Source organism: Vigna unguiculata, chromosome 9, assembly GCF_037176805.1.
Source record: "Vigna unguiculata cultivar grain cowpea cultivar isolate G323 ecotype 2 chromosome 9, ASM3717680v1, whole genome shotgun sequence".
Taxonomy (NCBI): Eukaryota; Viridiplantae; Streptophyta; class Magnoliopsida; order Fabales; family Fabaceae; genus Vigna; species Vigna unguiculata.
Genome location: NC_140800.1, coordinates 19,530,351 through 19,602,439, shown reverse-complemented (window position 1 = coordinate 19,602,439; position 72,089 = coordinate 19,530,351). Strand labels below are relative to the sequence as shown.

General features: G+C 34.8%; 3 protein-coding genes, 1 long non-coding RNA gene, 1 other non-coding gene and 1 pseudogene across 6 annotated transcripts; 4 read left to right on the top strand and 2 right to left on the bottom strand.

The window, feature by feature from the left end:
- The first annotated feature begins 24,147 nt into the window (after nt 1-24,147).
- Nucleotides 24,148-24,229, top strand: TRNAS-UGA (transfer RNA serine (anticodon UGA)). The gene has a single exon. It is a non-coding gene; the product is annotated as a tRNA-Ser (tRNA).
- Nucleotides 24,230-24,299: 70 nt separating this feature from the next.
- Nucleotides 24,300-28,031, top strand: LOC114162450 (mediator of RNA polymerase II transcription subunit). Of its 2 annotated transcripts, XM_028046351.2 has the most exons (4): nt 24,300-24,717; nt 27,020-27,109; nt 27,215-27,262; nt 27,654-28,031. In XM_028046351.2, exons 1-3 carry the CDS (start codon nt 24,361-24,363, stop codon nt 27,224-27,226), a joined length of 459 nt encoding a protein of 152 aa, XP_027902152.1. In that variant the 5' UTR covers nt 24,300-24,360; the 3' UTR covers nt 27,227-27,262; nt 27,654-28,031. The 2 variants fall into 2 exon arrangements, with proteins under 2 accessions (XP_027902152.1, XP_027902151.1); XM_028046350.1 differs by lacking the exon at nt 27,215-27,262 and having other exon boundaries at nt 24,303-24,717.
- An 823-nt stretch (nt 28,032-28,854) lies between these two features.
- On the bottom strand, nt 28,855-31,869 carry NPC6 (non-specific phospholipase C6). The gene is made up of 3 exons (XM_028047642.2): nt 30,523-31,869; nt 29,870-30,046; nt 28,855-29,513 (listed from the first exon to the last, which is right to left on the bottom strand). The coding sequence occupies exons 1-3, from the start codon at nt 31,589-31,591 to the stop codon at nt 29,215-29,217; spliced, it is 1,545 nt and encodes a 514-aa protein (XP_027903443.1). The 5' UTR covers nt 31,592-31,869; the 3' UTR covers nt 28,855-29,214.
- Nucleotides 31,870-37,123: 5,254 nt separating this feature from the next.
- On the top strand, nt 37,124-38,575 carry LOC146883669 (uncharacterized). The gene is made up of 3 exons (XR_014984484.1): nt 37,124-37,661; nt 37,913-38,015; nt 38,472-38,575. It is a non-coding gene; the product is annotated as an uncharacterized LOC146883669 (long non-coding RNA).
- Nucleotides 38,576-52,289: 13,714 nt separating this feature from the next.
- Nucleotides 52,290-55,968, top strand: LOC146883668 (uncharacterized; annotated as a pseudogene).
- Nucleotides 55,969-64,089: 8,121 nt separating this feature from the next.
- Nucleotides 64,090-69,575, bottom strand: LOC114164081 (CBS / octicosapeptide/Phox/Bemp1 (PB1) domains-containing protein). The gene is made up of 15 exons (XM_028048587.2): nt 69,327-69,575; nt 69,115-69,248; nt 68,064-68,232; nt 67,813-67,945; nt 67,555-67,719; nt 67,343-67,424; nt 67,122-67,235; nt 66,933-66,999; nt 66,643-66,748; nt 66,482-66,549; nt 65,879-65,973; nt 65,670-65,803; nt 65,110-65,195; nt 64,934-65,023; nt 64,090-64,525 (listed from the first exon to the last, which is right to left on the bottom strand). Exons 2-15 carry the CDS (start codon nt 69,225-69,227, stop codon nt 64,358-64,360), a joined length of 1,590 nt encoding a protein of 529 aa, XP_027904388.2. The 5' UTR covers nt 69,228-69,248; nt 69,327-69,575; the 3' UTR covers nt 64,090-64,357.
- Between the last annotated feature and the right edge of the window lie 2,514 nt (nt 69,576-72,089).

The window sequence follows — 72,089 nt, the reverse complement described above, 5'->3', positions numbered from 1 at the left end:
TCCCAATACTAAACTTCTACCAAATTAGGGGGAGCCTATATCTGATCCTGAGCAGTATAGAAGATTGGTTAGGAAATTGAATTATCTTACCTTTACTCGTCCTGACATTTCCTTTGCAGTTAGTGTGGTAAACCAATTTCTTAATTACCCATGTGAAGATCATTGGAATGTAGTCATTTGTATCTTGAAGTATATTAAAAGATCCCCTGGAAAAGGATTGTTATATGGTTCTAATAACCATACAAGAGTTGTTTGCTATTCAGATGCTAATTGGGCAGAATCTCCTTTTGATAGAAGATCTACATCTGGGTATTGTATCTCCATTGGTGGTAACTTGATCTCATGGAAAATTAAGAAACAAAGTGTTTTAGCAAGATCCAGTGCAAAAGCAGAATATAAAGCTATGGCCTCAACTTCCTATGAACTTGTTTGGCTCAAACAATTCCTTAGAGAGTTACAATTTGGAGATGTTACTCAAATGACACTTATGTGTGACAATTAGACTACTCTTCATATTAGCTCTAATCTTGTCTTTCATGAAAGGACCAAACACATTGAGATTGATTGTCATTTCATTCGGGAAAATATCATGTTTGGAGACATCAAGACTGAGTTTGTTAACTCAAGTAATTAGTTAACAGATATTTTTACTAAGTCTTTACGGGGGCCTAGAATTGATTATATTTGTAACATGCTTGGCACATAAGATTTGTATGCTCCAGCTTGAGGGGGAGTGTTAGATATTGTTTAGATATTGTTTGATATTTATTAAGATATTGTTAGATATTGTTAATCACAATATCAAACAATATCTTCTATTTACTTTATTTATTTTCAGTTACTCTTTTTAATTGTACCTCTCTCTATTATAAATAGATTACCCTATGTGTGGTTTATACATAAGGGAGATTAATCTCAAACCCTATTTTCTTTCTTCTCATTAGAGATGAAAGGGGGAGCCAATTGTTTTTTGGTATTGGCCCAAATTGAGAAAAAGAGTACAGAGGAGTAGATTGGAAGAGTACCAATGGTGGAAGAGTATGTCGACATGTTTTTAGATTAAGTTCCTCGACTACCACCAAGTAGGGATATAGATTTTTTCTATTGATCTAGTCCCTACAGCTTGTCTAGTGTCTGCGACTCCTTACAGAATGGCATTGACTGAATTGGCAGAGCTCAAGAAACAGATTGAAGAGCTCCTAAAGAAGAAGTTTATTAAACCTAGTGTGTCACCCTGGGGAGCTTTTATGCTATGGGTGAAGAAGAAGAATTGAAGCTCAAGGCTTTGTGTAGACTACCCCTAATTGAACAAACTCACGATCAAGAACTACTATCCACTACCAAGGATAAATGATTTGTTACACCAGTTGAGAAGGGCAGGTGCATTCTCTAAAATTGATTTAAAGTTTGGATATCATCATATCTTAGTCAGACTAGAGGACGTCCAGAAGACATCGTTCAGATCGAGATATGGACATTACGAGTATGTGGTAATGACATTTAGGGTGACTAATGCTCCAATGGTCTAAATGGATTACAGGAACAAGATCTTCTGACCCTACTTGGACAAGTTATCTAGATGTAAAGGTTCCTTTCGCAAGACTCTAGAGAAGAGAAGAATGGATTGATTCAAAATGGAAGCAAAATGAAATGCATGTGAAAGGATAAAAGTCGAACCAACATAAGTGAAAGAAACATAAAAATGGCAAGTAAAGGAATGTAAAAGATGGAGAGGAGCACGTCACTTTAGAGGAGAGGCAAAGCCATTGAATCCTTTAAAGATGAGTAGTGTGTGCCGCCACTTGAAACACAAGGTGTAAAAATTCTCCAAAATGATCAACCCCTTATAAGAGTTAAGGTCCCCTTAAATAAAATAGTCTAGGGTTCCTTTAGCAAAACAACAAAGTTTAAGGAAACATAATAAACCTAACATTCTAAAAAGTAGGTCAACATAGGAACACATGGGAAGCTTCTAGAATGCTTCTCAACCATTGTCCTAGGTGGCAAACTTCATGGCCAAGGCTCCCAAAGATGCCATTCTAGATGCTTCTAGAAGTCTTGGTAGTCAAGGCATGTGAGCCGCTCCTTTTCTAGATGTTTCTAGAAAGTTTTCCTCTTTCTCTTTCCTCCACATGTGTTATATAAGCTCTCCTAGTTGCGTCATCACCTTGTGCGTCCCACCTTTTAATGATCCTACAAAAGTAATTAAATGACATTATCATGTTGGTTAAGGTTAAGCTAATCTTGGGTCAATAAGTCAACCCAAAGTTAAGGTCAACAAGTTAACTTAAAATAGTCAACCAACACCAACTTCACAGAATCTAAACTAGAGTGATGCAAAATAAAGATAAAGAGGACAATGCCTTCCCTTTTGATATGCTTCTAGTGATCCTCCTAGGATTGGCCTCCATGGAACTTTACGAAGCGGTCACATCTTTATCAGAAATAGAGCGGGTATTGCTTCTTGCCCTCCTCCATAACAAGTATCGAGTTGATTGCTGAGCTTGCGGCAAATAAATACAAAGCTAGGTGTTAGGTTGGTTGAGGGTTGGTAAGTATAAGCAATGTTGCCACCTCTTATTTGAGGCATTGGAAAGCCTTCTCATATTCTTTTGTCCATGTGTAATCTTTTGTACCCTTCAAAAGCTTGTAGAGTGGTCTAGATTTCTATGCTAGGCAAGACACAAAGCGAGACAGTGCTACCACTCAACCATGGAAGCATTGGACCTCCTTGATGCTCGTTAGGCTTCTCATGTTAATTATAGCTTCACACTTGTCAAGATTGACTTCTCTGCCCTTCCAAGTTATCATAAAGCCTAAAAATTTGCCCCATTTTACACAAAAAAGAATTTATCTAGATTTAACCTCATATTATGAAGGCGTACCTTATAAAAAACGGTAGTGCTCAAGGTGACTAGTTATTATGACACACTTGACCACCATGTCATCCTCACAGACTTCCATAATATTATTGATGCGGCCAATGAAGACCTTGTCCATTAGACGCTGGTAGGTTGCCCCTGCGTTATTTAGGCTAAAAGGCATGATCGTATAGTAGTAGTTGGCACCCTCTATCATGAAAGTCATCTTCTCCTCATCGTGCAGGTACATTGTAATTTGATTGTACCCACTTGGGTGACCTGGGAGGGCTCTAGACCAAGAGGAAAATTCTACATTGATTCGTCGAAGAAAGGTCAGCCTTCTTCCTATAGATCGACATTGGGGTCGAGCTCTATATAGTGTGGTTTTGTCCCCTTTTGGTAGTCTCCACTTGGTTGATGTAGTCTCTTCTTGGGCTGCCAAGCAGGGATTGATTGAGCCTGTGGGGAGCACGTATAGGATAACCTTCAAGCTTGAAAGGTAGCATATTTGGGCCTCGTCCACATCTGCCTTGATAGTTATGGGAACTTCATCGCCATATGCAGAGTAAACACCACATCGCCTAGTTGGTTGATGATTTTTCTTTCGATTAGGATATTGTAGGAAGTATTTGCCTTAACGAGGAGATATATGTCTGTCATCGTGCGGTGTGCCTCTATGTTGTCAAATGTTGTTGAGAGGTCAATATAGCCTCTAGTGTGAACTATTTCCCAATGAATTCGGGGAGGGGCTCCAAATGAGGTCGAACAAGCTTGGTATCGACTTAGAACTTCTGAAAGGCGTGGTAGAAAAAATGTCAGCGAAAATTCCTTGGTCTATGAGGATTTTATAAACTCGCTAGTTGGCAATTATTGCGGTGACGATGATAGGGTCGTCCTGGTTTGGGTCGCTGGGTTTGAAGTCATCGTTAGAAAACATGATATGTGGCAAGGTTCAAGGATGAAATTGGTTAAACGAGTTGATTCTCCACTGATATCTCTTTTGAGCAGCTCGAGAGCTCCCCCTCCAACGTTGTGTGCCTTTAATATGAATCACAATTATGTGAACTCTATTTGCACAACGATTGACTTAGGATCTTTAAGGTTAGAACCTATAGAAAACTTGGAAACTTAGTGAAAAGGTGGATTAGAAAGAGATGTAAGTTCCAATTGGCCAGTATCGTAAAAACATCAATATCTTGGGTTGTAGAACTCCAACTGGCGTGATTCGAAAATGGGGTGAAATTTCACTTTTTGAAATACAATTTTGGCTAAAGAAAAACTAATTTTAGACGAGTGGAATGAGAGTTATGATTATAAGATAAATCTGGACATAAGTGAGTTTTTGATTTTGAGTGAAACAAGAAGATGCAAATATGAAAAGTGGAAGGAAAGAATCACTATTTCCCATGGAGGCAACACACAAAGTAGGGGAAAATCCTTTGATACAGCCAAAGGTTCTTGAATCACTCAAGAATTTAGGAGAATCACTCTTATTAGAATAAAAGAGATAAACTCTAATTTTCTGAATCAAACTCAACTTCTTTTCATTGATAAAATGGTTCAGGTTATATAGAAGCTTTAACCACTAGACTTACAAAAGACCCATAAATTACAATTATATCCCACTTAAGTTATTAATGATCACACTACTTAATAGCTTATCATAACTAAAATTGTGGCAACTCAAAAGTCACCCAAAAGCATTCAGCTATGCATCCTCTTGGTCTCCCAAAGGCTGATGACTAAGTTGCAATTGGGCCATTATTACAACTTGAAATAAAACTAAACTAGAGTCCATTAATTGATTAAACCAAAACATAATTTGGTCAGTAATGAGTTCAAATTTTTGCCCTCATTTAATATTTAAATTTGGGGATTTAATTGAATTTTCTGTGCTTAAAGATTGATTTAATTAGGATTTGTGATTATTGGATTTATTGAGTAAGTTTGGTAATAATGGCGTAAAAATTGATTTTAGTTGCATAAAATATTAGTGGATATTCTAACGTTTGTTTATGCAGCTGGAATTTATTTTTGATCATTAATAGTGTGGATTTGAAATATTCAAAGTTACAAAATGAGTCCAAAATTAGGAAATTCTGGAAAAGAATAAATCAAGAGCTAAATGCACCCCCAGATTTTATTTGCACACTCCTCCTACAAGTGGACCACAAAAACCTGTTCTGCACCCCCAATCTTTACTAAGTTGCACCCCTCCTACCACTTAAACTCCACTTAACCAGATTATGCCATGTGGCAATCCCCACTTTTCATATCAGACCAACCATATGCTGACATGTGTCATTATCCTTGCAAACACATATGCACCAATTAGGGTGTGCCACATCATCATCTTCCTCCATCTCACACATGAAACCCTAACCTTAATTTTCCTCCTCTCCTACAATCACCATGGCAGCCGCCGGTCACTATTCACGGACCTCGCCATCAGCCGCGCCACCACCACAGATCTGCATCTAAATCATCTCGTCAACCTTCAGCATCCGAAAATGCGAGTTCCTCCGACCACCACACTTCACGCGCAACACCTCCATTTTCTCGCCGGCCACCATCTCTGCAGCAGACCACGAGTTCTTCTTCCTCACGCCCCAGCCATGGCAGCCCCATCCAACCGTCAATTGCAACAACACCGTTCGCCACTCTCACTGGCACCGCAACTCCACCATCTTCAACCTTCTGCACAATCATGCGAGCACACTACGAGCCTGAAACCAACCAGATCTGCACCGTCACCGTCTGCACCTTCAATTCTGGCCACATAACCAGAACCTCGTGCCACGGCGTCACTGTGAATGAACGCACCTACAGCAGCAACAGATCCACCATTTCTTCATCTCTGCCAGCAAAACACTTCCAGACCAACAACAACCACCTTCGAAGATCTCGCAGCAGCACCACTTCCTCGCAAACACCATCTCCATAGCAGTAGCGGAAGAGCCACCACAACGCACCACCGTGGACGAGCCAGCGCCGGCAGTAGAGGAGCAACCGTCATTGCCATCTCTATCTCCATTGCATCTGTAGAAACCCTAATTCTGGAGAGAGAAAATGCACTCCACGTGTCAGGCTGCTATTGGACAGTCAAATTGGTCAACTGGTCAACTGGTCAAAGTCAATAGTCAACTCTGGTCAAAACTGCAAAAATGGTTAAATAAGAGGGGCAGAATTGGAAATTAGACAGAAATTAAGTTGCTAATTAATTAAATAAAAATAAAAGATTTTAGTAACCGACAGATAAAGCCTAAAGTCTAGTTCAAGCCTATATAAAGACACTTAAGGGAGCAGAAATGAGACAACTGACAACTTACAACTTAGACACTTAGAACTCTATGGTTTTGGCAGACACTGTCATCCATCACATCTCTCATTCTCTCTTTTCTTTTATTTTCTTTCCTTCATCATATATTATCATGTATTCCATCAAAGCCATGGAGGGCTAAGCTTTAAGGGTTGATTCCACTATAATTTCTTAACTGGATTCTGAGGTTAGATGAATTTATGTGTTTGTTATTTTGATTATTGTTGTGGTTTTTGTTTATCTATGTCCTTTGCTTCTTAATCGAATAGAAAATAATGATTTTAAATCTACATGCATGCTAATCATATGAGTTAAAAGGTTTTTAAATTAAATTGAGACTTTACTTTGATTTTATTTAGAAACTTTCATTTGATTAAATAAGTTTTTTCCAATAATTGAGACTTTACTTTGATTAGAGGTAATTACTTTAACTAAAATTAGTCAAGACTTTACTTTGATTAATTAAGTTTTCTATTTGGTGAAGAAACAAAGGAATAAACATGATTAGGCATAGTAAAATTAATTGAGACTGTACTTTGATTGAATTTACTATGGACAATCTAACAATTCTCACTTTTAATTGAGACTGTACTTTGATTAAAAGTGAGAATGCCAACAAATGAATTGAGTTTTTACATTGATTGATTTGTAAATCAACAACAATAATTAATTTAACAATAATCTCTAGATAACCAATGAAGAATCTTATTTAGAAAAAGCAGTGGAATTGACCTATTTACTATTATTGTGTTTACAATCTTTCGTGTCATTTTCTTTGCATATCAAAACCCCCTATTTTTATAGTTGCTAGTTTTAATTGCATTTTTAAGAATCAAATATTTGAGATCAATTCCGTATTCGTTGTGAGACGACTCAGGGTTATCTTAACCCTAACTATTTTGTTCACTACTAACTTGGCAATACTGAAGTTGCTAAAGTTAAGTAGTGGTAATTTGATCGCCTAACAACAGCGATATCAATCAGCCAATTTTACAAAGAATTGAGCCATTATTTAAACAAACTAATAACTTCAAAAAAAAAACTGCACCAAAGTGGTGTATTAGACCTTCTCTATTTGGGCCATGATGCTATTCATATCAGCCTTGTTGCGGGTGAGGCTCTTTTCACTCAGTCTTTGGTATCTGAATGACTGTGTTGGGTTGCTCTATCTGATCTCGACCTCTTCCTGCGTAGCTTCCCTTAAGTACATGCACTCGTCAATGGTATGTCCTATAGTTTGGTGATAAGCATAAACCGTCGGGGTTGGCGTGAGGAGGGGAAGGTCGAGGTTTGAGAAGCTAGATGAGTTCAAGGTTATAGGCTTCTTTAAGGATGGCACCCTTGTGTGGTTCTGTCCGCTAAGTGACCATTCCTATCCTTGGTGTTTGCGGCCACGCTAGCGGTTTTCCGGACTCGCTTGTGTCAATTGTCTTCAATGGCCATCTACCGAGGTGCACACTCCCTGTACCCGGACTTTAGAGATAGGCGTCCTGGCAGGTGGAGGGTCCTGAATGCAACAGGTAATCTTCGTTGTCGTTCCAAATGAGGGATCCACTTGTAGAAAACACTCTCACGCTCAAGTCTGTAAGAGTTGGGGATTCAATGGGTTACATTAGCAAGTAGTGTTATGTGTTGGATTTGATTTAGTGTCTTTATCATAGAATAATGTTAACATAAATAGGATTACATGTTGGCCCTATAATTATGATGGCAATAATGACCATTTACTTGTCATTAAAGCATATCAAAATTGTCAAGATACTACTGGTTAGTGCACGATCTCTTTTAAGGGGAGATCTTAATGGGTAATTAATCATGTGTTAATGGACCCCTTTTGAGCTCATATATCCATTGGACCCATTATAGATAGTTGGGTCGGGCATGCACAAAAAAATAATAAGATAAAATCAAAACTTAATCACTCATAATGATTTTTATGTAAAACTTCCTTCAAAGGTTTCTTGAGAAAAACAATTTTGTCCTTGAATAGTCCTTGAAGATCAGTACTAATGAGCACAGATTTTCAGAGTGTATGTTCACTTGTACTCTTGAAATGATAGAAAATATTAGAAACATATAGTATAGAATAGAGTTAATCGATTATATGTTAAGTTTGGACAAAGTTTTAGACAATAAAATATTAATTAGGACAATCAAACATTTCATTTATAATAATAAATTGATATTAGATAATTATATTATCATAGAATAATTGAAACACAATTTTGTGCATCACAAAATAATTATTTATATTTTATCATAATCGATTATTATATTCTATGTAAGGAAATAAAAAATATTTAAGGTATAGGTATTTATTTAAAAGATGATACTTAAATATTTTAATAAAAGTTAAAGCTATAAATATATTTTTTATTAATTGAAGTTCATTTTATTAAAATCATTGTCTCTATATTATTTTCTAAACTTATCCTTTGAGCTCTTTGTGTTTTCTAACCTTAACCTTCATCCTTTTAAAGATAAAAAAACTATAAGATCGATTTTAGAGAAGAATTCTACAAATTCATTTGATCATAGTGAAGAACAAACTAAGTTCACTTTTTATCATTCTTTAGGTTGTTTTCTTTTCGAGTTTGCATGTGTTTGCTAGTAAAATGCATGTGACTTGATTATGCTCAAAGTGAATCTTTGTTAGTCTATGATCATGATAATGTCTTTAGATTCTAATTTGGTATTTTATTGTTATAGTTAGATTATCCTCTTAGAAATGCAACTCTAAGGAGCAATTGTGAGCTAGGAAGCTACTTAATCAAGGTAAGGGAAGCTAGAGTTATTTGTTGTTCTTTATACTTGTTAAAGGAAGTTCATGTCAACCCGTCTCGAGAATCGGCCCGGGTTTGCCTGTGCCGACCATCAGACCTAGGTTGGCCCCATTTGGCATTCGGCCTAGGCCAACCTTTCTCGACTTTCGGTCCGAGTCAACCTATCTCAGCCTTTGGCTTGAGCTGACCCGTCTTGGCATTCATGATGAAGGATTGACCCCAACCAAGGATGAAGGCACATGCTTAAGAAGACTAAGCATGTTTAGAAAGGAAGTTCACTAATCCTTCATCCCTTTTATTTGTGTTTGTTATTTTTGATTCCCTAAGTTGAATCAACTTTAGTTGACTTGTTGACCTTTGACTAGGTTTGACTTGTTGACTATAGTTGACTTGACTTAAGCCAACATGCTAATCTATGTTTATTTGCTTTGTAGGTTAATTAGGAGTAAGAAAGCAATGCTAGGTGGCGCATGATGATTGGGGAGCATAAATGATGTGGATGAGAGAGTAAAGCAAAGGCATAAAGCATAAAGTAAAAGGCATAAAACAAGTGTACCTATGTACCTTTCGCCTCCTTTATTTTTAGCACACTTTGGCCACTTTCTAGAGACATATGAGACACATTCTTGGTCTCCTTTTGTGCTAGAACGAAATTAGCCTTGCACACACCATAGTTAGCTCTTTTGTCTCTCATTTTTGTAACCTTATTTGACCTAGTTTCTAGAAGCTAGGGTTAGGTTTTTGTAGAGACATCCTTAGGTATCTTTTATTTGCTTAAAGGCCCCTAAACTCTTCTATATAAGGGGTGCTCCTAGACATGTAAAAGGGTTGAACATTTTGAAGTAAAAACACTCTTGTGTCTCAACCATTTGTGAGAGTTTCCTCCCTTGGGAGTGAATACTTTTAAGCCTTATCTTGCATAGCAAGTGGCGGCACACATCCACTCATCTTCAAGGTTGCCATGGCTTCTAGCCTAGCCTTGTAGTGGCGTGCTTCTAACATTTTTACCATTTCTTTCCTTTCCATTTTATGTTTTCTTCTTCCTTTAATTGTTCTTGGTTTTCTATTGTTTATGTGCCTTCCATTTCCTTTTCATTTTGAATCAATCCATTATCTTCTTCTCTTGAGCTTTGTGAAAGGAACCTTCACATCTAGATAGCTTGCTATCTTAATGTCCAGTGGGGATTTCACTTAGCTTTCTTAAACAACTCACACCATATTCAATCATCTTCAAAAGAAACAAGTTAATCCTTCATCATTTGGTATCTAGAGCCTAGGTTATCTTGAATATGGTGTTTTTCATGTGCTAACCTTGTCTTGTTGTAGCTATCTTTGTATGGTTCAAATCCACTTCCATTGCACATAAAAACAATGCTGGTAGAAACTGTTCACGATTTTAAAAGATTAAACTGCACCTGCTCAGTGATCCAAAAATTACGTTTTTGGTGTCAAAAGAAAGCTCTTTGAGTCTAGTTTCCAGAAAAAAAAGAACCAACGCATTTGGAGTTCTGTGGAGAGAGTTATGATAAAATGAGTGAGCAAAGGTCAGAGCTGCCGAGAATACGAAAAACAACGTTTTCAGGTTATGTTGTGGCAATTTTGGCTTCGGTTTTGTGACTCTTTTGCTCCTAAATGTGGTTGGATAACATGTCTTTTGATGCTTACTCTTTGAGCCTCAAATCCATGAGTTTAAATGCATGATAGCTACATGTTTGTGTCTTTGTGTATGTCATGTTGAGTCTTTAAATGTGTCTAACTTTTGCTTGAGTCATATGTCATATGCTTCTTTGAGTTTTCTTATTCTTGTTTCTAAGTATTTGAGCTATTGCATGAGATCTATGCCTTTTGTTGTAGCATGCTCCTTGAAATTGATTTTGACCTAATTTTAAGGAACTAAGTGTTCAAGACACCCTAAAACATCCTTCTCATCATTTTAAATACCTAGTTTTGAAAAGAAAAAGTGTTTTCAAGACTAAAAACAGTTTGGCCGAGAGCTAATGTGTTGCTTGGTGAATCCATTTGGCCATTTTTACTAGGTGTTATGCTACCAAATTTTATACTTGGATTTTGGGTGATATTGGCAAATTAGTTCCATGTTTTAACTTGGTTATGATCTTTCTTGGTGTATGCATAATTTGAGGTATAATCTTGGCTTGTTCAAATGCTTTCCATAGAGTCTTTAAAAGTGTTTTTCATTGCTTTAGTCTTATTCAAGTTTTGTCTTTAAAACAAAATTTCCTTAGAAGTTAAACTTTCTTGTTTTTGTGCTTTTCTTGCTTGTCACTAGGTGTTCTTTGTTGTGTCTTAGTAGTTTTCTTTTCTTGAAACTCTTGGGATGTTGTGGCCGAATCACTTGTCTTGCATTTGAAAGGTTTTGAACAAGTTTTTAAAAGTGTTTGCTTCACTCCTTTGGTAGATTTTGAGTGCTAGCCTTGCCTTGTTACTTTGGGAGAGTGATCTAAACACTTGGGTTACAATTTGGGTTGGATTTGGTCTCGGTTTTCATGTTGTCTAACCTCTAATCCATTTATTTTGTCTCGAATTTGAGTGTTTTTGTTGTAGGAATCATGGCAAGTTCATCAAATGCACCTACACCAAACAAAAACAATACATTGATGAGATTGCTTTGGGATTTGGAGTTATCTAGGAAGGAGGCCTTTGAACAATTAAGAAAAGACAAGGAGCAAAGTGACCTAAGAATCTAAGAGCACATTCAAAGGCTTGAAGCTAAAGAGAAAGAAAGAGAGGCTAGGAAAAGAGGGCATTCTAGGCGCAACCCATCACAAGAGAAGCAAACTCCAAAGATTCCTAAGTTCTATGGAGGAAGTGATCCCAAAATCTTCCTTGATTGGGAAGCTAAAGTTGATCAAATTTTCAATGAATATCATGTAAAGGATCAAGCACAAGTTGATCTAGTAGTTTTAGGATTTTTGGAATATGCCAATACTTGGTGGCATAAAGTTTGTAAGAATTATAACCAAGGGCCACCCGCGGCTTCTTGGATGGACATTAAAACTCTTATGCGCGCTAGATTTGTTCCTCCCTCCTGTAGGAAGGAACTTCTTTTGAAGCTCCAAAGGCTTCACCAAGGTTCTATGAGTGTGAGTGAGTACTTTAAAGAATTAGAGTCTCAAATGCATAGGGTTGAAATAAAAGAAACTAACAAAGAGAAAATAAAAAGATTTGTGAGTGGTCTTAGGAGAGACATACAAGACCAAGTAGAGTTGTATGAGTACTCCACTCTTGAAAATGTTTTCACACTTGCCCTTGGGATTGAAATTCAATTGAAAAGAAAAAGAAGGGCAAGGAAGAGTTACTCACCCAACCACTACTTTAGTCACTCATGGAAGGGAAAGGATAAAAAGAGACATGATAAGTTCCCTTCTAACTCTCATCAAGAACCACCAAGTAAAAGTAAATCTCCAAGTGATCACATTCACCATTCCACTTCTTCAAGATCAAGTTCCATTAAATGTTTTAAATGTTTGGGTTATAATCATATTGTTTTAAATTGCCCAACCAAGAGGACCATGGTCTTAAAGAAGAGTAATGATGTTGAAAGTGAACACTCATCTCCCCATTCTCTTTCAAAAGAATCTTCTTCCTCTAATAAAACTAAAATTTTTGAGAAAGACCCTATGTCATTAAGGCGCATGATAGGTCAAGATCAAAGTGAGCTTGAGCCAACTCAAAGAGAAAACATTTTTCAATCTAGATGCAAAATTAACAAATGGGTTTGCTCTCTAATTATTGGTGGAGGAAGTAGTACCAATGTAGCTAGCACAAGGTTGGTGGAAAAGCTTAGCTTAGAAACCATTCCTCATGCTAAGCCCTACAAGCTTGCTTGGATAAGTAAAGAGGTAGAAATAGATGTCAATAAACAAGTCCTAATTAACTTCTCTATAGGAAGCTACAAAGATGAGGTGCTATGTGATGCTGTTCCCATGGAAGTCACACATATCTTACTAGGTAGGCCATGGCAATTTGATAAACAAACTTTACATGATGGTCATACCAACCAATACATTTTCTTCAAAAATGGGAAAAAGACAACTTTACTACCTCTATCACCTCAAGAAGTTAATAAGGATAGAAATAAAATAAGAAAAGATAAAGAAGAAAAAGAAAAGGGGCAAGCTTTCACCAAGGTGTTATTTGCCTACAAAAAAATTCTTCCAAAGCAAGATGTGCATCACTCTTCCTTCTCTTCCCAAGCCAAAAAGGAAGGCCTAAAGCATAAGCAAGAGAGGAAGAGTAGTCTAGAAAATAAAGATGGCCTAACCAAAGCTAGGGGTGATACCCTTAGAAAGGATGGAACAAAAGCTCATAAAAGGGAGGCGCAAATCCTCCCCCAAATCAAGTCAAGTTCCATCCACAAAGGCTTAAAGAATTTGTGGTCAAATTCTCTCCAAGAAGGGGAGGATGATGAAGGATTAACCCCAACCAAGGATGGAGGCACATGCTTTCCTTTCTAAACATGCTTAGTCTTCTTAAGCATGTGCCTTCATCCTTTGTTGGGGTCAATCCTTCATCATCCTCCCCTCCTTGGAGAGAATTTGACCACAAATTCTTTAAGCCTTTGTAGATGGAGCTTGACTTGATTTGGGGGAGGATTTGCACCTCTCTTTTTTGAGCTCTTGTTCCATCCTTTGTAAGGATATTACCCTTAGCTTTGGTTAGGCCATCTTTAGCTTGGGAAGAGAAGGAATGGTGATGCACATCTTGCTTTGGAAGAATTTTTTTGTAGGCAAGTAACACCTTAGTGAAAGCTTGCCCCTTTTCTTTTTCTTCTTTATCTTTTCTTATTATATTTCTATCCTTATTAACTTCTTGAGGTGATAGAGGTTGTAAAGTGGTCTTTTTCCCATTTATGAAGAAAATGTATTGGTTGGTATGACCATCATGTAAAGTTTGTTTATCAAATTGCCATGGCCTACCTAGTAAGATATGTGTGACTTCCATGGGAACAACATCACATAACACCTCATCTTTGTAGCTTCCTATAGAGAAGTTAATTAGGACTTGTTTATTGACATCTATTTCTCCCTCTTTACTTATCCAAGCAAGCTTGTAGGGCTTAGCATGAGGAAAGGTCTCTAAGTTAATTAGAGAGCAAACCTATTTGTTAATTTTGCATCTAGATTGAAAAATGTTTTCTCTTTGAGTTGGCTCAAGCTCACTTTGATCTTGACCTATCATGCGCCTTAATAACATAGGGTCTTTCTCAAAAATTTTAGTTTTACTAGAGGAAGCAGATTCTTTTGAAAGAGAATGGGGAGATGAGTGTTCACTTTCAACATCATTACTCTTCTTTAAGATCATGGTCCTCTTGGTTGGGCAATTTAAAGCAATGTGATTATAACCCAAACATTTAAAACATTTAATGGAACTTGATCTTGAAGAAGTGGAATGGTGAATGTGATCACTTGGAGACTTACTTTTACTTGGTGGTTCTTGATGAGAGTTAGTAGGTAACTTATCATGTTTCTTTTTATCCTTTCCCTTCCATGAGTGACTAAAGTAGTGGTTGGGTGAGTAACTCTTCTTTGCCCTTCTTTTTCTTTTCAATTGAATTTCAATCCCAAGGGCAAGTGTGAAAACATTTTCAAGAGTGGAGTACTCATACAACTCTACTTGGTCTTTTATGTCTCTCCTAAGACCACTCACAAATCTTTTTATTTTCTCTTTGTTAGTTTCTTTTATTTCATCCCTACGCATTTGAGACTCTAATTTTTTAAAGTATTCACTCACACTCATAGCACCTTGGTGAAGCCTTTGGAGCTTCATAATAAGTTCCTTCCTATAGGAGGGAGGAACAAATCTAGCGCGCATAAGAGTTTTAATGTCCATCCAAGAAGCCGCGAGTGGCCCTTGGTCATAATTCTTACAAACTTTATGCCACCAAGTATTGGCATACTCCAAAAATCCTAAAACTACTAGATCAACTTGTACTTGATCCTTTACATGATTTTCAATGAAAATTTGATCAACTTTAGCTTCCCAATCAAGGAAGATTTTGGGATCACTTCCACCATAGAACTTAGGAATCTTTGGAGTTTGCTTCTCTTGTGATGGGTTGCGCCTAGAATGCCCTCTTTTCTAGGATCTCTTTCTTTCTCCCTAGCTTCAAGCCTTTGAATGTGCTCTTGGATTCTTAGGTCACTTTGCTCCTTGTCTTTTCTCAATTGTTCAAAGGCCTTCTTCCTAGACAACTCCAAATCCCGAAGCAATCTCATGAATGTATTGTTTTTGTTTGGTGTAGGTGCACTTGATGAACTTGCCATGATTCCTACAACAAAAACACTCAAATCCGAGACAAAATAACTGGATTAGAGGTTAGACAACATGAAAACCGAGACCAAATCCAACCCAAATTGTAACCCAAGTGTTTAGATCACTCTCCCAAAGTAACAAGGCAAGGCTAGCACTCAAAATCCACCAAAGGAGTGAAGCAAACACTTTTAAAAACTTGTTCAAAACCTTTCAAATGCAAGACAAGTGATTCGGTCACAACATCCCAAGAGTTTCAAGAAAAGAAAACTACTAAGACACAACAAAGAACACCTAGTGACAAGCAAGAAAAGCACAAAAACAAGAAAATTTAACTTCTAAGGAAATTTTGTTTTAAAGACAAAACTTGAACAAGACTAAAGCAATGAAAAACACTTTTAAAGACTCTATGGAAAGCATTTGAACTAGCCAAGATTATACCTCAAATTATGCATACACCAAGAAAAATCATAACCAAGTTAAAGCATGGAACTAATTTGCCAATATCACCCAAAATCCAAGTATAAAATTTGGTAGCATAACACCTAGTAACAATGGCCAAATGGATTCACCAAGCAACACATTAGCCAAACTGTTTTTGGTCATGAAAATAATTTTTCTTTTCAAAACTAGGTACTTAAGATGATGAGAAGGATATTTTAAGGTGTCTTGAACAATTAGTTCCTTAAAAATTAGGTCAAAATCAATCTCAAGGAGCATGCTACAACAAAAGGCATAGATCTCATGCAATAGCTCAAATACTTAGAAACAAGAATAAGAAAACTCAAAGAAGCATATGACATATGATTCAAGCAAAAGTTAGACACATTTAAAGACTCAACATGACATACACAAAGACACAAACATGTAGCTATCATGCATTTAAACTCATGGATTTGAGGCTCAAAGACTAAGCATCCAAAGACATGTTATCCAACCACATTTAGGAGTAAGAAGAGTAACAAAAACAGTAGCCAAAACTGCCCAACATAACCTGAAAAACGTTGATTCGCGGTGATCTCGGCAGCTTTGACCTTTGCTCACTATTTCAATTATAACCCTCTCCACAAAACTCCAAATGCATTGGTTCTTTTTTTGTTAGAAACTAGACTAACAGAGCTTTCTTTTGACATCAAGAATGTAAGTTTTGGATCACTGAGCAGGTGCAGTTTAATCTTTTAAAATCGTAAAGAGTTTCTGCCAGCATTGTTTTTGTGTGCAATAGAAGTGAATTTGAACCATACAAAGATAGCTACAACAAGACAAGGTTAGCACATGAAAAACACCATATTCAAGATAACCTAGGCTCTAGATACCAAATGATGAAGGATTATCTTGTTCCTTTTAAGATTATTGAATATGGTGTGAGTTGAATAAGAAAGCTAAGTGAAATCCCCACTGGACATTAAGATAGCAAGATATCTAGATGTGAAGGTTCCTTTCTCAAATCTCAAGTGAAGAAGATGATGGATTGATTCAAAATGAAAAGGAAATGGAAAGCACATAAACCATATAAAACCAAGAACAATTAAAGGAAGAAGAAAACACAAAATGGAAAGGAAAGAAATGGTAAAAATGTGAGAAGCACGCCACTACAAGGCTAGGCTAGAAGCTATGGCAACCTTGAAGATGAGTGGATGTGTGCCGCCACTTGCTATGCAAGATAAGGCTTAAAAGTATTCACTCCCAAGGGAGGAAACTCTCACAAATGGTTGAGACACAAGAGTGTTTTTACTTCAAAATGTTCAACCCTTTTACATGTCTAGGAGCACCCCTTATATAGAAGAGTTTAGGGGCCTCTAAGCAAATAAAAGATACCTAAGGATGTCTCTACAAAAACCTAACCCTAGCTTCTAGAAACTAGGTCAAATAAGGTTACAAAAATGAGAGACAAAAGAGCCAACTATGGTGTGTGCAAGGCTAATTTCGTTCTAGCACAAAAGGAGACCAAGAATGTGTCTCATATGTCTCTAGAAAGTGGCCAAAGTGTGCTAAAAACAAAGGAGACCAAAGGTACATAGGTACACTTGTTTTATGCCTTTTACTTTATGCTTTATGTCTTTGCTTTACTCTCTCATCCACATCATTTATGCTCCCCAATCATCATGCGCCACCTAGCATTGCTTTCTTACTCCTAATTAACCTACAAAGCAAATAAACATAGATTAGCATGTTGGCTTAAGTCAAGTCAACTATAGTCAACAAGTCAAACCTAGTCAAAGGTCAACAAGTCAACTAAAGTTGATTCAACTAAGCCAACTTAGGGAATCAAAAAATAACAAACACAAATGAAAGGGATGAAGGATTAGTGAACTTCCTTTCTAAACATGCTTAGTCTTCTTAAGCATGTGCCTCCATCCTTGGTTGGGGTTAATCCTTCATCAGGTTGACCTATCTCAACAATTGGTTTTGGCCATCTTGATGAGGCTTCTTGGCGAAATTGCTGGAAGAAAGAGTCTCCATGGAGTGATGATGCAGAAGAAAGTGTATAATCTTGGATGGTGAAGGATTGAAAGGTGATGCAAGAACTCTAAGAGGTTCGACCAACTTAGAGGAGGAGGGCTAGAGGAGGTTCTTAGGGAATTATGTATGGAACATCCCAAGTGGATATTACTTGGTATAGTAAAAATATAATTAAAATAAATAATCTGATACCATTCCTATAACGCGAGAAAATTTAAATATTTATCAACAATAAAAAAAAACTAATAATTCAAAATAATCCATTACAAGTTCTAAAAACTAAAATCAACTTTAAAAAGAAAAAATTATGAAATATAGTTCTTTTAAAGATCTTTCAAAATCCCCCAAAGCTAGCCCACATCTCCTCACTTATGCCTCACTAGCATCACCTGAAACCACATTTGCTCTCGTGTGATAATGCCACACGATCATTGCACAACCATAAGAAGAAAGAGTGAGCTAATAAAATAAAGGTTTAATTATTCGGATGGTACCCACTTTGGTAGGAGTGTATCAATTTGGTACCCACGGGAAAAAAATGTCAATTGCATCCTCACTTTTGAAAAAATGTCTTAATTAGGTCTCTTTTAGAAAAAAATAACTAACGCTGTTAACGGCACTACACGTGTCACTCTCTGATTTTTTTAATTTTTTTAATTTTTTTAATTTTTTTTTTTGAAGTTTTTTTTGTTATCACGTGTCAAGTCCTTGTTGTGACACATGACAATGTTAGTGTCACGTGGCAGGATAATGCCACGTGTGGCAAATGCCATTGTACTGATTTCAATTTAGTACCCTTATATATCATATTGTTTCAATTTAGTCCACAGTTTTGTGTCTTTGGTTCAATTTTTTCCCATGTTTTTTAATAATTAAAGTATATTTTTTAATTCATTTTTTATAAGATTAAAAATGATTAAGTATAAATATTTTTACAAAATTAAGTACTTATATTTATATTAAAATTTAGTGGTCAAAGAATACATTGACAAGATATGGGTTAATAATATACAATAATGTAATATGCTAAAAAGTCATTTATAATAATAAAAAAAATATTAGTATAACATTTATACAAATAATAGACTTGGTCTTGAATTGGAGAGAGAGACAATATTGCTCTATTTTGGAAAAAAAAAAGTGTATGACTATATTGTTCTATTAGTATAACATTTTTTACCACTAAATTTTAATGTAAATATCTATCATTAATGTTGTAAAAATATTTATACTTAATTACTTTTAATTTTATGAAAAAGTGAATTAAAAAATGTACTTCAATTATTAAAAAAAATTGGGATAAAATTGAACCAAAGACACAAAAGTGGAGACTAAATTGAAACAATGAGGTATATATGGGTACTAAATTGAAATCAGTACAATGACATTTGTCACACGTGACATTATCCTGTCACGTAGCACTAACATTGTCCCGTGTCATAACAAGGACTTAACATGTGGCAACAAAAAAATTTTGCAAAAAAAAAATTAAAAAAGTTAAAAAAACCATAGAGTGACACATGGCGTGACATTAAAGGCATTAATTTTTTTGTTTCTAAAAAGGACCTAATTAAGGCACTTTTTCAAAAGTGGGGACGCAATTGACACTTTTTCCCGCGGGTACCAAATTGACACACTCCTACCAAAGTGGGTATCATCCGAGTAATTAAACCTAAATTAAACATACATATATAACATATTCACCTCTCCCAAACAACTTAACACAACAAGATACCCATGTGTAGAGACCTTATCTCACAAGATAAAATATATTATTATAGTCTCATAATCTATATGAGACTAACACATCCAAACTCATCATAATCATATCAAAACATAGTTATCAGGATATCACAACCTCTATGAACCTCCATGCTCGTAGCCAACCTCTACGAACCTCCTCGCTCATAGTCCAACCTCTATGAACCTCCCCACTCACAGTCCAACACGCGTGAACACAACAATTTACAAACCTCTCCGCTCGTAAACAATCAAGTGGAGCCCACCAATACGAACGTCCCCGCTCGTATTCTCACACAAGATTTCCAACATTACGGACTTCCCTACCTACAGTCATTACGCGTCCAACTTAATTACAAACCTCCCCGCTCGTAATACATTCAGGCATAAACATAATCATAACCCAACTTGAACAACACATAGGGTTCATACCTTATCATTGTATTTAAAATACATCAATCATCAGGCCCAACATCCGATATACTACAAACGAGGCTTATTACAATTTATCACAACAAAACATCTACACAATGTAACCACGCAAAACTAGCAAGCATGCGTAACATGTATCTCTAACTACAGACATCCAAATTAAGATCACACTGTTTAACCTAAAGAACAACATGTTATGATTTAGTTGTCAAAAATTTAGCTAAAATTATACAGTTAACGAACTAGAAAATGCAATTTTACTAAAATAGTGCAAAGTAGAAAAAATGTAGTTGCCCAACGTTTAGGTTTCCACGCCCAACGGGAGCAAACCCAAGACCCGACGTCTGGCGGTAGGAAACCACCACCCGGCAGAACCCAAACCCAAGACTTAGGGCTTAGCTAAAAGAATCCAACGTCCAGTGGTTCCTGGTACCCAAAAATACAAAAAACATTTTTTCATGAATAATGTACTTGTTTCACACTTACCAACCATCTCATATCCTTTCTAGCTTTCCCAACCTATATCACTTTTTAATTTATATCCACATGACTAATTAAATCCTTTCCTCATGGCACCGTCCCTGCAATACTCACACCAACTAAACAATGCATACACTAAATGCAACCCAAGTACCATCAATCATGCACACAAAACACTTCTTTATACACCAACTCCCTAAAACAGTAGCAATTCAGCCCCTTTTATATCAAAATAACACGCAATCAAAGGTGCATGTTCAAACAGAAACCAAAATGCGCCATCACACAACAACCAAGAGCGAACCTCACTGCGCACTAGGCACTACTTGGCGATTCCAAACTACTGCTCAGCGGTGCACCATAGTTTCATATGCAGAACCTCAACTTCTCCACCTACAAAAATGCCCAAGCCACAAATACGTGAACCACTCATGCAATTGCACGAAAAACCAACCAATCATGCTTCCAACATCCATACATACTCAATTTAGCTCCATCTAAATACATACACACAATTTTCATTCCACACATTGGCACCAAACATCTTACTCATCATGAAACGGGAATCAAATACCTATTTCACAAAAAGAGACACATACAAATAGGTAACATGAGAAATACAACTCCCTTTACCTCTTTTCCCACTGCTCCACCCTTGCTTACGTTAAAGATTACCTCCCAGATGCTTCTTCTTGCCCAGAAAAAACTTCAACCTTCAACTCTAATTCCAAGAACCTTCATATCTCTCTAAACTCTCTTTAGGTCTCCTTTTGATGCTCTCAAAAGTTCAGCTGTCATAGCCCCATGAATTTTCCCCCTAATTCTTCACTAACCAAACCCTCAATTCCTTTTTTTTAGCCCAACAAAAATTAATAAATTAATTAAAAAACGAAAATGGCTTGATTGCCATTCAAGTGGCAGTAACATGGAGGTTTCTACCCATGAATTCCCATAACTATACTGCTCCTCTAACTCCCCTAAAGACGACTAGGGTTCAAGGATCATCCACCATGGTAGCAAAACAATAATGAGTAGAAAGAACTATTTAGCACTAGCCAAGGTTCAAACTCTCATCCACACCAATATCAAGCATATACAAAACCACAAGCCATTACATGTTTCATGACATTTTATGCACATACACAAATATAATACCCCATCACAAGACCACACATCACATGCAAACTAAAAATAAATAATTAAAGTATCACACTAATGGAATCCTTAAGACTTAAACCTAAAACCTCTCAAAACAACTAAGTAATCTCAACCCCTTGAGCTACTATTATTCCTTCTTATAACTTGACAAACTAATTCTTTTAGATATATCTTTAATCCACAATTATTGTAATAAATATTTATTTATTTAATTTTTCCGAGTCTTACACTCTAGCTAGGTGACTCTCAAAGGAAAGTTTGTGGAGTGATTTCAACAACATAACTTTGCACCATTCAAGAGTGATTTACAAAGAAATGAAGACCTTAATTTATTGTAGAAGGTGAGCTCCTAAATGCAAGTTACATGCTAATAGAAATCAAATGCAAATGCACCTAACCATATGAAGGATATACGTCTAAATCTAGATCTAAGATCTGTGAAAAGTGGATCACATGCCATGTGGATGGTTCACGAATTCCTTATTTATCCCATGTGCTAAATGTGCAACTCATTGCAACTCATTGTTAAGCTTAGACACATTCTCGGCCTAGACTTTTTGAAATCGGGCTTGATTGCATCCAATTCCAAAAGCTAGGTGAGAAATGATCCCAACTACTTCTAGACTTTTAAAATTATATAGAAAGCATGGGCTAAAAAATTGGCCAAATTGAAATCTATTCTAATGGACTAGAGCAAGCCCATCTTATCTTGAAATCTTCCTTGGTTCAAGGAAATAGCATTTGAAGTCCATGAATACCATTAGCTCCTTGAAGATCCATCTTCTCATGTATCTTCCTTAGCATGCTCCTAGTTATTAGGCCTTTGATTGGACCTATGGTTGGGCCCAAGCTATCACATCTCGTCTCGATAATTGGGTCGAACCATTTTAGCCTTCGGCACGGACCGACCCTTTTAGCCTTCGGGGCAAGCCGACCTATCTCAGCCTTTAACTCATGAAAACCTTTCTTGGCTTTTGGTACGTGTTAGTTCTTCTAGTGATTCAACACAGGCCGGTCCATCTCGACTTTTAGCTTGAGCCAACCCTTCTTAGCCTTTAGCCCTACTCGACCCTTCTATGCCTTCGGCCCAAGCTTACTCTTCTTGACCTTCGATTGGACTGACCCTTCTCGATCTTCTGCCCGAGCTGACCCTACTCAACCTTTGGTCAAGGGCAGCTTGTATGGACTTTCAATCAGGGTCGGACTATCTCACCTTAAGCCTGGGTTGACATATCTCGAACTTCACCCTAGGTTGGACTGTCTCAACTTTCAGTAAAGGTTAACCCGTCTAAAAAATTAGCTCGAGCTGGTTCGTCATGGAATTCATTGCAGGTTAACCTATCTCAGCCTTGGACCCGAGTATACCCATCTCGGCTTCATCCCGAGTCAGCCCGTCTCGGCCATCGGCTTGGGTCAACTAGTCTAAGCCTTTGGCACGGGTCAACCAGTCTCAACATTCAGCTTGGGTTGATCTGTCTCAAAAGTTTTATAAAAAAAAATATAAATAACTTCTTTTATCAACAATGACTATCTTCAAAGAAAACTTCTGAAATCCAAGCCTACCGAAAACCTTACGTCTCAAAATAAAGTATTTAAACATAACATGATTTTAGTATATGATAACACAAATTGAAAAGATAATTTTTCTCTACTGAAAAATACAATAAAAGTAAGATAAGAAAAAAAAAATCTGTAAAATACATAGAAACTTATTTCATTTCAAAATTTGATCATATAAAAATATTTTCTAACTATGTAAAAGTAATAAAAAAGAAATATGGTTTTCTTTCTATAATAGAGTACACAATGGAGAAATGTCAGTCTTACACCAAAAATATGGGATGTAAATAAAATATAGGTTAAATATGTTTTTGGTCGCTTAACTTTCAATTAAAATTGAACTTTCAATTAAAATTAAAATTAATTCCTCTTCGAAACATTGACCCAATTTAGTCCTTTAACTTTAAAAATATATGAATTTAGTCATTTTAACCAAATTTTGTTAAATTTATTTCACGTTTCAAATGCGTTTCATAATAACGTTTGAGTTGTTTATACCATTTGATACATTTCTGCTTTAATATTAACTATAAAATGCATTTGAAACGTCAAATAAACTTAACAAAATTTTATAAAAGAATTAAATCTATTCTTAGAATATTAAAAATATATTAAACCCATAAAATATCAAATAATCTCGAGCATGACAACCTTTCTTAGAAATCCAATAAAAAAACTAATGCAAATTTAAGCCTATAAATATTGAATTTGGTATTGAGTTTTATAAGAACAATCGAAGTATTTCACTGTATAAAAGAACAATATAACCCTTATTCATATTCGATATTTAAATTAAATAACATTGTTGAAAAAAATTGTTAATAGAAACTTTTTCCTTAATACTTTTTCATAAGAATTAAATACGATAAAAAATAAATGACTTTTTTGTAAATAAAATTAACTCGTTCGTAAATTAAAAATAAAAATTTCTAAAAAAATTAAGAGAAATGTTATTAGGAGTGTTGTAAGTTACAATTTTTAGCATACATTTTGTTATTAATTAAAATTTTCATAAAATTGAAAAATGGGAGTAGGAAACTATGAAAGAATACCAGAAGAATTCGATAAACAAAACCAAGATGTCGATATGTCCGAGTGGTTAAGGAGGTAGACTTGAAATCTACTGGGTTTCGCCCGCGCAGGTTCGAATCCTGTTGTCGACGTTTTATTTTTTTATGTATTGTTTTATTAACATTTTTCGTCATTGTTTGTATTTTTGAATCTATAAAAGGTTAGGGTTTTAGAATTTCTAAATCTTGTGGTTTTGGCGCTGAATGAGTGTGAAGGGATTGTAATGGAAGAACAATTGGGGAACGGCATGATGTCAAGGTCGAAAACGACTCAGGAGTTGGCGATGGAAGGACAGAAGTACTTGGAAGAGACCATAGAGTTCGCTTTCCAGATCCTCTCTTCCATGAACGACGAGCTCTGCAACCCTGTCCTGTGGTCCACCTCTCCCTCCGCCACTTCCACCTCCCCTAATGCCCCCTCCGCCACCACTGACTCCGCTTCAGACAACTCCAATCTTCACTCCGATGGCGCCACAGCCTCTGCCGGCGCCGGAGGCGCCCTCGAAGAGGCTCGCCTGCGGTACAAGAACGCTGTCGCTGCGCTTCGGACCATTCTCACTGCCATTCCTAACTCCCAGAAGGTACACGATTTCGCTCGTTGACTTTCTCTTGAATCTCCATACCGTGTTTGCTTTGTTGTGAAATACATTTTGACAATGAATTCTGTTGATTTGTGGATTCCGTGAACTTTTTTGGGAGGTTATTATGTGCCGAAGTTAAATCATTAAACTGTATTGAGCTGTGAGAGGGTGGGAGAGGTACTAGTCAATGCTGCCTTGTGGTTGTACGCATGAATGTGGTGTTAAATTGTTAACGTAAAAGGATAAGACGTTGGGTTTTTGACATAGGAGTAGTTTGACTCTCCATGGATTGAGATCTGAAAAGATTTCAAAAATCTGGTATCTCATAGCAATCGATCTCAAATGCTATTCTGAATTTTTTATACAGTTTAAATTCTCGATGATGGAAAGTTGTTAAATAACCGTGATTCATGATTAACAATAAAAAGTCGCCATACAGGAAAATACATGAATTAGAGTCGTTGTAACCACTAAGAAAGGTCACATATATCTTTAACAAAACATACATGAACAAAAGACATAGCCAACATGTCTCGTCATATCCAGAGACAGGTAGGCTGTAAGTTTTCTCGCCAGAGAGAGAATAGATGTAGATGATTGCAGGTCTCACCCGTTTTTGTTGTGTTTCCCCCCAAATTCCCTGAAATACCCCCTTCCCTTCCAAAAAACAAGCCTAACAGCTAAGCAAGAAGGGGTTTTGAAATCACAGCATTGCAGTGCTATCCTACTGCAATCCAAAAGTGATCGTAAGCACTGTGCGCCCCCTGATTCCGCTGCGTCACAACAGCATTATTGTGTCACTGTCATGCACTATTGAAAGCCCTACTCTTGATATTCCGGATGTATTGTGGCTATCAATTGTTCACGTGCATATGCATTTGATGCATTATAGAAACTTAAAATTGGTGCCATCACTTTATGGTAATTCCAACATTCATTGGTGCAAAATCGTGATGGTCCCAGAGGTTTAAACTGAAATGTGGTGTTTAGTTACAGAGTTCAGAAATCTGAAAGATCCTAGTTTCACTAAACATGCAGTGTCCTTCAATAGGTCAGTTTCAGAAATATCATTCAGCTATCACATGTTCCAATATACAATGAACGTGAATCCATGTCTAACTGTGAATTCACGTTCAGTGTGCTTTGGCGGCAATGCAAACAACTTATTGTCATTCCGAAGTCAGCAACTCAACTACTTGACTTACCAAATCACGTTAATTGGCTACATGGGGTGCATTTTTGCATGATTCATGTCACAGTTTGTAAGTTTAGGGGATCAATTTGCTGATAGTTGAACCATGCAAGTTTAACTCATGGTTGTCAGTGTTATAAAAAAACGACCATGGAAAAATGGGTGACAGATATTGTTTTTCTGCCCACCACTGCATGGTAGTGGCGAATTGGGTTTCATGATGGCTAGTGACAGTTATGGACGTTGTGGAATGGCCCTATGGAACGACCGTGGTTGAAGTCGCTGCCCTCATTTCTGTCTGGTCGCACTGACCCAAGGCTTCTTAAATTTTATATTTTGAAAAAAAAAAAGGATCGGGTCATACTGACCGCTCCAAACCCAATGCAAAATAAAAAAAACCTAAGATACCAGCCACAATCTAAAATACAGATGTTCTGGTTAAGCAACCGTAGCTGTTGTGGTCAGCCACAAGTGACACTGCCGCTGCTGCTTCCTTTGGCTTATACTGTTGCTGCTTGCAATGTGTTCCAGTGCTTGAGACGTGTTCCGCTGTCAGCATTCCACTGCAGTGCTGTTGTTGTCCTACTACAATGCCACCCTCCCCCTTTTTTCCTTTTCTTGGTTTCCTCTTTCGTTCTGCAGCACCGTTCTCTCCCCCTTTTTTTTTCTTCTTTCTACTTAGTGCTTATGCATTATCGTTATTTGAAGTTCTGGTGTTTTGCATTGATTTTAATGTTATTTAGATTTCTAAAGTTGTTATTATTATTATCATTCACTGTATTGTATCATTACCTGTGTGACTGTCTTTCATTATTTTTACATTGCAATATTGCGGTTCCATCAACTGGAATTGAAGAATTGATGGTTGGAGTTAAAGGATTATTCATAAACGATATTGGTAGACAAACTCTCCCTAATGTAGATGTATAACACAGTGTAAATTGACACAAAAGATATTGGCAGATACACTCGCATTTTGTTTTTCATTCATATACATGTCACTTATTTGCTTAAATATTTATGCATGTAATCTTTTTGTGAGTTTTACTACTAAATTTTGTCAAGTGAAGCTTTTGTTTTCTTGTTAAACTAACGTGGTTTATACTGCAGTCAAAATCATTTGATACCGGTTCAGCTTCTAGCCCTGCTGATGAAGCTGAAATTGATAAGTTGGAGGAGCGAGCCTCATCTCTAAGAAGGGTAGGTTTGAATCAGGTTTTTAATAAATGTAATTAATCTTTATCTCTATTCTTTGACGCTGTTGTTTACAACGGCTGAGCTTTGAAATTGTCATTTAATGAACAGATTTTTGTTTGATGGAATTCAGAAGCATTTACTTTTCCGTCATATAAGGTTAAGATTTAACTGAATCTAGTCTCTTCCTTATTATGTGTTTCATAATTTTAGCCTATTTCTGAAACAATTTATGACCAGTTGGTATTAGCTTTAAAAAGATAATTATGATACAAAACCATTTTGGAATTTTCTTTTTTATATTTTTAGCTTGTTAAAGAACACTAATATAGGCTTTTTTGGTTTTCCTTCGTTTTTAAACTCCATTTTTTTTTATGAATCTCTTAAATTTATTTAATCAGCACAATACTTTTTCTTAAGAAAAAAAAAAGGCACAGATCTCTAATTTTACAACAATATTTAGCGTCTGAGCTGAAGTGGTTGATAGATTGTCTTTTTTCTTTTTTAATTACATCAGTGGTAAACATTGAACATCTTCTCATAAATGTAGGAGCTTGCCAACAAGAACTTGCTCCTGAAGACACTCATAGATCAACTGCGTGATCTTATCACTGATATATCAACATGGCAAAGTCCTTTATCAACCTAAAGTTTGGGACGAATACTTAAATTTGTGGAGCGGTCCCCGAATCTCAATATGTTATCGTCCTATGGGTTCAGAAAATCCTTAATGATGATAGCTTGTATTTTGTAGATTTTTTCCTTATAATTTTTATAAAATAGCAACCTGCCAATCCTTAACAACAAAAGAAAATGTAACTAACTACTTTCTTTTGAACCTTAGAGAAGTGTTCCTGTATTTTGTCTGAGAGATGAAACTTGTTTGTTGCACCATTTTTTTCAATTTATAGCTCGTTATTTAGGTGAATACACTGCATTTTAAGTTTCAGATCTGTTTACATCTCTGGTACACGTTCAATTATAATGAACCAGCAACTAAGTATTATGTGGGTCTGCACAAGTATTGTACGCAAAAAAAAAAAAAATAGTGTTGCTAATGCGCGTTTTCAATCGTGCATCCAAATGTCCTCAATTTAAAAAATGACAGTTCAAAGGAGAAATGGTATCAATTTAAAAATGAAGAAAGAGAGTCCAGTTGTCCAGAACCGACGAACTGCAAAAGGTATATATTCCTCACCACATTTTACGGGAAGAATGACTTATAGATATAATCAAGAATCACGATCTCACTCACTCTTTTGAATTCTACTTTACAATAGAAATATATATTAGTACACTTTATCAAAGCATTAGCATCTCAAGGTATGGTAAATCTCACTATATATGTCCTGCAGGGTATCATGTTCTGGTGTCATTTTTTCATGGAATTCTGCATGTTACCTTTAACAATTAAAACAGACTAATCACCCTGGTAAGATGTTCTTACCATGTACAGCACTTCCACTCCAAGAGGGGTGGTGATGGTTGGTAAACAAAAACTGTTATGTATGATTTTCGAAAATATCAAACGAGATTAGTATATCCAATTCTAGCCACTTGCATGTAGGTGAATGATTTTTAAGTTTAGCCCTGTAGTTTTTATTGGATTCGATACATGGCTCATGCGACTAAAATACTACGTATGAAATAAGTTATAAAAATTTAACTTCACTGGTGAAAGAGACAGTAGTTTTCGTTTGTCTATTCTTCCCTAGCCGCCCTTCAAGAATTTCACATGATACAGGCAAATCTGATAAAAATTATGGAGCTTCATTAATATTATGAGTTGGTACTTTGTACAACAGCAATGGAGTTTTCTATTTCGAAATTACTCACTTGCCAACCCATCATTTTCTTGATTATTTTTCTTAAATTTCCTTAAATTCTATCAGGCAGAGACTTTGTCACCTGGAGAGACTTCCGTCCTTTCACAACCAACTGATACTCATAGCAATCTAGCAAACACCCTTCACCCTTCTATAGCATTCCACTTTCACAACAGCAAAATCTAGCACAAGAATTATCAGATGACCCAAAACTATAATACTTAGATACAGTGATAGCCACACAACTTTCTTTTCTCTTTGTTGTTTTTTTCGTTTTGCTTTGTATTAATTATGCACTGAAGACCTAGTAGTGAGAGAGGACCTCATATCCACAATGGCAGATTCATCAGCCCCTAACTTGATTGCCTCTTTGCTGGCTCTTATGAACCTTGAGACAGCTCCTCGAACGTACTCATGAGCTTCCTTCACACTCATCTTCTTGCTCATTTCATCAGGGAAACTGCTCAAAAATTGATCCCCATTAAGAACTGCTGCCAATTGAACTATCTCACTCTGAAATTCAGACAAGCCTGCATCTTCTTTTGCTTCAGTGCTCCTTAGTGGGGTCACGTCCGGCAAAGTCACTGAAATACACACATTACCCTGTCTTAGTACTTTGTTACACATAATATAAGGTTTTGAGTTTACTTTTTGTGCAGGGCAGTGTAACAAAAATTACACTGTCAACCAATCAGAAATCATGATAAGCATAAACTTTTAAGGTAGCTATTATTAAAGCTAATAAACTGATCATACATCACAATTCATGTTTTAATGATAATATAAAGATTCTTATTCAGAAAGTTTCACGGTCAAAGTTGATTAAGACTCCCCTCTTTTGTATAAGCTATCCCTGCCCACGTTTATCACGTTGTAATCCATATTGGAATGTATTATTGAGGAATTCAATTGATTGACATAAAAAGGGTAGATTGGATACCTGGGCAATCCGTTCTGGGTGAACTTAACTCTCCAACAACATGCTCGAATGTCCCAGCCCAAGCATCCCTGTGGGTCAAAAAGTTGGAGGAAAGGTTGAAGATCTTCTTTATGGTTGCAGGAATAGAAGAGTGCTCAAATTCTGAGTTTTCAGCAGGTCCTTTGGCACCACTTATCACTGAGAATTTTGGACCAAGTAGTAAATTGAAATTAGTAGGCATGTCAGACCAGTCAAAAGCAAGTTGAAGCTTTAGAATCTAACAAATGCACTCAAGAAGATTTGGTAAACAAAGAAATTAGAACCGTACTGCTTAAAACCAATTTGTTGTTTGTACACTCAATTTTTACTAGAAAACAACAATCCTTTAGTCCTTATTCTCTCAAAACACAAGGAAAAGGACAAACATAGAAAAGAAATATCAACCAACTGCATCAAACTCAAACTAAGGGCACCGGAATACTGATAATCAGAAAGGACATCGTCCCAGAAAAGTTAATGTGGCATCCAACGGAATATATTCGTGCCACATTCCCCATGATAAAAGAAGTATTGGACATGATTTCCTCACATCACTATCATAGAAAATATGAATAATTGTTTTGACAAAAGAGTAGAAGCTAAAAAAGGACAATTAACTAGGATTTTGAGATTACCAGTTTCTTTCTTGATCCAAGGAGAGATCATAATAGTAGGAACCCGAACCCCTAACCTATCAAACTTGAAGAAATAGGGAGCAGGTCCGGTGTTGCCATCTGGATTTGGAATGTTGACAAAAGGGGTCTTGACATGATCAAAAAATCCACCATGTTCATCATATGTAATGATGAAAAGTGTTTCATTCCACTGAGGGCTGGCTCTTAGAGCCTCGTAAACCTCTTTAACCAGCATTTGGCCATGTGCAACATCGTGAGATGGGTGGTCATCATTCGCAGGCAAGCCCTTCAAGTCAAAGTACCTAGGCTCAATCACAGCCAAGGGTGGAAGCTTCCCATTTCTGGCATCTCTCTTGAACTTCAAATCATACTGATGGAACTTGAATACGTACTTCAATTTCCTCAGATTCCTATAGAACAAAGTTGTGGGTATGTTCTGAAAGTAAATCCCAAAGTCCAGGCCATTCTCATGCAGAGAGTCAAAGATGGTTTTTTGAGGGTACCCTTTCGCTAACTGCCTCTTGATATGACTTGTGGAACCATGAGAGGTTGCTGAGTACACAAAAAGCCTATTGGGTTGTGTTGGACCAGGGATTGAAGAAAACCACCTATCAAAAACAGCAAATTCCTTAACCAAAGCAGCATAAACCGGCACAGCCTCGGGCTTAAACCCTTTCATCACAGTCTCGGAGAGGTTCTGAGACACGGACAATGCTTGCTCCACAAATCCATTCATGGAAGGGATCGAACCAGACCCGAATACCTGCTGCAACACATCTTCAAATGAATGCCCCGGATCCGGATCCACGAACTCCGCATCATCAGTGAAGCAAATTGAATCTTTCTTCGAACCTTTAGTGGAAACAGGGTTGCATTCATCTCCCGTGACCCCATCGATTAACGCGTTTATTCTCTCTTTCATCCACCCCAGCATGTGGTCAAAGGAACGGTTCTCCATAACCAAAACAACAACGTTTTTTATAGGTTGCTGTTGTTGCGCCCTTGCAAAAACACAGAACACAAAGAGAAAGAGCAGTAGAATGGAAGATCTAGATTTGGCACCTCCCATTCTTTCCCTCAAAGATGGGTCCTTTTTCCAAATGGGTTGTCGGTAAAACAAAATGTTTTTCCAACACGCAGAACGGCAATAAGATAGTTTGTGCAGTTATAGGAAGAATTTTAGTTACAGTGTTGGAGGAGTTTGCATGTGTAGATAGTGAGGTAGCAGAACACAGAAGAAGGAAGATAAGGTTGTGGTTGAGGTTGAGGTTGAGGTTGAGGGTTGATTCTGTGTTATACCTCACTCACTCGCTCACTGCTTCACTCATTCAGCTTTAATGAAAAATGGAGAAGGAAAAGTAACGCAATTAGTGGAACGTGAGTTGAAAGTGTCGTTTTGTGATTATTCTGCGTAGATGATGAGGATCTTACCTTCTCCTTTTTCGCGGGGTCAGTTTATTTTTCTATTTTCGGTATCAGTTTTCAGTTTTTTGGGCTTCTTCTATGTTCGGCACTAATAAATTATACTTAATAGATTTTTTTCCCCATAAGTCCCAATAATAATTAATTAATGCAAATCAAAGTGAGTTCAAATAATAATGATAATAATAAATTCAAATTTAAAATTAAGTAAAATAAAATAGAATAGGAATTCAGTTACAATATTCGGATCATATAAATGTTATTTACACTGTACTATCAAATCATAGATTATATATAATTAACTAATAGTTTCAATATAAACTGTTGATTTATTTATTAATTATTATATTTAATAATTTAAAAATATATTATATCTAATAAATACATAACTTAATATTATTTGACAGTCAACTTTACCTGTATATGTTAAATGTGATATTTTTTAACACAATATATTAATTAATTATTATATTTAATAATTTTACTGCATATTATATCTAATAAATACATTACTTAATGTTATTTGACAGTCAATTTTACCTGAATATGTTAAATATGATATTTTTAGCACAATATATTTATTAAATATAATATATGTTTCAATATATAATGTTTAAAACTATTTTTTAATAAATGTATTTTAAAATAAAAGCTTCAAATATAACAGCATGATATATAAAAATATAATAATTTATCTCAATTTTTGTCTTTAATATCTTTTCTAAACATTATATTTAATAAATATAATACTTAACTTTACAGGCAAGTGATATAAAGTATTTAATGTTATCAAAACAATAATTTACATTTAAATATAATATTTATTTTTTAAAATATATTTAATAATCTGTCAACATATAAATTTTACTCGTGATATACTATGAAGACCTAGAAAATGAACACTTCAAGATCATAGAAGATTTAATAAGATATTTATGGATTATTGTATAAAAATTATGCAGTGATATTTATTGCAAACTTTTATGCTTCAAAGAAACGAAAATTATAAGTCAAATAGGCTTCGATCTTGACCAAAGCCTAAAATTTTATAATAATTACAAACGTGTTATTTTATTTTTTTTGAAATATTTAATTGAGTGAGAGATATAGGTTTTGATTGCTCATAAAACCGAAGCATATCATAGAGTAGATTTTGGTTGTCCTCGAATCAAAGTCCAAAAGGTAACAATAATTTCAAAAATGTTATCGGAAAGAAGTGTAGGTTTCGGTTATCTAGAAACATGAAGCCTTTTCAAGTATATGTTTTGGTTATTTTGGAGAATCGGAGTCTATTAGTATAATTTTTTGTTTAACACATAGGATTCAATTTTAAGTTTTTTCAAGTGGCGAAACATCCTATCCATTTGTACCATTGCATTTCATCTTCACCGCCACTGCAAAAGTGTCGTTTTCCTCTATTAAAATTGTTCTTAAGGTTCGTTTGACACTTCCATTTATCTCTTCTTCTCCATTACTGCACTTCTCTCATTTCTCATTGCTCTCTTCCTTCTCCTAATGCATTTTTTCATCAGGTGTGCTGCTAATTTTTGGTGATTCTCATTTTTTTTTTCTCCTAAAGCGTTTCGTATTCATCTTCGTTTGATATTGTGCGTCACAGGTCGTGGTTGTCTTAGGCTATTGCGTTTTTGGGGCATTCTTGGTTGGTGGCCTTGCGTTTAGTGGTTGCATTTTGGGGCTCTCGCTCTCCCTGTATGAGTCTTTTTCTTCCGTTCCCAGGTTTTGATTTTTTTTATTATGTGTTGTTTAATTTAATAATTTTGAATATTTATTATGTTGTATATTATATGTTATTTAATTGTATTTTAATATAGTTTAATAATTTTTAATATGTTTAATTTAATTATTGTAATTTAAATTATAGTTATAGATTGGTAAGAACTTCAATTTATGAACTTTCTTTGTCATATAAGTGTATTCTAAAACATTCCTTTTTTTATAATTCAATTGATGGACATAGCATGTTGTTAGGAAAATCAACCGTTAAGACAAAAAAGCTTGCATGGTTGTCCTTCCAAGTTTGTTACTTTGGTCCATATATAATTGTTTGATTTTTTTTCTTCCTTAATTATTTATAATTATGTTGATATATTGTAGCGTAACAAATATTTAGGCTCATATGAATGCAATTACTATGTAATGTAATCGATGATAATCGTTGTTCGTGCTTGTATTACAACTGGTTGGGAATAGTAACAATTTCATTGAATCAAATACTTTGCAACTTTATCTTTTTGTATAGTAATTGAAATTATTGTCTTTTATGCAAAAATTTAAGAGTCATGCACAAATTCTCGAGAAGTCCATAAAATATCCAAGGATAACTTGTGCAAAATATATAATACAAATGTGCATAATATTTAGCACATTTACTTGTTGTAAGGGTAATATATTGTATCTAGATTATGCTTGATTCTAGGTGTCATTTATATAATGTGTTGGTTTTGTTTGATTATGTCTAAGTTTGATATGTAGGCAAAAATAGAAACAAAAATAGAAAAAAAATATTTAAAATTAAAAGCCTACATTCGATTATTACCAAAACTGAAGCATAAAGGGGTATTAGGCTTTAGTTATGGTAATAACTAAAGTCTAATCCCTTTATGATTTAATTTTAAGTATATTAAGCTTTGGTTACAGTTTTAGCCAAAGCTTAATCCCTTAAAAATTAAACAATTTTTTAAATCAGAAAAGAATTGACCTCGGTTATTAAAAGAATCGAAGCCTAATCTCCCTTAAAATTAAATAATCTTTTAAATCAAAAAGGGCCTTCGATTACGTTATTAAAAGAACCGAAGCTTAATCTTTTTTTTTTCATTATTTATTTATGGTTTATGCTTCACTTTTGGAAAAGCCAAAGCCTAATAAGAAAGTTTATGCTTTGGTTCATAACCGAAGTAAAAAAGTTACTCTTTTTACCTTATCTAGATATGCTTCAATTATTGAACTGAAGTACAATGCCCAAAAACATCAGTGCTAAAACTCTTTTTTGCATTAGTGAGGAGTCCAAATCAAAATAAGGAAAATCAGTAATTTTGTGTCAAATTGTTTTATATCGGGATTTGAAATATAGAATTCTGAAAAGAAATATCATTGGACTTATTAGGTTTGAAAAATTGTTTAAATTCAGGCTAACAAATGTATATTTGCATTGAATGATGAAATGTAAATTGATTTGTAATTTTATGAATGTCATGTGCTGTATTATGATACTCCAAAGGATTGTTTAAATGAGATGATTTGGATTATAAACCAATGGTTTTAGTGTAAAAGGTGTGGAAAGAATTAGATAAATCAATTGGACTATCAATTAATTTATCTAACTTTTTCAAAGTTATTTTAAAATGGATAAATAAATTTATAAAAATATTTTAATTTATCAAATGATATGTAATATTTACGACTACAAATGTTAAAATTATTTACATATAATAAAATAAAAATATTTAAATTTACTTTACCATCTATATTTTACATATAGTTTTTCGGTAAAAAAGACAAAAATATTTTTAAATTAAAGAATATATGTCTTTTACTTATAAAAAATTCAAAAAAACATTAATTTATTTATAAATAATTTCTAAAAATAATTATAAAGAAATAATTCTATAATTTTACTCATTATTATAAATTATTTAAGATTTTATTTAATAAAATTAAGTTTTAGACGATATTATATTTAATATATATATATATATATTAAATATAAAATTAAATAATAAATATATTATAATTGAAAAAATACATTGATATACTAAAGAATATTTTTTTAAATTACATTGATCTATTTAAAAAAAATTGTGTTTAATTTTTATTAAGGAAAATAATTTCGATCCTATATTTTATATTTTTAATTATATATTTTAAAAAAATAATTTGTAAAAAAGTATTAAGAAGAAAATTGGATACATTAATTACAAAATACTGTTTTTAAATCTAATAAAAATAATTTCTTTTTTGTAGTTATAAAAAATAATTTTATTTATAAACATTAACATTAATCCATATATAGTATTTATTAATAACTTTGAATATATGAAAAAATCATTTTTTTATATAAACTAAAACATTTAATTTTTCTATTAAAAAATGAAATTTAAACTTGTAGTTAAATTATTTATCATTAATAAATGTTAAATTATTTGTTATAAATAATATATAATTATTTCACACAAAATCATTTATTTATTTTGTCTATTATTTTAAACTTAACTCATTATATTATATCAAATTATTATTAGAATATATCTAACAATAATTCAAATTATTATATATATAATATTTCGATAATATTTTTAGTATTTATTATTTTAATTATTATTATTATTATTATTCTAAGTGAAAATATAATATATAAAATTAATTAATTATATAAAATTTATTTTTATTATTAAATAATAAATATATTTACAAAAATCACTTAAGATAGTAGTAGTTATATAAAAACAAGTGAAACTAATTATTAAATTAAATAAGAAAGTTGTGTTTCTCGTGATGAAGAAAGACAATTGGTGGTGAGCTGGTAGTATAACAAAATCTTCAAAGTTAATAATGACAAGTGTGAATGCCAACTCAATCTGAAACTCATCACCATGGATTAATAACAAAATATAAAAATAACCAAACTTCATTCCTTTTCTAACACATTTACATTAATAAAATATTTTCACCATATCTTAACACTCAAATAAAAACACAAATTAGAATGAATATTAACAAAAATCAAGAAGGCTTTGGAGAGTGGGAACATTGACGCGTTTGGTCCCACACAAATCTGTGGGCAATTAATAGAGAAAGAACATAGGAATGCATATGAGGAGAAAGGTGTGATTTTTATTTGATTTGTTTACATGCAAATTTTGGCATTATTTGAGCCACACCGGACACTGCTCAAAATAAATTGCATATGGACATTTTGAGATGTAAATTGTTGTGACCCGTGAAACTATAAAATAACAAAAGAATTTCACATATCTCATTCTTAGCCACTGTGGCTATGCGATCTTGTCGGTGCTTCTTTGAGGTCAAACAAAGCACTCCAAACTCATGCTATTGCCACACATTATATACAAGATTAGTAACATGATAATTTTGAACTAATTAATGTTGTTTCAACAGATTAGATATGTTTCACCGCTAAAATGTTTAGAAAAATAATTATTTCGGGTATAGGGACCTAACACCTATCTAAAACACTCAATTTGTCTTCTTTCTCCGTGCTGCAGTCTCTTTCGTGTGATCTCCTTTCTTTCTCTCCCGTTTGGCTATCCGGACGATCGGGGTACCTGTCGATAAGACTCTGACACTTAAGTCAGTTCAAAAATCCGTTCAGATGAATTGCTGTAATAAATGCGAAGTAAAAGTTCTCACAAACTTACCTTGAGTTTCTATTTATAGTGTTTGACATGGTCCCGTGATTAGGATTTTCTTAATCACGGTCCAATTATTTGTAAACTTGATTAGTCACCTATTTTACTTTAATTTGCAATTGTCTAATTCTAACGCGCCCGCCCGACCGATGGATCCGTACGTGCTGTCAAAGGCCACATTTTAGATTATGGCGACAAAACTCCACCGTCACGTGCAAACCATGGCCGCTCGGGTTGTGAGCTTCCTAAAAAGTACTCAGGAGAAATTGTCACATCAACAATCCACAGAATTATCCGCTTGTAGCGGTATCCTTGGCCACCTAACTAAAGGTATGGTTAGGAATGTTTATAGGTCATACGGTACAATAATTTTCGTGCTCTAAAATATTAAATATTTTTTTGTGATTAATTTTTATTAACCTTCAGTTTTAATAAAACCTTTACTGTTATTACATTGACCTTACTTAAACCATACTTCAAGCCAAAGTAATGGTTTTACTTTTTACTTTTAAATAGTTCTACTTTTTCTTTTTAAGAGAAAATAAAAGGAAAAGTGAAGAAGCATTTTCTTTCCATTGCAGAGACACCTTAAAACTTAGGATGCAAGGATGGGCTAAAGGCCCAGAAACCGACAAAAGGTGGTTGATAGAGGGTCTGATGGGTTTTGAGATAACAATTTGTGAGGTCAGTTTTCACGGTCACCGTTGGTTCCCTACCACGTTCTGCCTGTTACATAAGAATAAAACAATATGAATTTTGTAATTTTTCTTTCTTTTCGTAATAATCTTTCAAGTTTGACATTAATTTTCGTAATAATCTTTTAATGTTTAACTCAAGTTTATCTTTAACCTTAAAAATTAAAAAGTTAGTTAAATCGAAGACTATCTTACAATGACCTCAATTATCTTTAAGCTTAAGCTTATGAGTTTATTGATGGAGTCACCTCCCTCACCGTAACCGATGGTAGTGAAGGATAATGCAAAAAAAATATCCTCTTTATAGATGTAAGACCCATTAATTTTGGCTTATTACTTTCTGTTCTAAAGTAAAGGGTTGCCCCTTGTGTTTGGGCCTAGAGCTGGCCCAACTGATAAAACCTGCTCCAGTTACCCTAATGCCTCCATTTCCTTGCATTCACAGAACTTTCAGCCGTTTCCCTCACTGATGCACTAGAGCTCTGCTAGGGTTTGTTCCCGCCTCGAACTAGTCCGTCCCAAAAGCTCAAGTAGTGATTTCTACTCCACGTAAGTGATTCTAAACCTACTGTATTTACTTCCTAAAGCTTTATCTTCGTATTCCACCGATTAAGGTTCGAAAATAATCATGTTTTTCGCTGTTCCGCCAGTTCTGCAAGTTCGTCACTCGAGCTGCTGTGCTCCGAGGTCCCGTGTCAAAGTTCTGTTAGCCTTTTCCAGGTACGGGAAGTTAGGGTTTCTAGTTTCGAGTTGTTTTGGCCTGTGTTTGAGTTGGTTGTTGATTGTATAGATTGATCCTTCGTTTTGATGCGTGAGAATACCTTGCATGATTGGTTGGTTTGAAAAACATGGCTGCTGCAGGTGAAACAGTGGTGAGACCTGTTAATCTCACCTAGGCGAGCTAGTCTCGCTTAGGCGAGACAAACAAGGACTCGCCCAGACCAGTTTACGCGAGAGGTCGCCCAGGCGACCCGCTCTTTATTTTGAGCGAGGGAGCATCTCGCCCAGGCGAGAGGGGTCTCGCCTAAGCGAGATCCCGAGTTTCTTCTTGATGCTCTTTTTGAACCCTCGCCTAGGCGAAGGAGACTCACTTGAGCGAGAATGTCTCGCCTGAGCGAGACTCTTCAGCCTAAGCGAGGGGTTGGGCGAGACAGTGTTGTGTTTGGTTGTGTGTTTACTCTCGGATGATTGGAATTGTTTGGGTATGATTAATATGATGAGATACATGTACATATGTATGGATATATGCCTAATGGATTGCTATATATGCGTGACATGATTCATAAATGGTGAATGATGGGTATTATGGGAACTTGGCATGTGAAATGAATGAGTGGATTGGAACTAAAGTAACATGGTATTGATATGAGATGAGGCCCTAGACTCATGGGGTAGTGATGATCAGTGGTATGGATTCAAAATGTGATGCGTATGAGGAATTAATCCCAGGGGTTGGTATGAAATTGTAAATATGATTTAATGTTCTCGTATTGCTGATTTATGAATGTTGGTCCGTGTCAGTGTGTAATTCCTTGGGGTCTCTAGGTGAGACCTCCGAGGTTGCGCTTCAGTGGTCGGGACGTAATCCCATGGCCCTTGGTAGTGGGTGTCCATGGTGGTGCCCCATCTGTATAACTAGGTAAGGATTCAAGGTAAGGTTGCATCCTGACACTCTAAGGGGTCAGCTAGTCTCACCTAGAGCGGACTGACTCCTGTGGTGAGAGTAGTAGGAGGCCTGAAATTCATTAAGGGCTAACCTTGTGGTGAGGGAATAGTGATTCATTATAACACTTGTAACACATAGCTCGGGGGTGAGCAGCTCGGGGGTGAGCAGAGGTATCCACCACAAGTGCAAGCATCCGCTGAATCCGACCAAGTTATATATATATATATATATATATATATATATATATATATATATATATATATATATATATATATATATATATATATATATATCCGGATGAGTCGAGTCGAATCGTAGTGTATTGTTTGGAAGGTTGTAACATGCTTCTGTGATGTATGTATGATGGACTGTGAAAATGTATCTGACTCCATTGATGAAATGATTTTATGCTCTAGCTTACCCTACTTTTGTTGTTGTGTGTTCTGCTGTGTGGTACTCTCTTTTGCGATGATCATCAACTTGTTGGTGTGAGCAGAGACGAGGAACACCCGTGGACAACAGGGAGGTGGTAATTTCGTTGCATAGTCCGCATGGATTGGACTAGTTTATATTTCCGTATGAGTTTATCTAGGGCTGCGACCCGCGTAATTGATGGTTTTAGATTTATATACTTTTAGCTAACTCTTTATCCAGTTTTCTCTTGGGCATCGTGGTGTGCCATGGGTTGTAAGGGGTTGAGTTTCAAACTCCCAGACTGCGCTTGTATGTTATATTTATGCGACACTACATTTAATTTTGCTTATAAATTAAATGGGGTGTCACAAGAGAAACCTCTCCTACCATCATAGGTCGTCGAGTAGAGAGCTCTTTAATATTTTGAAGACTTAAATATACATTTGGTCCTATTTTTGTTAAAATTATTCAATTTGGTCCCTATTTTCGTTGATTGTTCAATTTGGTCCCGCATTCAATTGAGTTCTTTTGGCAAACAGTGTTAAAATTGTTAACGGAATAGTGACACGGTGGAACTGTTTGGGTTACGTGTCAAATTTTTGGCAGTGACGTTGGCATAGTGAAATTTTATGGCCATTGTACGTTTAAGTTAGTGAAATTGATTTGGGGAAGAAATTAGGGTTTGAGAGGTTTCAAGCGAAACTGTGCCCAACAAGAAACTTGTGCACAATCCAGTTGGTGATTCAGAATTCGTGTTTGAGAGGTATGTCTCCTCTTGCTTGACAACCTCCAAGCGCATTCTCGAAGCTTCAATCGCAAATCACTCTCCAAGAGCAAATTCTCCTCTTCGCGAGCCCTAATTGATGAACAAGAAACTTCACCACCCAAGAACCCTAATTTTCCCCTTTCTCACCAACCCTAATTTTTCCCTATCTCTCGACCTCTCGAATGCCCAATTTCAATTTTTCACTCAACGAACTCTCGAACTCTCAAATGCCCAATTTCCTCTCGAACTCTGCTACAGTAAACCCTCAATTCAAATTTTTTAATTTTTTTAACTTTACCATGTTTTATCTTTTTACGGAATTCAAACTTTTTTCTCCGATTTCTTTTCAACGAAAACACTGTGCCAACGTGTGCCATCATATATTCAAAAATTTGACATGTAACCCAAATTGTTCCATCGTGTCACTGTTCCGTTAACAATTTTAACACTGTTTGCCAAAAGGACTCGATTGAATGCGATTTTACAAAAATGAGGACCAAATTGAACAAATAATGAAAATAGGGACCAAATTGAATAATTTTAACAAAAATAGGGACCAAATGTATATTTAAGCCTATTTTGAACAACTTATAACAAAATAAAGGAGTTTAAAAAAGAAGAAATGGTGACTAAGGATGTGAAGAAAATGGAACCTTAACTAAATTCAAACATAGGCATATATATATATATATATATATATATATATATATATATATATATATGAATATCTAGAAAATGAAAAATGAGTTAACATGGATGGCAACACACGAGAGGATGTAAAAAAACAAAGTCTCCTCAAAATCGAATTTATAATGGATGAAATAGGGTGACCAAATATGTTGGACTTGTCGAGCCAACCCACTTTACTCTTAATTTTTTTTAGAGAGCCACTATTTGAAATTTTTCAACCTATATTGTCCCATTTAAACCCATTTAAAAACGGTCGAATGGGGGTTAAGGTTGGTTAACCCATCGAAAATTTTATTTCATTTTATTCCATCAACTTATACAGTTTTATTTTATTTGGTGGTATATATGATATTTCTAGGTTCAAAATGGTAGTTTAAATTTTAATTTAGTGTTTAATTTATATATATATATATATATATATATATATATATATATATATATATATATATATATATATATATATATATATATATATATATATAAAGCGTTACTTTGTCAGTTTGCTAATATATTATCATTCATTCATAGATTTTGGTTTTTACAGATCAACCCACTGATCCAATCAATTAAAAGATAGGTCAGATTGGCCCTTTTTGTTTAGGTCAAAGGCAGCTCAAGTTGGTCCAACCTATATTTTCACCCTTAGAGTGAAGGCACTTCAAACATCGTGATTGTATACTTCTTACACAAAGAAAGGCATACCACTTAGAGTTTATGCCAATTTGACGGAAAAACAAATGTGAAATTTTTTAACTTGACAACCAAAACTAACTCATCTTTTAACACCTTGTAGATATCAAAAAGCTTTATCATGTTGCCTTATAAGAGTTTTTTGCCCAAATTGGCATAAAATCTTTGTGTTTGTGTACTACTTGGAGATCACTAGATGAGTATTCAAAAAATAAAAACTTGGACACAATGCTTGACTAAGCTCTTAGGGAATTGGAGTTCTTAGTCATCACTTATGAATCATCATAGGTCTATGATCCACATTTAAGAAAATATCCCTCTATGACTTTAGTGTAATTTAAATATTTAAAGTCAAAATTCAATAAGAAGATATCTCTTGTAATAATAATATACATCCATTAGTATATCTTTGTTGTACCTCAAAGTAAAATAATAGAATACTCATGAATGTCATAAGTGACTTAATGCAATAGAATAATTCTATGATTTATCTTAAGAGAGATTGATAAATCCCTAATCTCTATAGTTTTTCCTTAGCTAATTGCATTGTTTTGGGTAGGTTAAGTTGTTAATTAGGAGTTGTTATCTTAGAATTGGTCTAGTTAGGTTTCTAGTCTAGTTTTACAAAAGTAGTCAAATCAAGTGTTTTTACTACATTTTTAGTGTAATCCTTAGAAGTGCTATTAGTTGGATTTAGTTTAGCTTACACGATAGGTTCATAAATAGATAGTAGCATATTAGTTTGGTTCTAGTTTAGATATATAGGCTTAGAAGTAGAGTTGGTCTAGTTGTAGTCTAATTTTAGAAGCTTTAAGGAAAAGTTTAGTGTGCCTAAAATCCATTTTGAGGTCTTTTAGATTGATGCAGATATAAATATCAAGGATATGATACAAATGTCCATAGGAAGCCATGAAAGAAATCTGAATCAACCAATTTGATTAAAAATGGCAGAGTTGACTTTTGCTGAAAGTGTTGACCAAAGTTTATCTAGAGTTGACTTTTTGACTCTCAATTCCAAATGACATTGCACTTGTGGGGGAAAATTTTACGACATCAAAATACATTTGTGTTGACCTTGAGAAGGATGAAAAGTGGTAAAGGATGCATGCAACTTTTAGATTTCATTTTCGCGTATTTGGTTCAATTACGAGATTTTAGTTATAGTATAACTTTGGTTTGTGGACTCTAACTTGTTTCTTTAGTCTTAAAATGCATAAAGGAGTGTGTGTTGAAGTTGATCCTAGCCTTGAAGAGTTTGTTGAGTTAGTTGAACCATGATCAAGAAGCCAAATGAGTGTGAAGTGAGTTTAGCATGTGGAAAAGGAAAGTTAGAGCTGCTATGAGCCAGTTGACTTTGCTCACCCACTACAGCAAGTCTTCGGGTCTGAGGAAGCACCAAACATAAGGTAATGGATCTGATTTAGCCCGTGGCAACTATTGGGAAACCTTCCACCTAGGTTACAAGTGAGAGTTGCAAGTAGTTAGGGAAAGAAGATGGAAAATACTCGTCATTCCTAAAGTGCCATGTGACCACTCAAGAAGGTGGAAAATACTCTCCATTTGATGGCATACCCCTGATGAGTGCATATTTTTGCCCTCATTCAATGTTTAATTCTGGGTATTTAATTGAATTTATGTTCTTAAAGAGTGATTTAATTGATAATTCTGATAATTAGGCTGTTTGAGCTTGTGTGATAAAAATGTTTTAAAAAGTGATTTTTAGCTGCATAAATTATTTTTGGATATTTTAATGTTTGTTGATGCAGCTGAAGTTAAGATTAAGCTCATTCAAGGTGGGAAATTAAATTGATTGAAGTTACATAACACCTTTAGATAAGGCTGAATTTAGCAAGTTCTGGAAAAATCACTTCTACATCCCAGTTTTTACTTATACACTCCCCTCTTTATAAATGGGTCTCACCAAAAATCTATTCTGCACCCCCTAATATGTCTATTTGCACCCCTTCTACCACTTAAAATCAGCTCAACCAGCGAACGCACCAGTCACTAAAGAACTACTATGCCTGGAACAGTTTAGAGCAACGTCGTTTTCATTATGGCGGCCGCCATTGTAGCAGCTCAAGCTTCCATTGCATATGTGGAAACCCTAATTTTGGAGAGAGAAGGAGCTGCCACGTGTCATCCTGTCATTGTACAGTCAAAGGGTCAAATCTGGTCAAAGATTGGTCAAAGGAGAGGGATTTAATTGCAAATATTGATATTTTTGGATGTCTTTGCAAATTTGGACTACAAGATTAAAAATGGCTTATTGAGAAAATTAATACAAATATTATTTGTTAATAATTTATTAGATATCTTTAATAATTTATTTATTTAATTATATCATAAATTATTAACCAAACTATATTTGTCAAATAGTTTAGATCTCTCCAAATATCTTTGAATATTAATCTTTATCTTTATTTTAAAAGATATTTGAGAGGTTTTAACAACCGAAAAGCCTAGTCCAAATCTTATATAAAGAGACCAAGGGAGAAATAGAGAGTACAACAAGCTCGGCACGTCAGAATTGAGGAACCCTTAGGGGGACCTAATTTCTTTCTCTCTTTTCTTCTCTCTATTCTTCTTTTTATTTTGTATTCCATGGATTGCTAAACTTCTTGGGTTGATTCCATTGTAATTTCATTATGGATTCTGAGGTTAGAATGAATTAATTTCTTTGTTCTTTTTATTATTGTTGAGGTTTTAATTCATCTATGTCTTTTATTTTTGAATCACCTGAAAAGTAATGATTTTAAATCTATATGCATGTTGATCATATGAGTTCAAGGGTTTTTAAATTTAATTGAGACTTTACTTTGATTTTATTTAGAAACTTTCATATGATTAAATGAGTTTTTACCAATAATTGAGACTTTACTTTGGTTAAAGGTATTTATTCTAACTACAATTAATTGAGACTTTACTTTGATTAATTAAGCTTTTTATTTGGTGAGGAGATAAAAGAATAGACATGATTAGGCATAGTAAATTTGATTGAGACTGTACTTTGGTTGAATTTACTGTGGATAATCTAAAAGTTCTCACTTTTAATTAAGACTGTACTTTGGTTAAAAGTGAGAACGCCAACAAATTAATTGAGACTTTACATTGATTAATTTGTAAATTTACAACAATAATTAATTGAGCAATAATCTTTAGATAACCAATGATGAATCTATTTTGAAAAAGCAATGGAATCAATCTATTTACTTTACTATTGTTTATATCTTATTTTATCTTTTAATCTTTATCCCTCATATTTTTATAATTTTATTTGACTAACTCTTGTATAGTTTTATAAGAACTAACTTGTTAAAAATAAATTTCGTATTCGTTGGGAGACGACTTTGGGTTACTTTACCCTTACTATTTTGTTGACTACTTTCTTAACAATACTGAAGTTGTTATAGATAAGTAGTATTAATTTGATCGCGTCAATGACAACGTTATGGACAAGCATTTTCATGAAGAGATGGAGTCATCTTTGCAAGGTGAAACAAAGCTCTTTTCTTTTAGGCCACAATGGAGTATCTTTAGTAAATTAGGAATATTGAGGCCTTGTATTAAGAGCCAAGTAGTGTAGGTTTCTTTTATGCCTTGTATTAAAGGTCAAGTAGTGTAAGGTTTAAAAACCAATCTCGCTTAAGTAGGGAGCATCATATACGTCTAACTTAAGCAATTCTTTGATGTTTAATTATGTTAATTTAGCTAGCTTAGGAAGGGCGTCCCACACATGCCACATGACAAGCTCTTAATGGATAGTTCTCTTAGAAAGGTAGTGGTCATATGTCATTGTCCTATAGGAGAGACTTATCATAAAGTAGCTTTCCACATGGCAACATGAGTGGTTTGTTTTATGAGAGTGAGGATTGCCACATGTCAAGCACACACTATTAGGTGCTATGCAGTCCAAAAGTTCCTGTTTGACAGTTATCATCTGGCGAAACCGTTCCTACCATCAAGCGCCACGCGTTCCAATGACCATTGTCCACCAAAATATTGCTTGGCGAAATCACCCTCACCATCATGCGCCAAGCACTCCAATGACCTCCTATTTTTTAGCTCTCGCTTGGCTATTCGGTTCCCCCCCCCCAAGCGCTACACCAATAACGAGTTTTACTGGTTTATCCAATGCAGAACATATGTCAATAATACACACAATGACCACAACCTATTGCACAATGTTGTGTGACATACAAATCATCCATTATGAAGTGAGTCTACTCCCCATATGCCTTATAATAATAGATTTATAACCCAATATATTCACCCACTTAAACTATGCCAACGCGTTGAATAGTTAAGGATAAACCATGATTATAGGACGAACTCTCACAACATTCACCCAATCCTTCCCATTTCCATTCATAATCCCAAACAAATAATGCAATTGCATTGAATCCATACAACATATTGAACTACTCTTTAGTATCCCATACTAGAAATAAGGCATCCTGCTTATGACCAAAATATCTACTGGTCACTACCGTGTTATAATTCAGATTACATCACACACTTCACAACCCCTTTGTACTTATTCTTTCAATTCTTATTCCATTCCACACCTAGTTTATCTAAATCTCTCAATCCTATTTATAATGTAATATTTACAAGGTACCCACGATCCAATCTTCTCCTATTTTCGCATACTTAATTCCACACAAATCACCCTCAAAGTTTTCCCTAACGCACGATTGGAGATAAATTAAATGAAATAAATAAAAGGACCAATGCATACCTAGAGATAAATAAAATAAAATAAAATAAACATGACAAGTGCATAACTGGAGATAAATTAAAATGAAGAAACAAGACCAGTGCATAACTGGAAATAAATTAAATAAAATAAAAAAACAAGAGCAGTGCATAACTGGAGATCAAATAAAATAAAGAAAAAATACTAGTGCATAACTCGAAATAAATTAAATAAAATAAAGAAACAGAACCAGTGCATTGCTAGAGATCAATTAAATAAAATAAAGAAATAAGATTAGTGCATAATTGGAGATAAATTAAAAAAAAAATAAAGAAACAGGACTAGTGCATAACTGGAGATATATTAAATAAAATAAATAAATAGGATCAGTGCATAAATAGAGATAAATTTATTAAAATAAATAAATAGGACCAATGTCTAACTAGAGATAAATTAAATAAAAGAAATAAATAGGATCAATACATAACTTGATATAGACTAAATAATATAAGTATAAGAGGATAATAAATGGAAATAAGTTAAATTGAAGTAAATAGAATAATATATGATTCAAAATAAATAAAAGATTAATATAACACCCATGAGTTTATCAAGATTGATATAAAAAGAGCTTAACCTCACTCCCTCCTTACCTTATTGATTGAAGGGGCATACTAGCAATACTTCTAGAAGGTTAAATTTTCTTCTAATCTCTTATTCCAACTTCTCCCCCTTTCTTTCTGGCTTTCTTTTTATCTCTTTATTTCTTTCTCTTTCTCTCTTTTTTTCCTCATGTAACTATCCCTTTCTCTTCACTCTTTCACATTCCTATCACATGAAACTTATTTATAAACCAAAATTTTGTAAAGTAAGCATTGCATTAAGTCATCGTATGTCATTTTTCCTTCATCATCCATTTACAAGCCATGTATTGCCAAGTAATGAATGTACTCATTGAATGTCATTTTATCATGTATTAAGATAAGATTCCTTTCATTAATGAAAAGTTATATTTGTATCTCTATCTCTATCTTTTCTTTCTTTCTTTTTTTTATATCATTTATTTTCATTATTACTTAGTTATAATATATATTTTCTTAAAAGCTACTTGATTTATTATTATTATTATTATTATTTTATTACTATTATTAATGTTCAAACTACATTTAAATAAAATATGAAACATTAAAAATAAAAGATTTTCTAAATCTTATTTTTAAAGATGGGGATAAAATAAATAATATAGTTATTTAAAAGTAGAGATGTTATAGTTAGCATTTTAGGGTTTGGACCATTTTGGAGACACCTTACTCTATAAATAGAGGTGTCCCCCCATGTATTTATGACTTTGAGAATGTTAATGTTATGTTGCCAAATTCAAATTTGAGTCATACTTTTTCTCTTAGCCACTTGCTAGAGCATCCCAAGAGGTTCCTCTAGCACCCGTTTCTCTAGAGTTGGCCTAACTTCTATTAGATCACCTCAAATAACCTTCATTCCACCATTAAATCACCAAAACTGAGAGCTATTTTCTCTCAACACCAAGCTTTGACTCATCCACCATCCACTATATTTACCATTTCAAGCTTTGGCCCAACCTTGCTTGAGAAGGAGGCTATCATTTGGTATCAAGAGCTTTGGTTCTATTAGAGCTAAGTTTCTTGGTCCTTACCTATGTTATTTTTATTCTTTATGTTCATGTGTTTTCTTTTCTTGTCTTGTTTCCAAATCAACTTCTCTTCCACACAAAAACTATGTTGGCAACAACATGGACAATTTTAGAAAAAATACTGCAGCAAGCTCAATGGTGCAAAAATTACGTTTTTTATATCAAAAGAAAGCTCTTTGAGTCTAGTTTCCAATACAAAATGAATGAACACATTTGGACTTTTGTGGAGAGAGTTATGAGATAAATAGTCAACTAAGGTCAGAGTTGTCAGGATCGGTTTTTGTGCTTAAGCTTCCATATTTTGTGTTTTTTTTGTGCTTTTATGGTTTTTTGAGTCTTGTTTTTATGTTACTATTTGGTTATCACATGTTTGTTGGGTCATTTTTATTTTCAAATCCATCCATGTTTCATGCTTGAAGTGTATGACATTGCCATTCTTGGACTTTTTCACATTTTTGAATTTTTTTCAAAAACCGCCTGGCAGCACATGAATTGCCACCAAGCGACACATGTGTCTGAACCCAGTTTTCTGGGTTTCCTTATGAACCGCCTGGCGGTTGAGGGCGACCCACCAGGCGACGTATACGCTGTTGCCCAGTTTTCCCTGGTTTGTTTGGTTTATCAGTGGTGTGGTCGTGTTTGAATTGGATTTTATTGTACTCATACGATTGTCATGACAAGATTGATCTGTAATTATTTATTTGGTAGAAATTGCATGAATTCTTAAAGGAATTGAGGGATTTGGGTTCATGTTGGGGTTGGAAATAAATAAGCATGAAATATGTCTATGAATGGTGTGTTGTTTTATGGAAATAATGTTAAAATGAACCAAGTATGAAACTTGTATGATGTGTGCATGTTAAGTTAAGTTAGTGCGAAGGTTGGTATTGCAATTAGGGTGTTGGGAGTCACGACTAGTGCTAGAAAAATCTGGCAGAAACCCAGGTTTGGCTGCACCGCTTGACAGGAACTACAGCCAGGTGACACCTCAAAACAGGGCCAGATTTTATACTTGTTCTATAATTTATGTGAAAACAGAATTAGCATGTAGAAGGTATGGACAAGTAAACATGTGTGTAATATGGATAGGGTTAATGTATAACTTTGCGATGATTGGGGTTGCATGCACATAAAAACATAAGGCTGGACTAATTTAGATGGTTTCTGTACTTAATTGGGAACTGTACTTGAGCTGAAATTGGAATGGTTTATATTTCAATTGATGTGTGGCATTCTTCCAACTGTTTGAGGAAAGATATGTTATTAATGGAGAAAATATGCTAAGTGAAGTGTGTGAGAGTGCAATTCAGTTCTATGACTATGCCTGGATGTATGAGATTGATTTTCATGTGTGGTGGGCTAGACTGTATACGTCACTGGTCATTGGCAAGTTTGGTGGTTGTGTTGTTTTAAAGTGTATGTGTAATATTGACAATTTTGGTGGCATGATTAAATGTGTGTATTGTAATTTAGTTATAGTATTATAACTGGATAATCGAAATTGTACTATGATTTTGCGTATGGTGCGATTGGGGTCCCTTAGGAGCTGTTTAATGTGTCAAAAAGTAGTAGCATTGCGCTACTGGTATGGCGCCTAGCGACGCGGGGCGAGCCGCCAGGCGATAGCTCTCTAAAACAGTGGCAGTAGCCACTAGACGTGCATGGTGCCTAGCAGCAGGATTGGTTTCGCCAGGCGAAAGCGGTGTGGCAGGTGCACTAGAAGGCACTTGGCGCCTGGTGGCGTGAGGGGCCTGCCAGGCAGTCTAGAACCAAGTTCTGCCTAGCGACGCGAGAGGTGCGCCAGACGATTTTGGGTGCAGAGTTGGATCGCGAGGAGGATTTCTACACAGCTTTGGATTGAGGTCATTATGTGATGCTTTGGCTGGGGACCCAGTTACGAGTGTAACTTGTATTGGGGTACCACGTGGTCACACGAGGTTGTAGCCTGGTGGTTTAGGAAGTTCAGTGGAGTGTGCGAGATTGTGGCTCGTACGGCGAGGTTCTGGAAGATTGCCCTTTTCAGTGTAACTTATTGAGTTTGGTAGTCTGGGGACAACTACGGATTGCGGTTCATTTTGGGGAACTCCACTTGGTGTCGTGGATTGTGGTCGTGACAAATTATTCCCGCGTGTGGACTATTAGGTGCTGACTTGTAGTTAGAGGGGCGAGTAGACACTGATGCAACAAAGATCGATCAGTGTACTCATCAAAGGGTGTAGAGTCGTGATGTGTCCAACATAAGGTTTGGGAGTTGAGGATTGAGGATTGGGGTGCTAACATGGTTCATAGTTTTGAATTGTTTTGTTACTTATGTTGTATTTATATTTCTTGTATTTGAGTTCACCCTATCTATGTGTGTTTGGCGATGATCATGTAACTTGTTACATGGGAGTAGATATGGATCCAGGTGAGCATGTGGATGCTTAGACTCTGAGTGGGGCCAACTATGGGAGTTTTCTTTTTTATTAGTTTTACTTATGGAAAATTTTATGGAATAATTTGTAATATTTTATAAATAGTTTATATTTGAATAATTGAATGACGTGGATTTTAGTTATAATTGGCGTGTTGAGATTAGACTTCAATTTCTCGCGTTTTGGAAAAGTACTTAATAATAAATGAGATTTATTATTATTATTTTCTTTTTTTATTTTAAATAATAATTTTCGGCTAGGACGTTACGTAAAGGGGACCACTACCATCAAAAGTCGTGTGAGCACTATTATGTTGATTTGGTGGGCTATTTTACTTAATATATGTGCTTTATCCAACAACCAAGCTTCATGCATTTGATGTAAATAAAAGAGTGTCTATAGTACACCTTTGGCTTAAGGCTTGCAAAGACAAAAAGCACTATTTTGTACTCTAGTATTTTATTTTATTTTTTGTGATCTATTCTAGAGCTTTTATTTAGGTATTTCTTATATGTGCCAAACCTTTGTTCTTAGCTGTTATTTTTCTTCCTTGTCTCCTTAAACATTCTCGGTTTTGTCTCCATAAAATTCTTTTTGAAGAGCATTGTTCATTTTTTATCCTTTTTTTGCTTTCTCCTTGGATTCTACTACCGTTCAGTTTTGGTCTGGATTTGTGGTGTAGAATCTTTGAGGCTTGATCGAGACTAAAGGAAGATCTTTGGAGGCGTTGGAGACCTCTTTGGACCTCAAAGCTTGAGTTGGAGACAAGAAATAAAATGAGTGAAACACTTAGAGAGGAATACACAATAGTTTGTTTGTATTGCAAATTTTTGGACTTGTAGCTCACGACCAAGTTAGGTGTCTTGGGGGAGTCTTAGGTACTCAATCTGATCTCCCAACTTGAACCTCTAATCTTTTATTAAAATCGGTTTTAGTTGGTGAGGTTTGAAGGTTCCAAAGTGACTTCGAACTCCACCATTACGCGGCACAATTTAGTTTAAATTGCTTTCTTTTTGTTTTTAGTTTAGTGTGGGTCTACTTGCTTTCCAAACCTAATTACCTTTGAGAAGTTAGGTGTAAGAAGGCTTGAGGTTTCTTTGGCAAGGAAAGACTTGGATTTTAGTAATCCTTAGTGATTTTCCTCCCTTTCCTAGAAGTGAACTCAAAATCCTTTTGCATATTTAAAATCTCTTAAGGAATTTGAATTTGGAATACAAGTTTGTTTGTTGCATAACATCTTTTCGAAAACTTTAAGATGTCTAAAGCTCCTTCTAAGGCTCCATCTTACCAAATTGGTAGTGATTCTAGTGAAGTGCCTAGTTTACAACACTTGGTTAAAGAACTAAAGTCACTAAAAATTTCGCAAAGACAAGAATCCATTTTAAAAGAAAAAGAAAGAGTTGAAAGGGATGAATATCTTACAACCTTAGAGGAGTAGCTTAAGATACTTAATGAAAAACAAAATAAAGTTCAAGAAGAGTTAACATAAAGTAAATGTAAGAGCAGGAGCAACTCAAGGAGAAGCTTCCAACACAATACACAACTCACACTGTGAGGAGGATAGTAGGATTTCGAACCAATATTATCAACCTCCTCCTCCTAGAAGGCCAAGAAGGGAGCGTGAATATCAAGAGTCTAGAGAAGTTAGGGTTGACCTTCCTCATTTCCATGGGAAAGAAAATGTAGAGGCCTACTTAGACTGGGAAATGAAAGTTGAGCAACTTTTTGAGTGCTACCAAGTGAGTGAGGAAAGAAAGGTTTCCTTAGTCACCTTAAGTTTCCAAGGGAATGTCATGTATTGGTGGACTTCCCTAGTGTGAGAAAGAAGACTCTCCCACTCTCCCCAAGTAGAGTATTGGAATGACCTAAAAAGTACTCTAAGAAGAAGACACATACCTTCCTACTACAATAGGGATCTTATGGATAAACTCCAAAGACTCCAACAAAAGAACATGAGTGTGCAAGAGTATAAACAAAAAATAGAGCTCTATATGATGAGGGTAGGAATTAGGGAGGGATAGGAAACCACCATTTCAAGGTTTTTAAGTGGACTCAGTCTTGACATTAGGGATAAAGTGGAATTGTTGCCCTACCAAGACTTAAATGATTTGGTACAAATTTGCATTAAGGTGACTAAGGAAACCACTCAAGCTCATATGTTAAGAGAGACTACAAGAGGGAGGAAAAACAAGTAAAAAGAGAGGTCATATCTCATCACAATGTCCCTCCAAGAGGACCATAAGCTTAAGGGGTGTTGATGCATATAGTAATGAAGAAGAGAAAGAGAAAAACGCAAGTGAGGATGAGGGTGAGGGAGAAGATTCTTACCCTTGTGAGGGAGATCTCCTCATGATGAGAAGAGTTCTTAAAAATAAACCTAGTTCTCAAGTCCTAACCTAAAGGGAGAACATCTTTCATACAAGATGTAAAGTTTTAGAAAACGCATGTTCTCTCATTGTAGATAGTGGCTCATGTTGGAATTGTTGTAGCATAAGGTTGGTTGAAAATTTAGCTTTGACTATCTTGCCTCATCCTAACCCTTATAAACTTCAATAGATTAATGAATGATGAGGACGTGGTATTTAATCAACAAGTGGAGGTTAAGTTTTCCATAGGGAATTTTGAAGATAGTGTGTTATGTAACATAGTACCTATGAAAGCTTGTCACATCTTGTTGAGAAGGCCTTGGCTTTTTGAAAGAGAAACGATACACCATGGTCATACCAATAATATAACCTTCACCAACAAGGATAACAAGTTTTTGCTTCATCCTCTCACACCATCTCAAGTGAAAGAGGACCAAGTGAAAATGAGAAAAAAGAGAGGAAAAGAAAGAGATGACACTTGCATACACCAAAGTAAGATCAATTGCTCTAAGTTTCAACTCAATACACATAAGTCCAATGAGTGCCCCAACCAAAGAGTACTCATGTTAAGGGCCAAAGGCTTGTGTGAAGATTCAAAAGAGGTCTTCTTTCCATGTTCTTCTATTAGAATGGGAAGACAAGACCAAATAATTCCTTGTGTTGAAAAAGGAAGTCAAACTAAAAGAAAATGGTGTATAATACTTGAGAGCTACATGCTATGGATGATTATTCTAATCACACTTACTTTGTCTCTTATTTTTTGTAGAAGTTTATTTGACCCCGATGGGAGGAAGGCCAAACATCTAACAAAGCAGGAAGGATGAACACTTAACAATTTGAAGAATTGAGGATAAATCCTTTTGAAGAGGGGGGTATGATGGCATACCCCCTAGCATGGCCAAGCACTTTCATGAAGAGATAGATTCATTTTTTTCAAGATGAAGCAAAGCTCTTTTCTTTTAGGCCACAATGGAGTATCTTTAGTAGATTAGGAATATTGAGGCCTTATATTAAGGGCCAAGTAGTGTAGGTTTCTTTTAGGCCTTGTATTAAGGGCCAAGTAGTGTAGGATTTTAAAACCAATCTTGCATAAGTAGGGAGCTGATATCGCTGTCGTTAGGCGATCAAATTACCACTACTTTAGCAACTTCAGTATTGCCAGTTAGTAGTGAACAAAATAGTTAGGGTTAAGATAACCCTGAGTCGTCTCACAACGAATACGAAATTGATCTCAAATATTTGATTCTCAAAAATGCAATTTAAAACTAGCAACTATAAAAATAGGGGGTTTTGATATGCAAAGAAAATGACACGGAAGATTGTAAACACAGTAATAGTAAATAGGTCAATTCCACTACTTTTTCTAAATAAGATTCTTCATTGGGTATCTAGAGATTATTGTTAAATTAATTATTGTTGTTGATTTACAAATAAATCAATGTAAAGACTCAATTCATTTGTTGGCATCCTCACTTTTTAATCAAAGTACAGTCTCAATTAAAAGTGAGAATTGTTAGATTGTCCATAGTAAATTTAATCAAAGTACAGTCTCAATTAATTTTACTATGCCTAATCATGTCTATTCCTTTGTTTCTTTACCAAATAGAAAACTTAATTAATCAAAGTAAAGTCTTGACTAATTTTAGTTAAAGTAATTACCTCTAATCAAATTAAAGTCTCAATTATTGGCAAAAACTTATTTAATCAAATGAAAGTTTCTAAACAAAATCAAAGTAAAGTCTCAATTTAATTTAAAAACCTTTTAACTCATATGATTAGCATGCATGTAGGTTTAAAATCATTATTTTCTATTCGATTAAGAAGCAAAGGACATAGATAAACAAAAACCACAACAATAATCAAAATAACAAAACATATAAATTCATCTAACCTCAGAATCCATTTAAGAAATTACAGTGGAATCAACCCTAAAAGCTTAGCCCTCCATGGCTTTGATGGAATACATGATAATATGATGAAGGAAAGAAAATAAAAGAAGAGAATGAGAGATGTGGTGGAGACGGTATCTGCCAAAACCAGAGAGTTCTAAGTGTCTAAGCTGTAAGTTGTCAGTCGTAAGTCCCCTCTTCTGCTCCCTTAAGTCTCTTTATATAGGCTTCCACTGGACTTTGGGCTTTATCTGTCAGTTGCTAAAATCATTTATTTTTATTTAATTAATTAGCAACTTAATTCCTGTCCAATTTCCAATTCTGCCCCTCTTATTTAACCATATTTGCAGTTTTGACCAGAGTTGACTGCTGACTTTGACCAGTTGACCAGAGTTGACGAGTTGACCAGAGTTGACCAGTTTGACTGTCCTATCAGATGCTGACACGTGACAGTGCAGATTCTCTCTCCAGAATTAGGGTTTCTGCAGATGCAATGGAGATGGAGATGGCAATGACGGCTGACGGCGCGGCTGCTCCGGCTTCTTCTCCGGCGTGGTGGTGTTCGTTGCTGCAGCGGTGGCTGTGCAAACGGTGGAGGCGAGAAGTCGCGCTGCTGCGACGTGAAGGTTGTTGTGCTGTTGATGGTGACGGAACTGGTGCAGCCATGGCTGCTGCGTGAGGAAGAAGATGGTTGCGGTGGTGATTGTGGAAATGGGGCAGGTACTGTTGGCAGCGAGAAGATGGAGATTGCAGGTGCGGTGTATCTTCTTTTCCGATCTGGTGCGCGCTGGTGTAGGGATGAAGCGCGATCGTGACTGGTGGTGACGGAACTGGTTCGCGCAGATGCAGATGCAGGCGCTGGTGGCTCGCGGTGGTCGGACATCTTGGTTGCAAGTCTGCGGTGCTCGCGAGAAGATGGTGTTGCACGATGGTTATGGAACGCGAGATGCGTTTCTGGCGAGTTTCAGTGGTGGCCATGGTGGTTGCGCGTCGCTGCGCAGGTTGGTAGTGGCCGGCGATGGCTGAGGCGAGATGGTGGTGCGGTGGCCGGCGAGATTGGCGGCGACGGCTGTGTGGAGGGTGGAAGGGAAATTAGGGTTAGGGTTTCATGTGTGAGATGGAGGAGATGATGACGTGGCAAGATCTGAGTGGTCAATTTGGTGAGTGAAGGATTATGACACGTGGCAGCTTATGGTTGGCTAATTTTAAAAGGTGAGGATTGCCACATGGCATGATCTGGTTGAGTGGAGTTTAAGTGGTAGGAGGGGTGCAACTTAGTGAAAACTGGGGGTGCAGAACAGGTTTTTTTTGTGGTCCACTTTAAAAGGAGTGTGCAAGTAAAAACTGGGGGTGCATTTAGCTCCTGATTTATTCTTTTTCAGAATTTCTTGATTTTGGACTTGTTTTGTAACTTTGAATATTTCAAAATCACATTATTAGTTGACCAAAAATAAATTCCAACTGCATTAACAAACGTTAGAATATCCAATAATATTTTATACAACTAAAATCAATTTTTACGCCACTTTTACCAAACTTACTCAATAAATCCAATAATCACAAATCCTAATTAAATCAATCTTTAAGCACAGAAAATTCAATTAAATCCCCAAATTTAAATATTAAATGAGGGCAAAAATTTGAACTCATCAGGAGCATCATATGCATCTAACTTAAGCATTTTTTTATGTTTAATTATGTTAGTTTAGCTAGCTTAGGAAAGGCGTCCCACACATACCACATGGCAAGCCCTTAATGGATAGTTCTCTTACAAAGGTAGTGGCCATGTGTCATTGTCCTATAGGAGAGAGGTTTTTCATAAAGTAGCTTTCCACATGGCAACATATGAGTGGTTCATTTTGTGAGAGTGAGGATTGCCACATGTGAAGCTCTCCTTCACCAAGATAGCATTTTTAGGGTTTTGGATCATGTTAGCATTTTAGGGTTTTCACCATTTTGGAGACACCTTACTCTATAAATAGAGGTGTCTCCCCCATGTATTTCTCACTTTGAGAATGTTAATATTATATTCCCAAATTCAAATCTGAGCCATACTTCTTCTCTTAGTTACTTGCTAGAGCATCCCAAGAGGTTCCTCTAGCGTCCCTTTCTTTAGAGTTAGTCTAACCTCTCTTAGATCACCACAAACAACCTTCATCCCACCATTAAATCACCAAAATCGAGATCCATTTTCTCTCAACACCAAGCTTTCACGCATTCACCATCCACCATAGTCGTCATTTCAAGCTTTGGTGATGAGTGCGTATTTTTGCCCTCATTTAATGTTTAATTCTGGGTATTTAATTGAATTTCTGTGCTTAAAGATTGATTTAATTTGGATTTCCTATAATTGGGTTTATTGGGCATGAGATACAAAAACATGTTAAAAATAGCTTTTTAGTTGCATAAATTGTTCTTTGGATATTTTGAGGTGTGTTAGTGCAGCTGCAGCTAAGTTGAGCTCATGAAGGTGTGGAAATAAATTTCTTAAAGTTTCATAACACCTTAAAGATAAATCCAATAATAGGAAATTATCAAAATCACAAAAATCCAAGTCAAGCATTCCATGAAGACGGCAAGGAAAGCTTGAAAAAGTGAAGAAGTTTGGCTATGCCAAGAAGAGAGAAACAAAAAATTGGACCTTGTGTTTTTCTTTATCTTTATGATAGAAGATAATTTGGGAAAAATATATCTTTAGATATTTTATTTGATATTTTTAAATAATTATCTTATTTAATTATATCATAAAATATTAAAGATAATAACTACCAAATCTTTTTAAATATGCCAAGATCTTCTTTAATCTTTTTAGATCCACAACAAACAAATATATCTTGAAGATATTGGATTGTTTAGAAGATAATTTAAGGAGATTGCAAAGGGTTGATTTGGAAAATTAGTACAAATACTAATTGGTGATAATTTATCATATATCTTTAATTAATTTAATTATATTAGATATTGATATTATCAACCAATTATATTTGTCAAATAGTCTATATCTCTCCAAATATTTTTAAATATTTATCTTTATCTTTATCTTTATTTTAAAAGATATTTGAGAGATTTTAGCAACAGAAAAGCCCAGTCCAATTTCTATATAAAGAGACCAAGGAAGAAGTAGAAGAAAAAAAAGCTGGGGACTTCGGAGTTCAGGAACCCTTTAGGGGGGCCCTAATTTCGTTTCCTTTCTCTCTCTATTCTTCTTCTATTTTTTTTTTTGCATTCGTGGAGTGTTGAACTTCTTGGGTTGATTCCGTTGTAATTTCTTAATTGGATTCTGAGGTTAGATCAATTAATTTATTTGTTCTTTTGATTCTTGTTGAGATTTATTTTCATCTATGTCTTTTGGTTCTTAATTTAGTGAAAGTAATGATTTTTACATTGTAGCAAGTTAGCACGGTGTTAAATCTACATAACATTACAACCGTACGAGTCCAAGGGTTTTTAAATTTTAATTGAGAAGTTACTTTGATTAATTTTAGAAACTTTCATATGATTGCATGATTTTTTGCTAATAATTGAGAAGTTACTTTGATTAAAGGTGAAAACTTAGATTAGAATTAATCAAGAAGTTACTTTGGTTAATTAGCTTTTTACTAGATATAAGAGGTAAAAGAATGGACATGATTAGGATTAGTAATATTTAATTGAGAAGTTACTTTGGTTAAATTTACTAAGATTAATCTACAAAGTTCGTGCTTTTGATTTGAGAAGTTATTTTGGTTGAAAGTAAGGACGCCAACAAATTAATTGAGAAGTTACATTGATTAATTTGAAGTCTTAAACAAGAAATCAATAACAATAATCTTTAGGAAAACAATGATGAATCCTATTTTGAAAAAGCAGTGGAATCAACCTATTTCTCTTTACTCCACCTATTTCTCTTTACTATTGTTTCTATCTTATTTTATCTTTTTATTTTGTATAGATTTTATAAGAACTAATTTGTTAAAAATCAATTCCGTATTCGCTGGGAGACAACTTAAGGTTAACTTAACCCATACTAATTTTTTGGCTACTTTCTTAACAATACTGAAGTTGTTATAGATAAGTAGTATTAATTTGATCGCTTGACGACAACGTTATCATTTGGCCCAACCTAGCTTGAGGAGGACGCTATCACCATTCCTATAGTGTCATGTGGCCACTAAGAGAAAGCCTATCTAATGAGAGCATGGCACATGGCCACTCTCTCTAAAGAAGATAAGTCTCTTCCTTACCTTCTAAGCGACCAAGATAAACGCATATTGACTTGGAAAAGTCAAAGAAGAATGTGCTCCACACTACTGGGCTTTTTAAGGCCTAAAATCTTATGCTACTTGGCTCATTATATACGGCACAAAATAAAATCTATGCTACTAGGCCCATAATACAAAGTCAATAAAATAAATCTATACTACTGGGCCCATAATACAAAGCCAAAAAAACAAATCTATACTACTAAGAGTGCTCAAAGGTGGTCCAAGAGAAAAAGAGTTTGGGCCCACTCCAACAGTTGGAGCCCACTCTTCTTATATGCACTAACCATGGCTGAGGCGTTTGCCATCATAACCTCTTAGATTTAATTCTTTGCATGACAAGGAACATCATATAGGTACATGGACGATAAAAGGCAGACCAATAAGAAGAATCATCTATTTAGAGTAAGGTAATTTGTTTACTAGAAACAACAAATGATTGCATTCCAATGAACCAATTACATGGGTACTATTACCTAATAAGCACGAACAAAGATATATACTAAATTATAGATCTAGGAACACTTTGATGTGTGGGCTTTAAGAAGAAGAATACCGAAGAGTTCATGATCTTAGAGGAGCATGAGAAATATTAGACATTCTAACAATAACATATAAGGATTTCAATGAGGTAAAAAGGAATAAACCTAACTTGTTTACTAGACAGTATGAATTGTTTAAGACGCAGGAAGTGAGAAAATACAAAATATGTTTAATAGATTCTAAACTATATTAAATGAGTTTCATTATTTAGTTAAACATTATGATAAATAATGTTGCATATGTCAATGTACCTAGAAAATTTATCTTTAGAAGAATTCATTGGCATTCTTAAGGTGCATGAGTTGGAACTTTAGAAAGACAAACTTCTTAAGAAAGAGAAAAGTCTCTCATTCTTAAAGCCCAAAACATGAGAGACACTCAAAGTAGATGAACCATTAGAAGACCCATTAAATGGTTAAATGATGAGGATTGTTAATAAGTAGATATATATATTGTAGTCATTATAATATGATGTTAAGTTGATGAAAATAATACATCTTAAAAAGTTTCACATCACCTAAGATAAACAATGACATGAGTGATAGTGCTTTTATAAAGGACTTAAAGTTCATGACTTTAAAGGTTCCAAGTAAAAAAAGTTTGTATTTGACTTTTTTTATACTCTTGTATTAGAGTGTTATGAAGTTTTGACTAAATTCTTACTTTTGAAAGTGTAGGTGTGTACTTATACAAATTTTCACATAATATTATCTTGTAGTTGTCATTAGACAACTGTCGTGATTTTTCTCCAATTTTTAAATTTTTACTTTATATTCTTGTGTTAATTGTTTTTATCTTATTTATCAATTGGTAAGATAATTCTCAAAGTAAAAATGTTCATATTCTTCGTAATGACGCTTTATTTTTTTCATCAAATGAGATATATTTTATCTCAAGAAAGATCCATTACACATAGCAGTAGAAAGAAGGACATAGAAGAACAAGAACTTTACCTCAACAACCAAAGGTGTCGATAAATAAGAAGACACGAGCTTTTTTTGTTTGAGTGTACGAAATCTAGTCACTTTTCATCCAAATGCCTAGAAAAAAAAAAGAATGATAAGATAAACATACATACTTCTTTAAGAAAGAAGTCACTAAGATCTTCATGTAGATTGTAAGGTCTAGTTTTTTGCCCTAAAGTTTTAAGGGTTATCTTAAGCTATTGGGCCTAAGGGCTAGCCCAAGGGATAAAATCACCCCAAAGTCTGCCCTAATTGATTCATTGTGCACTTTCAGAACCTGCTCCCTTGGTGCTTAGAGCCGCAGTCGTCACTCCGCTAGGGTTCAGTCTTGGAACTCTGTCGCTCTTGTTCGAGCCAGTTTCGTTCCACGTAAGTTGCATCACATCCCATACCTTTCTTGTTTAGCACAGTTGCTTCGAGTTCCAACTAGAGTCGTACCAAGTAGCTCCGTGCCTCTCTGTTCTTGTGTTTCCAGTTCGCTAAACCGTCCTAAGAGCTACTACGTTTCTCTATTCGCACCCAGGAACTCAGCTGTTAGCCCTTTTCCAGGTAAGGGAAGCTAGGGTTCGCCCTGTCGTTGTGCGTATTCAGTTTATGCTACTATTTTACCTGTATAATATGCTTGGTGTGCTAATATGAATGTGTGAGCGACATTGTTGAACCATGTGTGGACAATTGTGTGTTTGTATGCGCGAGAACAATGGTCAACTCTGGTTTTCTTGCCCAAGCGAGCATTCTCACCTATGCGAGATCAACAGAGGCTCACCCAAGCTGCTTCACACGAGCGGTCGCTCAAGCGACCCACATTGTTCCTGAGCGAGCGAGCATCTCGCCCAAGCGAGAGGGGTCTCGCCTAAGCGAGATCCCGCGTGAGGCTACTCTTCCCCTTTTCGAGCCCTTGCCTAGGCGAAGGGGGCTCGCCTGAGCGAGACCCTTCAGCTTGAGCGAGTAGCTGGGCGAGGTAGTGTAATGCTTGATCGTTTCCTTGACTTTGAATGGTTAATGTTTGCTTGGATTTAAGTATTGTGTTAAAAGTATGAGGCAAATGAGTATGCATGAGTGGTGTGATTCATGATTTATGGATAATGGGTTTGGCATGGGATATTAATGAAATGGTTGGTATTAAAGTGTCATGGTAATGTGATGAGTTGAAATTCTATATTCATGGATGGAGTATGATGAATTGGAATGAGTTTGACCTCGAACATGAAAGGTATTGGCTTTAAAGGTTGGCCTAATGAATATATATTTGCATGATGTGTATTACTTGGTTGTATGATTATGTTTGGTCTGTGTCAGTGCGTAATTCATGTTAGTGGGTATCATGATGGTACCCCATCTGTATAACTTGGTAAGGATTCAAGGTAAGGATTGCATCCTGACGCTCTAAGGAGTCAGTTAGTCTCACTTAGAGCGGATTGACTCCTGTGGTGAGAGTAGCAAGAGGCTTGAAACTCATTAAGGGCTAACCTTGTGTGTGAGGGAATTGATTCATTGTAACACTTGTAACACATAGCTCGGGGGTGAGCAGCTCGGGATGAGCAGAGGTATCCACCACAAGTACAAGCATCCGTTAAATCCGACCAGGTTATATGTATCCAGATGAGTCGAGTCTTAATGTATTGTTTGGAAGGTCTTAACATGCTTGTGTGATGTATGTATAATGGACTGTGTATATGCATCTGATTGCATTGATGAAATGGTTTTGGCTCTAGCTTACCCTTTCTTGTTTGAATGTCTTGTATGTTATCCTTTTACTTTTGCGATGATCATCAATTTATTGAGGGGACCAGATGCGAGAGGTACTCGTGACCAACAGGGGAGAGAGATTCCGCTGCATAGTCTACTTGGGCTGGACTTGATGTATTCTTGTTGGGCTTTTCTTTAGGGCTACGGCCCATGTATCAGTTTGACTTTTGATTCCTTTATGTTCCTCTTAAACTTTATAACTTGTTTTTCTGTGGCACTGTGGTGTGCCTTATATTGTAAGGAGTTGGGTTTAAAACTCTAAGATTGCGCTATTATGTTACCTTGTGCGACGTTTTCGTTAATTATGTTTGTTAATTTAATGGGACATTACATAGATCCTCATGTCAATGTGTAAAAACTCAAATTAATCTTATTTAAAAGAATTATTGAAGAATAGCTAACTTATGCTCGATGGTCAATATAATGTTTAAAGTCAAATGATAAAGTATAACTAAAACTTGATGATCTAGTAAGAAGATTCAATCTGAAGCACCCACCTATATTAAAAGAATGATTATCTAAATATGGTCTCTTCTCTAGTTGCTTAATTTTGGAAATAAAAGAAATCTCATTTTGCTTTTCTATAATCACTGAATTTAGAATACTGAAGCTTAACTTAAATCTTTATGATCTTTGTTTAGGTTTTCATTTAAGTGTAACATATCCTTTGATTTACAGTTTAACAAAGATACACTTGGTTTTTAGTAGATTGATATGCTTTAACAAATTTTAAATTCTCTGAATTTTTGTAAGCATAGGATACAATATATTATAATTATTAATTCTAAAAATATAAAACATAATTTATTCCTTTTAAGCTTTGAGAGAGAAAAAATCTTATTTAGAATATATTGAAAATTATTTTATTACGATGTATTATATAGAAAATGAATTATACACTATACATAATATAAATACTTCAAATAAAAATTAAAAACACAATACAGTTAAAAATAACAAATCATTATCTTGAAATTAAATAATAAACACGTTAAATAAATAAAATATATACCTAAACATATAGGTATATTGATTTTAAAATAATGCCTTGTTTATACTAGGTACATTTATTTTTAATACTAAACTAGTTATAGTTAATAAGAAAAAATAAAGAAACAAAAGAATGTCAAATACTTAAAACTAACAAATATTTTTCTAAGAACAACCAAACAATGTAATATTTGAAGAAATTAAAATCATATTTAAATATTTTTTATACAACGAACATTCGTCACAATAAAAAAAATATCATTACCCCCAATGAAATCAATTCTGGTCGATTGATTTTATGAACTCGTAATGTCAGAAAAAATGGGCAGAGCTGCTTGTTATTATTGTTCAGTCTCCAGGGTTGACGAGGCTGCAATTACTAAAATTACAAATACACAAGCAGCAAGGGATGACCATCCCAATTAATTTTCAGAAAACACAAATGCTTTGACCTTTTCCTCGTATGTATAGCGAAATTGTACAAAATTAATTTTCATAAAGATAGCTAGCGGACAGCTTGGCCTCCAAAATTCAAGCTAACTTCAGCTTGGCCACTTAAATAACTGATTTCTTCATGTAATCAAACTCGCTTCAAGTATGTTAATATGCCTAAGCCAGCAACAAGTGCAGCTCCAGCTGCAGCAGCACTATATGCAGAGGCCCATGCATCTGAATAAGCATAACTTCCTGAACGGGAACTTTTTACGTTACCACGTGGTCCTGCGTAGTCTAAATGCAATTTCAACCCCTACAGCATTAATAATTCTTAAGTCAAACTCTTTTCAAGACACATACTTTATAAACATCTTTACCATAAATGACAGGTCCACAATCTACTTCACCGAAATTTTACATTTTAGTCCCAACATATATTTTCATATATTTTTTGTACTTTTGGTCCTTGCATAAAAAAGTCGGAATACTTATAATTCTAGTAAACAAGAGGGATTGATTTGTAAACAGTTTGCATATGGCTACTAAAATGTAGTCTTTCATTGAACATGGAACTAAATTTATAACTTAACCTATATTAGACATCCATCATCTTTCTCTAAAAGATTTTCTCAGATCTACAAATCTATTTCCTTTTTCAATATTAAGAAAGGAGACAAAACTTTCCTTCAGGACTCCAGACCTGAAGATAAACGCACCATACCTTCAAACCTGCTGTCCTAGCGTGATCCACAGCAGTTGCAAGATCACTGTCTGAAGCCAATACAACTTTGTCATGATCTTCATCTTCATACTGAAAAGGAAAATACAACTAGCTTCCCTTAGAAGAGGATTATACAATCAATCTCAAGAAGAATACAAAATAGTCTTATAAAGTACCAGAATTTGCGGTACGTTGTTAGGATCAATATCATCACCAAGTCTCTGAATTATTGAAGTTATAACGTCTTTCATGCTCCGGGTATCTGAACATGCAAGCAACCATACAAACAACTCAACTGATAATACACAAATATAATTGCCTTGAAATAAGATATTGCATGCAAGTTACTCAGAATGTAGGCATTCCCTGAAACCAAAGTGAAGCAGACATGTTTGTCTATGGAAAATAATATTAGGACTTCCATCCTTTACTTCCTGACATAGTTTAGTGTAGACCATTGATTAATGTACTACTGTTTTTTTCTTTGAAAAAATCAATGACTCACAATAAACCACGTCAAAGAGTAAAAGATAAGAGCAAAAAAATAGGAGTCATAGTATCATTTTCCTTTGTGTATCAATTATTACTACAGATCTTACTGACAACATGTACACGCAACCCATTCACATTCAAGTGAAACTTATAGAAGAACTATAACTATAAGTTATATGCTGTCAGATATTAGAAGGAAATTGCAAATTAAATGCTGAATGATGACATGTGACAATTTGCATACCACAAGTGAATCTGTGCATTCTGCCCTTTTTATCCTGTATCTTAAAGGAAAATGTATTAGCCATGCTTGATGAAAGGTAAGGAATGGACCTCCCCGTTTCTCCTCCATCAGAAGCCAATTTCAAGGAACTGTCACTGGTGCATAATCAAAAGTGTGTAAGTATATTAAAAAATACTAATGTTTCTTGAAACAACTTAAGCGAAAATAACCTTCGTGTATCATCATCATCGTCATTTGGAGTTAAGGCCATGGCTGAATCCCAAAATCTTTGCATCAAGTTGGTTGCTGCTTCATTATTCCCAACCTGATAGTGGAGGAAAATGATATCATTATTTCCAACCTTATTGTGGCCAGCACCAATGTTTTTCTTTTAAATTTGTTAGTCTAATTCCATTAGGAATTGCATTGGTCCATCGTATTTGATCTACCTTTTTCTTATTTTCAAATCCTATACTCTTAAGATAATTTTGTGAAGGAAAGAATAAACATGTAAATTAGTTGCCTTAGATTTAATCATCTGTAGCTGCTGAAAAGCTTTCAGATTTTTAAATTTCCAAGCAGCTAAAAATTGGTCGTTCTAGACCAACTCATAATTTCCGTTGAGATATTACCAATTCATGAACAGTAGATAAGCCTACATTTAACAATACGAAAAAAACCAAATCAAAGACATGTCACAATATTTTACTGACAAGAATCATTCTAGACTGTCACAAATAAAGCCATTTGTCCCATTTTCGTGCAGCATGAATTTAATATTCTAGTCAACAATAGTATAGTAGTGGACTCCAAGTCAAAGGTAGATAATACACCTGACTTACTGTCGCCACGGCAGCATGAGTAACATGGATCACATCGACCACAGCAACTACACTGCCATCTGTTTTCAACCACTAAACCAAGTTAGAAAAAAATATTGAAGCATATACCCGTTAAATCTTCCTCGTCCCATATGTATTGCAATTAACATTACCTCTATTAATCACAGGAAGATGCAAAAATTTTCCGTCATGCATAGTGTGAAGTGCATCAACAATGGGCGTATCAATTACTACACATTCTGGATTTGGAGTCATAACCTGCATATTTATTAAATAAGATCAACAAGAAAAGGATGAACACTCAAAATGACCAATTTTTCATCTAACACGATAGAACATAGGAACTTAAACATTAATAGATATAGATGCTGCAGAATCAAAGAATGGAAAAGGAAAACAAAGGTAAACTACTTATTCTAATCAATGTAAAAATAAAACGTACCTTCTCAATGGGAGTTGATTCGGGAGAAAGATTTTGTGCAATTACCCGCAACAAGATATCTTTTGAACTATTGAAATTTTTAAGCAGACATCAAAATTATTCCAAGCATGTATAAATGAAAGTTGGGGGAAAGCCAAAATCTTTTCATGTAAAGACGACTACTGGTCGTGTCAATGACCACAAACTTACGTGAAGATGCCACGAGGTTTGTCATTAACTGTCACAACAGCACAACTCTCATGAAATTCAACCATCTTCTTTGTTGTTGTCAGAACTGAGTCCGTTGGTGATACTGTTACTAGCCTAAAAAGAATCATTATCTGTTAAAGTAACTTGGATGGTGAAAAAACATATAGAAATTTAAAATTTATATAATTTTTTCAACTCCAACAAAAGAAGGTATTACCTACTTTGAATTCTCGGAAATGATTGTAGACAACGATGGCTTGAATATTTGCTCCCGAATAGTTTCAATGAATGATGTGTTGGACTCTGTGCAAAGGCCAAATACAACGTAATATTAAAAACTGTGAACATAACTAATATCTAACTGTTTTAAAAGTAAACTACCATACAAACCAAAAAGCAAAACATGAAAACAAAATGGTTTACAAAGCAGAACCTGATGTTCCCCAGTGTTTTTCAACTCCTTCAACAGCTGCTGCAATTGCTTTTCCTTTCTCAGCTGCCCTTTCCATACGGGCAATGGCATCATGCAAACACTTTGCTATGTCTAGTAAAGCCAAAACTTCTCCATTCTCCACCACAGGTAAATGTCTAAATCTCCCTGTCAACAAATATCAGCCATGTATTCAAAAAGTAAGATATAGAACAATAACTAACTTGAAAAGTTGAGTGTTTCTCTATATATACTACAAACCTTGCACCATCTTTTGAAGGGCTTCCGCAGCAAGAGTTTCAGAAAGGACAAATACTGGATTCCTAGTCATGACTTTGGAAACTGGTGTGTTTTCAATGTTAATCTCTTTGGCAATAACTCTTGTTGCTATATCCTTTATTTAACCACAAAATAAAACATGAAGCTGTGTAGGTTAAAACTGCAGAAGCCCAGGCATGGACTCAACTTTTTTTTATTTTTCTTTCTAAAAATTGAGAAAACCATGTACGTACCTTGTCCGTGAGGATTCCACAGAGTAAAGCATTAGAATCAGTTAGTAATAGAGCATCCACTCTACGGGCAGCCATCCGACGACATGCTTCATAGATGGTTGTTGTTTCAGGTACTGTCAGGGCCTTTGTAAGTCGCAATGATTTCACTGTCCGCTCTCCTGCTAATGCCCTGATCCAATTTCATGTACCAACGAGGGAACATCCCATTATTTAAATTTATAGGACTTTCAATAAAAGGTCCTCTGTTCTAAGATACTTATGAAGGACCTATTATTGCTTAAGAATAACTCTATTTGAGTGCATTCAACAACTCCCGAAACCAATTCAATTTTCTTAAGTCAAACTTGTTGGCATCACTGATTGGGTACGAAATATGCAATTAAAGAAAGTAGATTCTTATGTATATAGTCATGTCAAGATCATCAACCTCTGAAACAGACTCAAATTTATAAGGGGGACGAGGAGAAATTCTTGTATGGAAACGAATGTTCAAGGCATAAATCTACTTACTCAAAAAAATAAATTACTCTAGAATTCAATTTGTTTGTACCTATTTTACACCTGCTTAGACTTTAACAAAAGGATAATGATATTCAATCAAGTAAAGTTGATGGTACCATCATAGCAACCAAATCAAAGTCAAAGTCCTTTATTTTCATTATTGTAAAGCAACCACTCAGCCAATCAGGCAAGACTTTGCATAGCCACGTTTGTTTGACGTAGACACTTCGAAAATACCGAGTTTCACAATTATGGCAACACATATCCCAAATAGCTGCTCAGAAAAGCGATAATTATCGGTATACCACAAAAATAGCTACAGCTATAAAATCCATAATATTTCAAATTATTACAAGGTTAATTTTAGCACATGAAATAAAAAAGCGATAAAAGGATTTTTATTCTTATAAATAAACAGTAAAAAAAGACCATAATTTAAGGAGGATTAAGATTCAAATTAACGATTCGATTAATTTGGGCATGGTATCAAAACCAATATTATTAGAGCGGGGAAAATTAACAAGAAAAGTAGTGAATAAGTACAACATACACAGGTCGGAAAGACGTTATTGATTTTCGAGAAGTAGCGTTAGGCACTCCTGATTCGGAGGCTTTCTTCGTTGAGGAAATACTCCTTCTAGAGGCACCGGTTTGACTTGCCATCTCACCTCTGCTCCAATATCGCTACAACGAAAAAAAAGCATCAAACACACGTCAAATCCGACACAAAAAAACAAAGAGTATAAAATCGAAGAGTCGTACAAGCTAGCTACAGCTCCGAATTGAAACAGATTGATTGAGTTCGGATGGAGAAGTTGAAGTCAAGGCGGCGCAAGGTTTGGTGGCTAGAAATATTGCCGGGAAAAGGTTTCCGCCGGAGAGGAAAAAGAGGAGGGAATGAGAGAGGAAGAAGTTAACCCTAGAGAGAGATAAGAGAAGCGTAGAGAAGGGTGGAAGAAATATTGAAAAGAGATAGAGAAATCAAGAATTTCAACGTTACTGCTATGTAGCCAATGGAAGGCGTGCACGTCACTTATTCCTCTTTTGTAGGAAATTGGTAATTATAATAATAAATTAATTGGCAGTAATAAAATAACCACATACTCCCAACATAGACATTGAAAAATAAACAAATTATTCTACGTAATTTATATCGATCGATATCTTTATATAAATAATTGATAAATATAACACATTTTAATGTAAGTTCTAATAAAAACTATTTAAATTTTTAAACCAGTATACCTTAAAAGAACATAGATTCGTTGGTTATTGGTTAATTTCGTATAATATATATATATGGTTAATTTCATTAATATGAGTAAGGTAATTCTATTTTATTTCTATTGATATCACAGTACGATTTCGTCAATATATTAATGCTTGTTTTAGGCGGAAATGTAAACCAGTCAAACAAATTTAAGTTTAGGTTACTAAAAGTAATATATTTAATTAGGTTTGACGGGTTTGTTTATATAGGTCAGAATTAAAGTTTGAATTTGATTTGGTTATAATTTTCTAGGAACAAGGGCAACTGATTATTCCGGTTATATTTTTAGTGATTTTCTAAAATTTTATTAATTACCAAACACACTCACGTTAGAAAGTGAAGTAAAGTAATAAAAAATAATTTTAACTCACGTAGATGTTAACGCCTTTGATAACATCTTTGATGATAAAATGACATTTCTAAGAAAATAGTATTATTTATTTAAAATACGACTCTTAAAACCTATTATGTTAATTAATTATATGTGTATATAAAAATTATTATTATTTTGACAGTAAATATAAAAATTAAAATTATTTTATGAAAATTAACATAAAAATATATAATTATATATATTTTGTTTGTTTCAAGTGGAGATGGAATTGATAGTACAATTATTGTTTCGTTAAGGTGATGTGTGAGAAAATGAGAATAGTGATTTATAGAAAAAGTTTGAATTTGATTTCTCAGTAATTTGAACAGAAACACACACAAAAAAAAAAAAAAAGACAAGTTAGTAAGAGTATAATCACTAAATTGCTCTTGCATGATAATAGATTATGGTTAGGACCATAATCAATTCTACTTCATAATGAAGTTGAGAACTGATTATGCATGGATGAGAATGGATGAGAATCGTTTATGCGCTTCATCTTAAAGCATAAACTGATTATACTTCAAGAAGAATCAATTATACTACAAAGTTCTTCAAAATAGATATTATTGAGAGAGATTTTATATCAACAAATTAGAAGTCAGCCCTTAGAAGATCATTACACCACTTTAACCCAAAATTTTAAAATAATAAATTTTTATTTTTTTTATATATTGTTCAACTTTTTCATTTTTATTCAATATTATAATTCAACTAAAACTTAAATTTAAATTTGTAATAATAAATAGGGTTAAATATGTTTTTGGTCCCTCAAGTTTTAGCGAAATTTGGAATTAGTCCCTCATCAAAACTTTTGACCAATTTAGTCTTTCATCTTTCAAAATGCGTGAATTTAGTCCTTTTAACCAAATTTTGTTAAGTTTATCTGACGTTTCAAGCGCATTTCATGATAGTATTTAAGTTAACATTGAAGTAAAAATGTGTCAAACAGTATAAATAATTTAAATACTATCATGAAATGCACTTGAAATGTCAGATAAACTTAACAAAATTTGGTTAAAAGGACTAAATTCACGCATTTTGGAAGATGAAGGACTAAATTGGTCAAAAGTTTTGATGAGGGACTAAACCCAAATTTCGCTCAAACTTAAGGGACCAAAAACATATTTAACCCTAATAAATAAGGTAATTGGGAAGGAAATAGAATTAAAGTTATTTGTAAAAAATGATATAGTGGTGAGCTTAACAAATCTTTTTTGCACTTTGATTAAGTGTTAAACTTTGATCCACAAATACGGAATATATAATCAAAATGACATATTTAATTCAAAAATTCATCTCATTTTAAAAAATATAAGATACATACACTATAAGAAAATTCGTATTTACTTATCAATAATTACATACAGATTTGAATCTATAGGTAAAATAAATATTACCTACAGATTTTATCAACGAATTTTTATCCGTAAAATGGTGTTATTTATGGATTTTTATGTATAACTACTTATATATTTTATATGAAATATTTGTATGTAAAGTTGAAGTGTAAGGGCGTGAAATTTTTGAAAGCATTACCTATTGAATTTACATACGGATCTAAAATAAATAAATTCATTTGATTATAATTTCAAAATACAAAGTCTTCATTGTTCTTTTTAGTCTCCATCTCTCACTTACGAACTCATAAAAGACAACACATTCGCTGATTGAACTACCTGGCGCTCGAAGCTTCAATCCCTCACTGTTACACTACATGAACCACCTCCTCGGGATGGTGTGGTAGTCCGATGCGGAGCCACCATATACGACATACAACACTCTAATGGCGTATTCCTAGGGTTCTTCGCCCCAAACAACAACATTTGCCTCTTGATTATGCGGTGCAACTTCATCATCTCCACTAGATTCAGTGCGGTCA

Coding starts and splice junctions, on each gene's coding strand:
- LOC114162450 (XM_028046350.1), top strand. CDS start 24,361: ATGGAAGAACAATTGGGGAACGGCATGATGTCAAGGTCGAAAACGACT. Junction 24,718..27,019: donor CCATTCCTAACTCCCAGAAG/GTACACGATTTC, acceptor TTTATACTGCAG/TCAAAATCATTTGATACCGG. Junction 27,110..27,653: donor GAGCCTCATCTCTAAGAAGG/GTAGGTTTGAAT, acceptor TCATAAATGTAG/GAGCTTGCCAACAAGAACTT.
- NPC6 (XM_028047642.2), bottom strand. CDS start 31,591: ATGGGAGGTGCCAAATCTAGATCTTCCATTCTACTGCTCTTTCTCTTT. Junction 30,047..30,522: donor TTGGATCAAGAAAGAAACTG/GTAATCTCAAAA, acceptor CAAAATTCTCAG/TGATAAGTGGTGCCAAAGGA. Junction 29,514..29,869: donor ACCCAGAACGGATTGCCCAG/GTATCCAATCTA, acceptor TGTGTATTTCAG/TGACTTTGCCGGACGTGACC.
- LOC114164081 (XM_028048587.2), bottom strand. CDS start 69,227: ATGGCAAGTCAAACCGGTGCCTCTAGAAGGAGTATTTCCTCAACGAAG. Junction 66,749..66,932: donor AATCAACTCCCATTGAGAAG/GTACGTTTTATT, acceptor ATAAATATGCAG/GTTATGACTCCAAATCCAGA. Junction 65,804..65,878: donor GATGATGATGATACACGAAG/GTTATTTTCGCT, acceptor ATTATGCACCAG/TGACAGTTCCTTGAAATTGG.